At 40.8% G+C, this 72,089-nt stretch overlaps 1 protein-coding gene across 1 annotated transcript; it reads left to right on the plus strand.

Moving 5' to 3' along the window:
• Window positions 1-6,389: 6,389 nt before the first annotated feature.
• Window positions 6,390-53,986, plus strand: LOC128655617 (oocyte zinc finger protein XlCOF6.1-like). Its single transcript, XM_053709209.1, has 6 exons — window positions 6,390-6,536; window positions 22,224-22,328; window positions 24,148-24,261; window positions 26,310-26,417; window positions 51,782-51,889; window positions 52,862-53,986. Exons 1-6 carry the CDS (start codon window positions 6,491-6,493, stop codon window positions 53,653-53,655), a joined length of 1,275 nt encoding a protein of 424 aa, XP_053565184.1. The 5' UTR covers window positions 6,390-6,490; the 3' UTR covers window positions 53,656-53,986.
• Window positions 53,987-72,089: the final 18,103 nt, after the last annotated feature.

A 72,089-nucleotide genomic window follows, 5' to 3' on the forward strand; every position in this document is an offset into this window, starting at 1 on the left:
TCCTTTTTACGACCAGCTAATAATAGACTTTTGGACGCGGCAAAAGGCCCAATTATAATAGGGGGCAATTTTAATTTGCCCATTGGCCCATCACTTGATACCTCAACTGGTCGCTCATATATGAGCAGTACTCAAAAGCAAACTGGTCCGCGCTACCCTTATTTGACACTTGGCGTATAACACACCCAGGAATCAAGGACTATACCTTTTTTTTCGAATCCACAACATACTTGCACGCGTCTTGACTATTTACTTTGCGATCAAACCACACTGTCTATGCTAGTTTACTTTAAAATAATACACACAGTCTGGTCAGATCATAGTATGGTTCTGAATACATTTCAATGGCCCTCCATACCACTTACACACAATGCTTGGAAACTAAATGACTATGTCCTTGCCGACGCTGTGCTGGTTACCGGCATCTCCGAGAAGACAGAGGAATTCTTTATACATAATAACCCTGATGTGACTTCTCCTTCAAATAAATGGGAAGCTTATAAGTGTTTCATACGAGGGGAACTCATTCAATACACCCGGAGGGAACGCAAAATAAACACTGATTATTACAATTCACTCACTCAAAAACTCATGCTATTAGAGGATGCCCACAAAAAATGTCCAAATTCACAACAACTCTCAGCTGAACTAACGGAAGTTAGAGAGGAGCTACATAAACCCACCTTGTTAAAAACGCACATTTAAGAGCCCTTAAACAATGAGAGCGAAATACTTTGCAGAGAGCAATAAGGCAGGCCGACTTATGGCAAGATCCCTAAAAAAAACAACACTATAAATCATTCATCCACCTCATCACAGACAAGAATAACAAGAAAACATATACTAACAGTAATAATATAGCCTCTTAGTTTGCAGACTATTATACCTCTCTTTACAACCTACAGCAGGCAGACATCAGTGACAGAAATACACTTATAAGCTCTTACCTATCTAAGGTGCAATTACCTTCCCTCACATCCGAACAAAGTGCAGAATTAGAAACACCAATTTCCGTCCAGGAAGTGAATGCAGCCATAAAATTGCTTCCACCTGGAAAAGCTCCCGGCCCAGATGGTTTCATACCAAAATTCTATCATATTTTTAAACAACTTCTCAGCCCACAATTGTTAAAAATGTATCAGGCCATAGATCATACATGCACATTGCCACCATCAATGCTGGAAGCCACAGTTTCAGTCATACCAAAATCAGGTAAGTCCCAAGACTTAGTTACAAATTATCGCCCAATATCACTTTTGAATATTGACACTAAACTATATGCAAAAATCTTGACACAGTGACTGAACAAACTACTACCTGGCCTAATACACACAGATCAAGTCGGTTTCATACCGGGCAGAGAAGCCAAGGATAATACAATTAGAGTGTTGCAAACAATATCCTTGGCCGACAAAAAGCATATACCACTGGCAGTCCTTTCCACAGATGCAGAGAAGGCCTTCAACCGGGTGGACTGGGAGTACATGTGGTCCACCTTGTCGAAATATGGCATCCCAGATATCTTCCTTACTCGTATTCAGGCATTATACACACAACCAACAGCTAGGGTAAGGGCAAACAGTGTTTTATCCTGCGCGTTTCACATTAAAAATGGGACTCGTCAAGGATACCCACTGTCACCACTCTTATTTGCCCTCATGGTAGAAACATTCGCGGCACGCACTAGGCAGAACCCAGAGATTTATGGGCTGTCCATTGGATCAGTTCATCAAAAATGTTTATTATACATTGCATTTACATTGACATCCCCCACCTTGACAGTACCCACCCTTCTCAGAGAACTTGCGTCCTTTAAGATAGTTTCAAACTTCTCCATTAATCTGGACAAATCGATATTACTGCCTATTCACCTCTCAGCTCAAGACATAGAATACCTCGCAACTTACAATGACTTCCTCTTTGAATCCAAAATGCTTTATCTGGGGGTGCACATCACTTCATGCGTAACAGAGTTGTTCGACCTTAAAGTGAATGTAAAGTTTGATGCTAAAGTGCCCGGTTTTTAAAACTTTGACTAAAAACAGGGGCACTTTAATTCATCAAAATTTATATTTCACTCCTGTTGTGAAAAAAAACTTACCTTTTAAACTTCACAGCAGCTCCAGCTTCCTCCACCCATTTCAAAGCCTCTTCCTGGGTCTAAAATGAGGCATGCAGCTTCCTCCAATCACAGCGTTGAATCAGACACTGATTCCCCCGGGGGGGAAGCTGTGATTGGAGGATGACCTATCAATCATTTCTGACATCAGAAATGGCTTGTGAGACCAGAGGAAGTTGGAGCTGCTGTGAAGATTAAAAGGTAAGATTTTTTTCACAACAGGAGTGAAATGTAAATTTTTATGAATTAAAGTGCCCCTGTTTTCAATCAAAGTTTTAAAAACCGGGAACTTTAGCATCAAAATTTACATTCACTTTAATTATGTTCCCTTACAAAAATAAACACAAACACTCCTGAACACATGGAATAAAAATGGTAATCTTTCCTGGATGGGCAGAGTCCATGCATTGAAGATGACGATTCTTCCAAAATTTCTTTACCTGTTTCAAACACTCCCAATAAAGTTACCCCTGCCGTACCTCCGTCTGATACAAAGAATGTTTGAATCATTCATATGGTCCCAGCGGAAGGCGCGCGTCCCCAAAAATAATATATATCTAGCTAAAGAAAACAGAGGTATGGGAGCACCTAACATATTTGATTATTATAGGGCTTCCCACCTTGCCCGGATAGTAGCCGGAAACCACTCTTCCCTGGAAAAACCATGAACTCAGATGGAGTCCTTTTAACAAGTATAAGCCTCAGGGAAATCTGTTGGATCCCTTTTAAACACAGACCCAAAACTAAACTACCTAACTATTATGTAGACAGTACCCTCAAAGAATGGGATAAGCTTCTACGTGTGAACCCGACCCTCTCGAGCCCCATCTCACCCATGATACCCTTACTTGATAATCCTGACTTTGGTTCTCTCAAATTCCCACAAATGGCCATAGTTTACGGTAAACCCTCAAATATCCCAGGACACATGATCATTAAAGATTGCCATATCAATACGCAAGAAGCTATTGCCCAAGAAATAGGCCCCCTTTTACACAATGGTACCCTTACTTTCAGTTACGACATGCAGTTACCACATCTCTACACAGAAGCGATATAGTCAGGCCACGCACACCATTTGAAGCACTTTGCTCAAACACCAGATATACTAGATCTCATATTTCCTTGATACATAAAATATTACAGCGCGTTGTAGCGAGCAATAGACCATCCTATGCACAGAGATGGGAAAATGAGCTCCATGCAGAACTATCGGATGCACAATGGAGTAGAATTTTTGACACAATTAAAAAATCTTCACTCTCCCAAACTATAGTAGAGATTAATTACAAATTGCTATCTCGATGGTATCTGACGCCCAAAAGGCTACATAGTATATACCCAGGTGCTTCCCCGCTTTGCTGGAGAAGATGGGGGGAGGTGGGCGACCTTTTGCACATTTGGTGGGGCTGCCCACTTCTCCGCACATATTGGAAAAACATCTCCGACAGTATTAATAACATCTTAAACATAGATGTCGACTTAACCCAGTCAGTAGTACTACTCAATGCTATCCCGAAAATCACATGTCAAATCAGACGGAAACTTTTTCAGTATATGCTGAACAGTGCTAAACGCTTAATTCCTAGACTCTGGAAGACTGCACAGCCCCCGACTCGTCATGGGTTAGAGAGGTTGCACACGTACTAGAACTGGAGAAGACACATTATACATATGTGGGTAGACAAGACTAAGGGCTCCATGTACTAAGCAGTCAGCGAGCTACCCGCAACAAATCTCGCTTCAAAACTCGCAAACTGATATGTACAAAGTCGTCAACTATGTTCAAACTCGCATCTTTAAAATTGCGAGCGTACTTATCCGCCAAACCTCGCTACCTCTCCATTTTTCACTGTAATTAGACACATTTGACCACCAACTCGCCAAAAACGAATGTACTAAAAAATCTATTTGTCCGCTCGCTACAATTTCCGCTCCCACCTCGTTATTTTTGCCTCGCCACCTTTTAGGTGGCGGGCAAGGTACAAAACAATAGGAAAGTCAATCTAGACGCCAGTCTAGACATATATAAAAGGCAGTAATATCAGCATTGTACAGCATAACTGGCGTCTAATTTGTCTCTCATTTCCATGTACATAAATTGCGCCAAATTTGTCGACTGTAATTAAAGAGTAATCTATATTTTAAATTTGTATTGTATAGTTGTCAATCTTTATAATTATTTTTATATTAATATTTACATATTATCAGATCCAGATGAAGCCATATCCAAATTGTAAATAAATATTACAAAAATAACGCTCTGTTATCACTCTTCCAAAATTTTTGAACAATAATAAAGTTGTTTAGATAAGTTGAACTTTTATAGGAGCAAAATTCTATTCCCGCGACTACTATGATGTTCGTGACACCCTGCATGTCACATGTTAATAATTGGCCAGGCAATTCAACTGAAAGTTAAGTACATCAGCTTAGTCGCGGCGAGCGAGGCGTCAAATTTATCAATAATCCGCCACTGCTCGCGGCGGGCTAGACTTGTCTATTTATTGGGGGATTATTAGCACATAGTGACAGCGGACACCATTTCGCCCGCGGCGAGTAACGACGAGTTTATCCGCGTCTAAAATGACGGATGAATTGACGGCTTAGTACATGGAGCCCACTATCTTAGATGTTCTCTTTCTATGGGAACAAAGACCTAGAGTTCAGTAGAGACGTGGAAGAATACATGGTCACCTATACCTGTGCAGGTTTTGGACCGCTTAGACAATAAAGTGGGCTCTACCTGCCCTTTCCCTTCCCCCTCCCTCCTCCATCCCTCACCTAATCTTTCCCTCCCCCTCTCCTTTTCCCCCTTCTTTCTTAATTTTTTTTATTCTTAACATTGTTCGTCTTAGGCATCATATATAGCAATGCCAGAATGTAGCGATGTGAATCTATAAGAAATGCTTAGTCAATTGTCCGCCTAAGGATCTCACTGCATGGATGTAAATGTGTAGTGATGTGATGATGTAATGCTATCATTTTTTCTGTTACTGTTTTTACGATATTAGCTTAGACGGCTCTCTTCATTTTAGAGACATCATCTGAATGCCTTTTATGTTTTCTTGTATGTTTGTTATTATTAAAAAGTAATAAAAAATATTTAATAAAAAAAACAAAAAAAAAACTTTATTTTCTTTTAATGCTTTATTTAATTAACCCATATTTTTTGAGTGTATAATGTCCTTTTAAGTGATAGTAGCTCAGGCAGACAAAGTGATAAAAGCAGATTCATCCTTGTGACACAGTCGAGACTTTAATCCTGGGAAGTCTGTTTAATTGATGGAACTAAATAGCACTTATCAAACTCCAGGTGCCTTTAAACAATTTTGATGATGTGGAAAAATAATAAATGCAGTATAGTGTAAAACTGTGCATGGGTACACAAGGGAATTCCAGAGAACTATCACCAATTTGGGCTTATATTTTCATTAATTATCTAATTAATGCAAACTAAAGTTGATTTCTAAAAGTGCTGGGTCTATTGAAAAGACAGCATTCAGTTTGTGTGGGTAACTCACAGAAGAAATAAACATAATGGAATTAATATTCAAAAACCATAAATGTAAATGGTTGGAAACGGCTTCAGCACAAGGTTGTCAAATGGCTCAAATTAAGCGGTTAAAGGTTTGTAAATAGTAACATAAAATGAAAAAGCTATGTATTGTTAGAGAAGTTAAAGGGATGGTGTACTCCAGAATGTTTATTGTTTTAAAAAGATAGATAATCCCTTTATTACCCATTCTCCCTAAGGGTGATGTGGGAAGCCAGACGTGGACCCGTTGCTCAGTGTGCCTAGAGCTTTATTACCCATTCCCTAGTTTTGCTTAAACAGCATGGTTGTATTAATGCACTTTTTACCTCTTCGATTACCTTGTATCTAAGCCTCTGCAGAATACCCCCTTTATTCCAGTTCTTTTGACAGACATGCATTTTAGCCAATCAGTGCTTACTCCTAGGTAACTCCACGTGCATGTGCACAATGTTATCTATATGGCACAAATGAACTAACGCCCTCTAGCTGTCAAAAAACTGTCCCTGAGATAAGAGGCAGCCTTCAAGGGCTTAGAAATTAGCTTATGAGCCTACATATGATTTAGCTTTCAACAAAGAATAACAAGAGAACAAAGCAAATTGATGATAAAAGTAAATTGGATGTCCTATCTGAATCATGAAAGTTTAATTTTCCCTAGACTGCCCCTTTAATGTATACCCCTTATGACAACGAACTGTACATGAGACTCTCTCTCTCTGTGTTTAGGCTCCTGTTACTGTGAAGATCACATACAATAGACGTCACTACGTTTGTCAGTAAAGGGGACAACATTATAAGAATATCTAATAAATTCATTTGTGCTGAACAAGACAATGTCTGACAAGAACCAAACCTCAGACCTTCCTGATGCACACAGAGGTAAGCAGGATGTCACATGTATGTCACCTGGTTTTGTCATCACAATGGGATAATATTTACATTAACTAACCAGAAACCTCAGTGATCTGTTTGTCTTAAAGGTACATAGGGGTTGATAGTATATTGCCCCAAGGCAGAACATGCTGTGATCTGAGATGTCATTGCAGAGAATGCAGCATGTCTGCAGAAAGAATGGGACACATTCAGGAACTGTTGGCTCTTTTGCTTTGCAGCGCTGCTCTGCTTCAGGCTGTTGTCTTCAAACTGCACTGTGCTCTGGCTGCACTGCATAAGTTTTCCTTAACAAAGTGCACCCTGAACAAAGTGCTGTTTGAATATGGAGCATCGCTGCAAAGCAGCAGTGCATTTATTATTGTTGACTGACTCAAGACATTATAAAAACAACACTTTTTTTTCTCTGCAGCTGTGCAATGCACTATATTATAAAACTTTAAAAAATGCTTTATTCTCCAGTTACTTCACTTAAAAAATCTCATTGCAGAAAGTGAAAAAAAAGTTCTGCCTCTGGTGTATATTAGTAATGTACAGAAGTCTCTACTACGCAGTTTATAAAATCCTGCTTTACTTTTGTTGTTAATGACCAGATCGGCACTATGTGCTTATGCCCAGTCTCTGCGTAAAGAGCGCTTATTGGTAGGTAAGCTCCATGCATAGTGTACCAACCAATCAGCTATTGCACATGTTGCCAATTTCTTATATACAAAATGTCTAAACGTGTTTATTTTGTTTGTTTTTTTAGGCACTTTGCATTGCACAATGTCTTACTCTGGTGTGCTTGAATTGCACAGCACCAGCTGATGAAATCTGAGTGCAATCTATACATTACAGCAGTGCTTGTCATCAGAGTATACTGACATAGGCTCACAAGCGTGCTCTATAAATGGCAGCAGTGTTTGTCATTGGAGCATTCAAAGGTAGATTCAGGAGCATACTCTATATGTGCAGCAGTGCTTGTCATGAGAGCATACTGAGGTAGGTTTAGGAGTGCACTCTATACATGGCTTCAGTGTTTGTCATGAGAGCATACTGAGGTAGAACAGGAGAGTGCTCTATATATGGCAGCAGTGCTTGTCGTGAGACCATATAGAGGTAGAACAGGAGCACTGTCTATATATGGGAGAAGTGTTTGTCATGAGATCATACTGAGGAAGGCTTAGGAGTGCTCTCTATATATGACAGCAGTATTTGTCATGAGATCATACTGAAGTAGGCACCGCAGCGTGCTCTATATATTTCAGCAGTGCTTGTCATGAGAGCATACTGAGGAAGGCTTAGGAGTGCTCTCTATATATTGCAGCAGTGCTTGTCATGAGACAAGGCTCAGGAGTGCTCTCTATATATGACAGCAGTGTTTGTCATGAGATCATACTGAAGTAGGCACAGCAGCTTGCTCTATATATTGCAGCAGTGCTTGTCATGAGAGCATACTGAGGTAGGCACAGGAGCACTGTCTATATGGCATAAAGGTGTAGAGTCCACAGCACTATAAGTATCTGTTTATTAAAGCATAAGACAGGTAAATGTGCACACGTTATGCGTTAATAAACAGATGCTTATTCATAGTGCTGTGGACTCTACACCTTTTTGCTATACCGGTTAGGAGCCTTGGCCGTGGCTCCAGTCCTACGTGCACAACCCCAGATGGGAGTTCCAGGTGCTGAGCTTTACATTATCTGGTGTCTATATATGGGAGTAGGGTTTGTCATGAGAGCATACTGAGGTAGGCTCAGGAGCGCTCTCTGTATATGACAGCAGTGTTTGTCCTGAGATCATACTGAGGAAGGCTCAGGAGTGCTCTCTGTATATGACAGCAGTGTTTGTCATGAGAGCATACTGAGTTAGGCTCAGCAGCGCTCTCTATATATGACAGCAGTGTTTGTCCTGAGATCATACTGAGGAAGGCTCAGGAGCGCTCTCTATATATGACAGCAGTGTTTGTCATGAGAGCATACTGAGTTAGGCTCAGCAGCGCTCTCTATATATGACAGCAGTGTTTGTACTGAGATCATACTGAGGAAGGCTCAGGAGCGCTCTCTATATATGACAGCAGTGTTTGTCCTGAGATCATACTGAGGAAGGCTCAGGAGCGCTCTCTATATATGACAGCAGTGTTTGTCCTGAGATCATACTGAGTTAGGCTCAGGAGCGCTCTCTATATATGACAGCAGTGTTTGTTCTGAGATCATACTGAGGTAGGCTCAGGAGCGCTCTCTATATATGACAGCAGTGTTTGTCATGAGAGCATACTGAGGTAGGCTCAGGAGCGCTCTCTATATATGACAGCAGTGTTTGTACTGAGATCATACTGAGGAAGGCTCAGGAGTGCTCTCTGTATATGACAGCAGTGTTTGTCATGAGAGCATACTGAGTTAGGCTCAGGAGCGCTCTCTATATATGACAGAAGTGTTTGTACTGAGATCATACTGGGGAAGGCTCAGGAGCGCTCTCTGTATATGACAGCAGTGTTTGTCCTGAGATCATACTGAGGTAGGCTCAGGAGCGCTCTCTATATATGACAGCAGTGTTTGTACTGAGGTCATACTGAGGAAGGCTCAGGAGCGCTCTCTATATATGACAGCAGTGTTTGTCATGAGAGCATACTGGGGAAGGCTCAGGAGCGCTCTCTGTATATGACAGCAGTGTTTGTCCTGAGATCATACTGGGGAAGGCTCAGGAGCGCTCTCTGTATATGACAGCAGTGTTTGTCCTGAGATCATACTGGGGAAGGCTCAGGAGCGCTCTCTGTATATGACAGAAGTGTTTGTACTGAGATCATACTGAGGAAGGCTCAGGAGCGCTTTCTGTATATGACAGCAGTGTTTGTACTGAGATCATACTGAGGAAGGCTCAGGAGTAGGGCTGCAACTCACGATTATTTTCATAATCGATTAATAGACCGATTATTTTTACAATTAATCGACTAATCGGATAAAAATAAATGAGTGTTATAAATATAAACTTTACATTAAAACAACTGTTGGTCCAATTTTGTAAGCAGCAGAACACATTTTTATTATTCAGCAAAAGAAAACCACAAACAGTTTGAAAAGAGGTAGAAGTAGAAAGAGGTAGATTACCACTGTTTATTATTGAAATGCAAAATTGTCCACCTGTCCACATGCTCCTGGCTCTCTTTTTGCAAGCTATTTTGCCTGCAGCAGAGAAGAGGCGCTCAGATGGTGTTGAGGTGCCTGAGATGCAAAATAAGGGTTTTGCCAGTTTCACCAAGGTGTGCTATTTATCTTTGTTAGTTCTCCACAAATGCAAGGGCCTCTCAACAAAGTAAGCCTGGACCTCATTATAACATAAAAATATCTTGAATATCCATATGCAGTGGTAAATAACCATCTATAAGGTTAGGGGGGAAATATCTAGTCTACATTTAAAATAACAGATATATAAACTTACAGAGGATGAATCTGGTACATATTCCAATTAATTAAAAATAGAACTCGTATAACAAGTGCCATCAATCTAGGGCTAGGTGTAAATAACAAGCTGTGCTCTATATCATGCAAAGCATAGCCCCAAATCACCTGATTTTATATAAATAATACAAATTATGCCTCCTGTTTTATTTCTGGGTTGCACATAAGACAGGAGAAGTTGTAAACTTAATAAGAAACTTTTATAGTGTCCTAAAAAAGTGAAAAGTAAACGTCTGTAGAGGTCCTTTAGGCTGAGGGCAAAACCATAAAACACAATACCCTGTGCAGGAGCTCATTGGAGTGAAGCAGCTGGTGCTGTGCACAGACCAACTAATTGCAAACCAATTAATCAATTATGCCGATTAGTTGTTGCAGCTCTACTCAGGAGCGCTCTCTATATGGCAGCAGTGTTTGTCATGAGAGCATACTGAGGTAGGTACAGGTGCATACTCTATATGAGGCAGCAGTGATTGTAATGAGAGCATACTGAGGTAGGTACAGGATCAGGCTCTATATGAGGCAGCAGTGTTTCTAATGAGAGCATACTGAGGTAGGTACAGGATCATGCTTTATATGAGGCAGCAGTGTTTGTAATGAGAGCATACTGAGGTAGGTACAGGATCATGCTTTATATGAGGCAGCAGTGTTTGTAATGATAGCATACTGAGGTAGGTACAGGATCATGCTCTATATGAGGCAGCAGTGTTTGTAATGAGAGCATACTGAGATATGTACAGGATCATGCTCTATATGAGGCAGCAGTGTTTGTAATGAGAACATACTGAGGTAGGTACAGACGCATGCTCTATATGTGTCAGCAGTGTTTGTAATGAGAGCATACTGAGGTAGGTACAGGCGCATGCTCTATATGAGGCAGCAGTGTTTGTAATGAGAGCATACTGAGGTAGGTACAGGATCATGCTGTATATGAGGAAGCAGTGTTTGTAATGAGCGCATACTGAGGTAGGTACAGGCGCATGCTCTATATGAGGCAGCAGTGTTTGTAATGAGCGCATACTGAGGTAGGTACAGGCGCATGCTCTATATGAGGCAGCAGTGTTTGTAATGAGAGCATACTGAGGTAGGTACAGGCGCATGCTCTATATGAGGCAGCAGTGTTTGTAATTAGAGTATACTGAGGTAGGTACAGGATCATGCTCTAAATGAGGCAGCAGTGTTTGTAATGAGAGCATACTGAGGTAGGTACAGGATCATGCTCTATATGAGGCATCAGTGTTTGTAATGAGAGCATACTGAGGTAGGTACAGGATCATGCTCTATGTGAGGCAGCAGTGTTTGTAATGAGAGCATACTGAGGTAGGTACAGGCACATGCTCTATATGAGGCAGCAGTGTTTGTAATGAGAGCATACTGAGGTAGGTACAGGTGCATGCTCTATATGAGGCAGCAGTGTTTGTAATGAGAGCATACTGAGGTAGGTACAAGATCATGCTCTATATGAGGCAGCAGTGTTTGTAATGAGATCATACTGAGGTAGGTACAGGATCAGGCTCTATATGAGACAGCAGTGTTTGTAATGAGAGCATACTGAGGTAGGTACAGGCGCATGCTCTATATGAGGCAGCAGTGTTTGTAATGAGATCATACTTAGGTAGGTACAGGAGCATGCTCTATATGAGGCAGCAGTGTTTGTAATGAGATCATACTGAGGTAGGTACAGGATCAGGCTCTATATGAGACAGCAGTGTTTGTAATGAGAGTATACTGAGGTAGGTACAGGCGCATGCTCTATATGAGGCAGCAGTGTTTGTCATGAGAGCATACTGAGGTAGGTACAGGATCGGGCTCTATATGAGACAGCAGTGTTTGTAATGAGAGCATACTGAGGTAGGTACAGGCGCATGCTCTATATGAGGCAGCAGTGTTTGTAATGAGAACATACTGAGGTAGGTACAGGATCAGGCTCTATATGAGACAGCAGTGTTTGTAATGAGAGCATACTGAGGTAGGTACAGGCGCATGCTCTATGTGCGGCAGCAGTGTTTGTAATGAGAGCATACTGAGGTAGGTACAGGATCATGCTCTATGTGCGGCAGCAGTGTTTGTAATGAGAGCATACTGAGGTAGGTACAGGATCATGCTCTATGTGCGGCAGCAGTGTTTGTAATGAGAGCATACTGAGGTAGGTACAGGATCATGCTCTATATGAGGCTGCAGTGTTTGTAATGAGAGCATACTGAGGTAGGTACAGGCGCATGCTCTATTTGAGGCAGCAGTGTTTGTAATGAGAGCATACTGAGGTAGGTACAGGAGCATGCTCTATATGAGGCAGCAGTGTTTGTAATAAGAGCATACTGAGGTAGGTACAGGATCATGTTCTATATGAGGCAACAGTGTTTGTAATAAGAGCATACTGAGGTAGGTACAGGATCATGTTCTATATGAGGCAGCACTGTTTGTAATAAGAGCATACTGAGGTAGGTACAGGATCATGCTCTATATGAGGCAACAGTGATTGTAATGAGAGCATACTGAGGTAGGTACAGGATCATACTCTATATGAGGCAGCAGTGTTTGTAATGAGAGCATACTGAGGTAGGTACAGGCGCATGCTCTATATGAGGCAGCAGTGTTTGTAATGAGAACATACTGAGGTAGGTACAGGATCATGCTCTATATGAGGCAACAGTGTTTGTAATGAGAGCATACTGAGGTAGGTACAAGCGCATGCTCTATATGAAGCAGCAGTGTTTGTAATGAGAGCATACTGAGGTAGGTACAGGCACATGCTCTATATGAGGCATCAGTGTTTGTAATGAGAGCATACTGATGTAGGTACAGGATCATGCTCTATATGAGGCAGCAGTGTTTGTAATGAGAGCATACTGAGGTAGGTACAGGATCATGCTCTATATGATGCAGCAGTGTTTGTAATGAGAGCATACTGAGGTAGGTACAGGATCATGTTCTATATGAGGCAGCAGTGTTTGTAATGAGAGCATACTGAGGTAGGTACAGGATCATGCTCTATATGAGGCAGCAGTGTTTGTCATGAGAGCATACTGAGGTAGGTACAGGATCATGCTCTATATGAGGCAGCAGTGTTTGTAATGAGAGCATACTGAGGAAGGTAAAGGATCATGCTCTATATGAGGCAGCAGTGTTTGTTATGAGAGCATACTGAGGTAGGTACAGGCGCATGCTCTATATGAGGCAGCAGTGTTTGTTATGAGAGCATACTGAGGTAGGTACAGGCGCATGCTCTATATGAGGCAGCAGTGTTTGTTATGAGAGCATACTGAGGTAGGTACAGGTGCATGCTCTATATGAGGCAGCAGTGTTTGTAATGAGAGCATACTGAGGTAGGTACAGGATCAGGCTCTATATGAGACAGCAGTGTTTGTAATGTGAGCATACTGAGGTAAGTACAGGATCAGGCTCTATATGAGACAGCAGTGTTTGTAATGAGAGCATACTGAGGTAGGTACAGGCGCATGCTCTATATGAGGCAGCAGTGTTTGTAATGAGAGCATACTGAGGTAGGTACAGGATCAGGCTCTATATGAGACAGCAGTGTTTGTAATGAGAGCATACTGAGGTAGGTACAGGATCATGCTCTATGTGCGGCAGCAGTGTTTGTAATGAGAGCATACTGAGGTAGGTAGAGGTGCATGCTCTGTATGAGGCAGCAGTGTTTGTAATGAGAGCATACTGAGGTAGGTACAGGCGCATGCTCTATATGAGGCAGCAGTGTTTGTAATAAGAGCATACTGAGGTAGGTACAAGCGCATGCTCTATATGAAGCAGCAGTGTTTGTAATGAGAGCATACTGAGGTAGGTACAGGCACATGCTCTATATGAGGCATCAGTGTTTGTAATGAGAGCATACTGATGTAGGTACAGGATCATGCTCTATATGAGGCAGCAGTGTTTGTAATGAGAGCATACTGAGGTAGGTACAGGATCATGCTCTATATGAGGCAGCAGTGTTTGTAATGAGAGCATACTGAGGTAGGTACAGGATCATGTTCTATATGAGGCAGCAGTGTTTGTAATGAGAGCATACTGAGGTAGGTACAGGATCATGCTCTATATGAGGCAGCAGTGTTTGTCATGAGAGCATACTGAGGTAGGTACAGGATCATGCTCTATATGAGGCAGCAGTGTTTGTAATGAGAGCATACTGAGGTAGGTACAGGCGCATGCTCTATATGAGGCAGCAGTGTTTGTTATGAGAGCATACTGAGGTAGGTACAGGCGCATGCTCTATATGACGCAGCAGTGTTTGTTATGAGAGCATACTGAGGTAGGTACAGGTGCATGCTCTATATAAGGCAGCAGTGTTTGTAATGAGAGCATACTGAGGTAGGTACAGGATCAGGCTCTATATGAGACAGCAGTGTTTGTAATGTGAGCATACTGAGGTAAGTACAGGATCAGGCTCTATATGAGACAGCAGTGTTTGTAATGAGAGCATACTGAGGTAGGTACAGGCGCATGCTCTATATGAGGCAGCAGTGTTTGTAATGAGAGCATACTGAGGTAGGTACAGGATCAGGCTCTATATGAGACAGCAGTGTTTGTAATAAGAGCATACTGAGGTAGGTACAGGATCATGCTCTATGTGCGGCAGCAGTGTTTGTAATGAGAGCATACTGAGGTAGGTACAGGTGCATGCTCTATATGAGGCAGCAGTGTTTGTAATGAGAGCATACTGAGGTAGGTACAGGCGCATGCTCTATATGAGGCAGCAGTGTTTCTAATAAGAGCATACTGAGGTAGGTACATTATCATGCTCTGTATGAGGCAGCAGTGTTTGTAATGAGAGCATACTGAGGTAGGTACAGGTTCATGCTCTATATGAGGCAGCAGTGTTTGTAATGAGAGCATACGGAGGTAGGTACAGGCGCATGCTCTGTATGAAGCAGCAGTGTTTGTAATGAGAGCATACTGAGGTAGGTACAGGATCATGCTCTATATGAGGCATCAGTGTTTGTAATGAGAGCATACTGAGGTTGATACATGCGCATGCTATATATGAGGCAGCAGTGTTTGTAATGAGAGCATAGTGAGGTAGGTACAGGAGCATTCTCTATATGAGGCAGCAGTGTTTGTAATGAGAGCATACTGAGGTAGGTACAGGCGCATGCTCTATATGAGGCAGCCGTGTTTGTAATGAGAGCATACTGTGGTAGGTATAGGATCATGCTCTATATGAAGCAGCAGTGTTTGTAATGAGAACATACTGAGGTAGGTACAGGTTCATGCTCTATATGAGGCAGCAGTGTTTGTAATGAGAGCATACTGAGGTAGGTACAGGTTCATGCTCTATATGAGGCAGCAGTGTTTGTAATGAGAGCATACTGAGGTAGGTACAGGTTCATGCTCTATATGAGGCAGCAGTGTTTGTAATGAGAGCATACTGAGGTAGGTACAAGTTCATGCTCTATATGAGGCAGCAGTGTTTGTAATGAGAGCATACTGAGGTAGGTACAGGATCATGCTCTATATGACAGCAGTGTTTGTAATGAGAGCATACTGAGGTAGGTACAGGGGCATGCTCTATATGAGGCAGCAGTGTTTGTAATGAGAGCATACTGAGGTAGGTACAGGGGCATGCTCTATATCAGGCAGCAGTGTTTGTAATGAGAGCATACTGAGGTAGGTACAGGCGCATGCTCTATATGAGGCAGCAGTGTTTGTAATGAGAGCATACTGAGGTAGGTACAGGATCATGCTCTGTATGAGTCAGCAGTGTTTGTAATGAGAGCATACTGAGGTAGGTACAGGATCAGGCTCTATATGAGGCAGCAGTGTTTGTGATGAGAGCATACTGAGGTAGGTACAGGCACATGCTCTATATGAGGCAGCAGTGTTTGTAATGAGAGCATACTGAGGTAGGTACAGGGGCATGCTCTATATGAGACAGCAGTGTTTGTAATGAGAGCATACTGAGGTAGGTACAGGCGCATGCTCTATATGAGGCAGCAGTGTTTGTAATGAGAGCATACCGAGGTAGGTACAGGCGCATGCTCTATATTAGGCAGCAGTGTTTGTAATGAGAGCATACTGAGGTAGGTACAGGATCATGCTCTATATGAGGCAGTAGTGTTTGTTATGAGAGCATACTGAGGTAGGTACAGGCGCATGCTCTATATGAGGCAGCAGTGTTTGTAATGAGAGCATACTGAGGTAGGTAGAAGTGTTTGTAATGAGAGCATACTGAGGTAGGTACAGGATCATGCTCTATATGAGGCAGTAGTGTTTGTTATGAGAGCATACTGAGGTAGGTACAGGCGCATGCTATATATGAGGCAGCAGTGTTTGTAATGAGATCATAGTGAGGTAGGTACAGGAGCATTCTCTATATGAGGCAGTAGTGTTTGTAATGAGAGCATACTGAGGTAGGTTCAGGTTCATGCTCTATATGAGGCAACAGTGTTTGTAATGAGAGCATACTGAGGTAGGTACAGGATCATGCTCTATATGAGGCAGCAGTGTTTATAATGAGAGCATACTGACGTAGGTACAGGATTATGCTCTATATGAGGCAGCAGTATTTCTAATGAGAGCATACTGAGGTAGGTACAGGATCATGCTCTATATGAGGCAGCAGTATTTGTAATGAGAGCATACTGAGGTATGTACAGGATCAGGCTCTATATGAGGCAGCAGTGTTTGTGATGAGAGCATACTGAGGTAGGTACAGGCACATGCTCTATATGAGGCAACAGTGTTTGTAATGAGAGCATACTGAGGTAGGTACAGGCGCATGCTCTATATGAGGCAGCCGTGTTTGTAATGAGAGCATACTGAGGTAGGTAGAGGCGCATGCTCTATATGAGGCAACAGTGTTTGTAATGAGAACATATTGAGGTAGGTACAGGGGCATGCTCTATATGAGGCAGCAGTGTTTGTAATGAGAGCATACCGAGGTAGGTACAGGCGCATGCTCTATATTAGGCAGCAGTGTTTGTAATGAGAGCATACTGAGGTAGGTACAGGATCATGCTCTATATGAGGCAGTAGTGTTTCTTATGAGAGCATACTGAGGTAGGTACAGGCGCATGCTCTATATGAGGCAGCAGTGTTTGTAATGAGAGCATACTGAGGTAGGTACAGGATCAGGCTCTATATGAGACAGCAGTGTTTGTAATGTGAGCATACTGAGGTAAGTACAGGATCAGGCTCTATATGAGACAGCAGTGTTTGTAATGAGAGCATACTGAGGTAGGTACAGGCGCATGCTCTATATGAGGCAGCAGTGTTTGTAATGAGAGCATACTGAGGTAGGTACAGGAGCATGCTCTATATCAGGCAGCAGTGTTTGTAATGAGAGCATACTGAGGTAGGTACAGGCGCATGCTCTATATGAGGCAGCAGTGTTTGTAATGAGAGCATACTGAGGTAGGTACAGGAGCATGCTCTATATGAGGCAGCAGTGTTAGTAATGAGAGCATACTGAGGTAGGTTCAGGTTCATGCTCTATATGAGGCAGCAGTGTTTGTAATGAGAGCATACTGAGGTAGGTATAGGATCATGCTCTATATGAGGCAGCAGTGTTTGTAATGAGAGCATACTGAGGTAGGTACAGGATCATTCTCTATATGAGGCAGCAGTGTTTGTAATGAGAGCATACTGAGGTAGGTACAGGATCAGGCTCTATATGAGGCAGCAGTGATTGTAATGAGAGCATACTGAGGTAGGTACAGTATCATGCTCTATATGAGGCAGCAGTGATTGTAATGAGAGCATACTGAGGTAGGTACAGGATCATGCTCTATATGAGGCAGCAGTGTTTGTAATTAGAGCATACTGAGGTAGGTACAGGCACATGCTCTATATGAGGCAGCAGTGTTTGTAATGAGAGCATACTGAGGTAGGTACAGGCGCATGCTCTATATAAAGCAGCAGTGTTTGTAATGAGAGCATACTGAGGTAGGTACAGGATCATGCTCTGTATGAGTCAGCAGTGTTTGTAATGAGAGCATACTGAGGTAGGTACAGGATCATGCTCTATATGAGGCAGCAGTGTTTGTTATAAGAGCATACTGAGGTAGGTACAGGCGCATGCTCTATATGAGGCAGCAGTATTTGTAATGAGAGCATACTGAGGTAGGTACAGGGGCATTCTCTATATGAGGCAGCAGTGTTTGTAATGAGAGCATACTGAGGTAGGTACAGGCGCATGCTCTATATGAGGCAGCAGTGTTTGTAATGAGAGCATACCGAGGTAGGTACAGGATCATGCTTTATATCAGGCAGCACTGTTTGTAATGAGAGCATACTGAGGTAGGTACAGGCGCATGCTCTATATGAGGCATCCGTGTTTGTAATGAGAGCATACTGAGGTAGGTACAGGAGTATGCTCTATATGAGGCAGCAGTGTTTTGTAATGAGAGCATACTGAGGTAGGTACAGGATCAGGCTCTATATGAGACAGCAGTGTTTGTAATGAGAGCATACTGAGGTAGGTACAGGTGCATGCTCTATATGAGGCAGCAGTGTTTGTAATGAGAGCATACTGAGGTAGGTACAGGAGCATGCTCTATATCAGGCAGCAGTGTTTGTAATGAGAGCATACTGAGGTAGGTACAGGCGCATGCTCTATATGAGGCAGCAGTGTTTGTAATGAGAGCATACTGAGGTAGGTACAGGAGCATGCTCTATATGAGGCAGCAGTGTTAGTAATGAGAGCATACTGAGGTAGGTTCAGGTTCATGCTCTATATGAGGCAGCAGTGTTTGTAATGAGAGCATACTGAGGTAGGTATAGGATCATGCTCTATATGAGGCAGCAGTGTTTGTAATGAGAGCATACTGAGGTAGGTACAGGATCATTCTCTATATGAGGCAGCAGTGTTTGTAATGAGAGCATACTGAGGTAGGTACAGGATCAGGCTCTATATGAGGCAGCAGTGATTGTAATGAGAGCATACTGAGGTAGGTACAGTATCATGCTCTATATGAGGCAGCAGTGATTGTAATGAGAGCATACTGAGGTAGGTACAGGATCATGCTCTATATGAGGCAGCAGTGTTTGTAATTAGAGCATACTGAGGTAGGTACAGGCACATGCTCTATATGAGGCAGCAGTGTTTGTAATGAGAGCATACTGAGGTAGGTACAGGCGCATGCTCTATATAAAGCAGCAGTGTTTGTAATGAGAGCATACTGAGGTAGGTACAGGATCATGCTCTGTATGAGTCAGCAGTGTTTGTAATGAGAGCATACTGAGGTAGGTACAGGATCATGCTCTATATGAGGCAACAGTGTTTGTTATAAGAGCATACTGAGGTAGGTACAGGCGCATGCTCTATATGAGGCAGCAGTATTTGTAATGAGAGCATACTGAGGTAGGTACAGGGGCATTCTCTATATGAGGCAGCAGTGTTTGTAATGAGAGCATACTGAGGTAGGTACAGGCGCATGCTCTATATGAGGCAGCAGTGTTTGTAATGAGAGCATACCGAGGTAGGTACAGGATCATGCTTTATATCAGGTAGCAGTGTTTGTAATGAGAGCATACTGAGGTAGGTACAGGCGCATGCTCTATATGAGGCATCCGTGTTTGTAATGAGAGCATACTGAGGTAGGTACAGGAGTATGCTCTATATGAGGCAGCAGTGTTTTGTAATGAGAGCATACTGAGGTAGGTACAGGATCAGGCTCTATATGAGACAGCAGTGTTTGTAATGAGAGCATACTGAGGTAGGTACAGGTGCATGCTCTATATGAGGCAGCAGTGATTGTAATTAGAGCATACTGAGGTAGGTACAGGATCATGCTCTATATGAGGCAGCAGTGTTTGTACTGAGAGCATACTGAGGTAGGTACAGGATCATGCTCTATATGAGGCAGCAGTGTTTGTACTGAGAGCATACTGAGGTAGGTACAGGCACATGCTCAATATGAGGCAGCAGTGTTTGTAATGAGAGCATACTGATGTTGGGACAGGCGCATGCTCTATATGAGGCAGTAGTGTTTGTAATGAGAGCATACTGAGGTAGGTACAGGTGCATGCTCTATATGAGGCAGCAGTGTTTGTAATGAGAGCATACTGAGGTAGGTTCAGGTTCATGCTCTATATGAGGCAGCAGTGTTTGTATTGAGAGCATACTGAGGTAAGTACAGGATCATGCTCTATATGAGACAGCAGTGTTTGTAATGAGAGCATACTGAGGTAGGTACAGGATCATGCTCTATATGAGGCACCAGTGATTGTAATGAGAGCATACTGAAGTAGGTACAGGCGCATGCTCTATATGAGGCAGCAGTGTTTGTAATGAGAGCATACTGAGATAGGTACAGGATCATGTTCTAAATGAGGCAGTAGTGTTTATAATGAGAGCATACTGAGGTAGGTACAGGCGCATGCTCTATATGAGGCAGCAGTGTTTGTAATGAGAGCATACTGAGGTAGGTACAGGATCATGCTCTATATGAGGCAGCAGTGTTTGTAATGAGAGCATACTGAGGTAGGTACAAGATCATGCTTTATATGAGGCAGCAGTGTTTGTAATGAGAGCATACTGAGGTAGGTACAGGATGATGCTCTATATGAGGCAGCAGTGTTTGTAATGAGAGCATACTCAGGTAGGTACAGGATCATGCTCTATATGAAGCACCAGTGATTGTAATGAGAGCATACTGAGGTAGGTACAGGCACATGCTCTATATGAGGCAGCAGTGTTTGTAATGAGAGCATACTGAGGTAGGTTCAGGCGCATGCTCTATATGAGGTAGCAGTGTTTGTAATGAGAGCATACTGAGATAGGTACAGGCGCATGCTCTATATGAGGCAGCAGTGTTTGTAATGAGAGCATACTGAGGTAGGTACAGGCGCATGCTCTATATGAGGCAGCAGTGTTTGTAAAGAGAGCATACTGAGGTAGGTACAGGATCATGCTCTATATTAGGAAGCAGTGTTTGTAATGAGAACATACTGAGGTAGGTACAGGATCATGCTCTATATGAGGCAGCAGTGTTTGTAATGAGAGCATACTGAGGTAGGTACAGGATCATGCTCTATATGAGGCAGCAGTGTTTGTAATGAGAGCATACTGAGGTAGGTAAAGGCGCATGCTCTATATGAGGTCAGCAGTGTTTGTAATGAGAACATACTGAGGTAGGTACAGGATCGTGCTCTATATGAGGCAGTAGTCATGGAAGCACTCTGAAGTAGGCTCAGGAGCGTGCTTTATGTATGACAGCAGTGCTTGTCGTGAGAGCATACTGAGATAGGCACAGGGTTAAGTTGGATCAAGGGGTTAGATACATACGATGTGACTGCGCTATTCCAAGATGCTGGTTTATTTCGGCCCATAGTTGGTACCTGTTAACCTTTTAAATTGGGATTTTTTTTCTTTTTCTTTTTTTTTCTTCTTAGCTGTGCTACTGTACTTATTTTTTTATTCATTAAATTTTATTATATAAAATCTGTGCCAATTTCTTCCCAAAAGTGATTAAATTTTACTCATTGCTGTAAATGGCTGCATTTAATACCAAGCGTGATTTAATTAGGCTTCAGGATATTATTGTAAAAGAAGATAAAACATACAAACTGCTGTTATATAAGTTTATGTTACACCCTGTACTGTGCTCTATCAGGTAACTTCCTGCTGTAATTACAGGGCGTCTAGAGGAAAACCCGGGCACTGGGCTATTAAATGTGAAGGAAGAGGATGAGACAGATGCCGGTGAGTAGTAATACGTGAGAGTCTGCCGGGGCTGTGCACACAGTTACTTACTGCTCTCCCTCCCTGCCGGTGAGTAGTAATACGTGAGAGTCTGCCGGGGCTGTGCACACAGTTACTTACTGCTCTCCCTCCCTGCCGGTGAGTAGTAATACGTGAGAGTCTGCCGGGGCTGTGCACACAGTTACTTACTGCTCTCCCTCCCTGCCGGTGAGTAGTAATACGTGAGAGTCTGCCGGGGCTGTGCACACAGTTACTTACTGCTCTCCCTCCATGCCGGTGAGTAGTAATACGTGAGAGTCTGTCGGGGCTGTGTACATAGTTACTTACTGCTCTCCCTTGTAGTTTACTGTCTGGTTTATAAGTGCAGATAACACAATGAGTTTAACCCTTTTTTAGTTCATGGTGTAGTTTATACTGGAATATAGAGGATCACAGTAAAAAAAGGATGAGAGGGAAAAGGAGACTGTGTGCGAATTTGGTGCTATTGTCTGTTAGGGAAATAAAAAAACGATATATGGTAAAGTTATAAACAAAACTAGATCATGTGATATAAAAACTGAATCTGCTTTATTTGTACAGATGAAGATAACGCTGATATAGTGAAAGTTGAGATAACAGAAGATCTGTGTGTGAGGCATCAGCTGGAAGCACCAGATGAGGAAACCAGTGACAGCATCAGCTCAGGTAAGTGTGCACTTGTGGTGTGCCTGAGGGACACAGGATACAGGTGAGTGTGCACGTGTGTTAAGTCTGATGGATGCAGGTCACAGGTAAGTGTGCACGTATGTTGTGTCTGTGGGACATGGGCTACAGGTGAATGTGTTACAGATGAGTGTGCATGTGTGTTGTGTCTCAGGGATACAGGTTACATGTGAGTGGGCATGTGTATTGTGTCTCCGGGACACAGGTTTACAGGTGAGTGTGCATGTGTCTGAGGGATGAAGATGGCATGGATTGTGTGTGTGTTACAGGTGAGTGTACACAAGGTGGTTGTGCATGTATGTTGTGGGTTACAGGTGAGTGAGCACATATATTGTGTGTGAGGTATGTGAGTTACAGGTGAGTGAGCACATATATTGTGTGTGAGGTATGTGAGTTGCAGGTGAGTGAGCACATATATTGTGTGTGAGATATGTGAGTTACAGGTGAGTGAGCACATATATTGTGTGTGAGGTTTGTGAGTTACAGGTGAGTGAGCACATATATTGTGTGTGAGGTATGTGGGTTACAGGTGAGCGAGCACATATATATTGTGTGTGAGGTATGTGAGTTACAGGTGAGTGAACACATATATTGTGTGTGAGGTATGTGAGTTACAGGTGAGTGAGCACATATATTGTGTGTGAGATATGTGAGTTACAGGTGAGTGAGCACATATATTGTGTGTGTGAGGTACGTGAGTTACAGGTGAGTGTGCACATATATTGTGTGAGGTATTTGAGTTACAGGTGAGTGTGCACATATATTGTGTGAGGTATGTGAGTTACAGGTGAGTGTGCACATATATTGTGTGAGGTATGTGAGTTACAGGTGAGTGAGCACATATATTGTGTCTGAGGTGTGTGAGTTACAGGTTAGTGAGCACATATATTGTGTGTGAGGTATGTGAGTTACAGGTGAGTGAGCACATATATTGTGTGTGAGGTATGAGTTACAGGTGAGTGAGCACATATATTGTGTGTGAGGTATGTGAGTTACAGGTTAGTGAGCATATATATTGTGTGTGAGGTATGTGAGTTACAGGTGAGTGAGCACATATATTGTGTGTGAGGTATGTGAGTTACAGGTGAGTGAGCACATATATTGTGTGTGAGGTATGTGAGTTACAGGTGAGTGGGCACATATATTGTGTGTGAGGTATGTGAGTTACAGGTTAGTGAGCATATATATTGTGTGTGAGGTATGTGAGTTACCGGTGAGTGAGCACATATATTGTGTGTGAGGTATGTGTGTTACAGGTGAGTGTGCACATATATTGTGTGTGAGGTATGTGAGTTACAGGTGAGTGTGCACATATATTGTGTGTGAGGTATGTGAGTTACAGGTGAGTGTGCACATATATTGTGTGTGAGGTATGTGAGTTACAGGTGAATGTGCCCATATATTGTGTGTGAGGTATGTGAGTTACAGGTGAGTGTGCACATATATTGTGTGTGAGGTATGTGAGTTACAGGTGAGTGAGCACATATATTGTGTGTGAGGTATGTGAGTTACAGGTGAGTGTGCACATATATTGTGTGTGAGGTATGTGAGTTACAGGTGAGTGTGCACATATATTGTGTGTTAGGTATGTGAGTTTCAGGTGAGTGTGCACGTATATTGTATGTGAGTTATAGGTGAGTGTGCATAGTGTGATAGTCTACTAAATAATTCTCTTGTGTGCACATAGTTATTTTTTGCGTTCTCACATGATTTTTCGTTATATATAATGAGAAAGAAATAGATACATCCCATGAGCACTACAAATAACTTACACATTTGCATGTATATTCTTATTGTACAGGCCGTATGGATGTGACGCCTTCAGATGGCTCAGTAGTTGAGTACAGAGGAGAACCGTATGTGTGTGATCACGTGAAGACTGAGGAGGATGAAGTTCCTATCAATACGGCTACAGGTGATTAGCAGTAATTAACACACTACCCTCAAACATCTGCTAGATATAGCGCAGGTCTTTCCTCCACATGCAGTCCTAGCACAGCTTTGCCAGCGAAGTTGCGCCAGTTAAACCCAAAACGACCACAGATGTACAGGGTACGTCTGTCATTAAGGGGTTAAGTAAAGGGAATATTCTGTGATGGTGACATTTTGTCTCATGTAAATAAGTTATATTTATCAGATGGTTACGCAGCAGACACAAGTCAGTGAGCAGCTCATGTATGATTAACTAAGGGCTAGATTACAAATGAAGCACAAAAATATAAGTTCTACTGAGTGCTAACTCAGCTCAAGATAAATCTGGTGCTCCTATTCTTTTACTCATATTACAAGTTGAACGTAAAATATTATCGGAAGAGCCAACGTCTCAGGTGCACTAACATCTGGAGGTCGTTTATTGTGACCTCGCTGAGTCCTGCATAGACTTCTGTATATTTGTACACATATAAATAAAACACATACATATTCACCTTTGTGCACCAGATCATATCCCTTTAAATCACTATTAGAACATTTATTTCTATGATAAACCTTGTTTTTGTATTAAATATGTGTAACTATGAGTGAAATACTTTACTCTAATATACTATACGTGTGTTTTATTGCGCATATATTCAGGCATTAATGGGACAGTAAAGTCAAAATTAAACTTTTGTGCTTCAGATAGAGGATACAGTTTTAAACAACTTTCCAATTTACTTCTAATATCTAATTTTCTGTATTTTCTTGGTATCCTTTGTTCAATTTATAACCTAGAGGTAGCGCTCAAAGCTAATTGGAGGGGTTAAACTGAGGTTAGCAGGATTTGCTTTCTCCTAAGCGCTTGGCCTGTTTTTCTTTTTTTGCACATTTATCCTTTGTTCAATAGCATACCTAGATAGGCTCAGGGGGCAGCAATGCCCTACTAGCTAGCTGATGTCTGCACACAAATGCCTCTTGTCATTGGCTCAGCAGATGTGTACAGCTAACACCCAGTAGTGCTTTGCTTCTCCTTCAACAAAAGATAACATTTGCTTCATTATCTTGGTAACAGAAGTACATTGTAAGCTTGTATAAAATTACTCTATCTTAATCATGAAAGGTTTTTTTTGTTTTTTACATTTTACTTCAGGTCTCTAAAAGCACTAAGTTTCCAGTGCTATTTTGTAATGTGCTCGAGTGTAACACTTATGTCGCCAATGTAATATGAGCGTTGGTAGCAAATCCTGCGCTATCCATTTAAAGTATAGGGTGCGCTAAATAAATGTCAGCCTCGTTAAAGGGACATGAAACCCTTAATTTTTCTTTCATGATGCAGAGATAGAATGAGGAGCAGAACCGTTAACGCTACCCTTAGTGTGACCTTGCGCACAATAATCATCAGAGACATGAAGCTCTCAGATACAGAGAGAATACAATTTTAAAAAAACTACAATTTACTTATAATATTTAATTTTCTTCATTCTCTTGGTATTAAAGGATACCAAGAGAACAAAACAAATTAGATAATAAAAGTAAATGGGAAAGTTGTTTAAAATTGTATTCTCTCTGTATCTATTTAAATTTCATGTCTCTGATAATTGTGCGCAAGGTCACACTAAGGGTAACGTTAACGGTTTTGCTCCACTTGCGTCTCATTGATACAGTGCACAGGTGAGTGTACGTGTGTGATGTGCCTAAGGGACGCAGGGCACAGGTGAGTGTACGTGTGTGATGTGTCTAAGGGACGCAGGGCACAGGTGAGTGTACGTATGTGATGTGCCTAAGGGACGCAGAGTGCAGGTGAGTGTACGTGTGTGATGTGCCTAAGGGACGCAGAGTGCAGGTGAGTGTACGTGTGTGATGTTCCTAAGGGACGCAGGGCTCAGGTGAGTGTATATGTGGGGCATTGTAATATTACAACTTTGTTATGCAGTGCTAAACTGTGACCATATTTATATGATCTATCAGTACAGGTTAGTGTATGTGTGTGACGTGTGCGCAGTGCTAAAAAGCTAAAATGTGACTATATTTATATGATCTATGCAGGTGATGTTAAGACTAAAGTCACACTTAATGCTGAACAAACAAATGATCTGTATGTAAAAAGTCAGCAGGAAGCTGTGAAGCAGGAAATCAGTGACAATATCAGTACAGGTGAGTGCACGTGAGTGATGTGTCTGAGGGGTACAGATCATCTGCCCAACTAAGCACGGAGGTTTTCATTACAGAAAAGGAAGACATTTTTAGAGCCATCATCTCTTTTCAGTAAAACACACAGCTGAAAATGCCCCTGTAGGTGATTGTGATATAATTTATGTAGGACTGAAATCCAAGTCTAAATTATTAAAGAAAAAGAATTAATTATTTCTTTCTAATGACTCGGTGAGTCCACGGATCATCTAATACTATTGGGAATTTCTTTTTTAAGACAGGATGAGTCCACGGATCATCTTAATTACTAATGGGATATTCACCTCCTGATCAGCAGGAGGAGGCAAAGAGCACCACAGCAGAGCTGTTAAATAGCTCCTCCCTTCCCTCCCACTCCCATCATTCTCTTTGCCTACGTTAGTGATAGGAAGAGGTAAAGTGAGGTGTTAGTATAGATTCTTCAATCAAGAGTTTATTATTTTTAAAGTAGTGCAAGATTGTGCTGCTTTGTCCTAGGGTGTAGCCGTAGTCCATATCAGTCTCTTCAGTAGAGCCTTGGTGGCTTTAAAGCAATGGGAACTGGTGGGACATAATTCTCACTGTGCCTCCAATATTTGTTTGCTGCCCTAACCCTGAAAACCTGAGGCATATTTAATCAGGAATTTCATTTTTTTCAGAGGTCCGTGTGGGGGATAGGACTCCTGAAGCCTGCTGAACTGCCTTTGCTGTCAGGCAGACATATGAGGTAAGTGCTTGTTTATTTTTCCTGGGACACTTAGAGGAAAAGGAGCGCACTTTTATTACACTTCATTACATTTCACATAAGGCTTATGGTTGCACAATATAACGCATAAGCGCTTGGGACATATAAACTCTCAGGGTCTGAGGGGACCAGACAGCATATTACAGGCACTGGGACTGGGAGAAAGCATAATTATGGTGGTTTTTATTAATGCGTTATTTACCATAGCTATAACGGCCAGGAGTGTGTTGTTGCGCTTAGCCATGCCCACGATGGGTGGATCCTCTAGATTGCGTGCCTTTCATACTGCGCCTCTATCTAGAGACGGTTCAGACAGAGTTACACGCATGATATTGCTCTGCCTAAAAGCGCATGTTGGCTTAGATTTTATAAGCATTTTTTGACTGGAAGTGCTGCTGAATGGTTTCCCCATCGAATCAGGATCGCTGCCCTACAGGGAGTGAAGGATCCGGTTCTTGTCAGGTAGACACCTCAGCAGAGCTCCTGAGGTGTGGGGGTGTCTTTATTTTTAGTCTATTGCTGTTTGAGAACGTTGTTTTGTACTTTTTCTTGCACGCAGTAAAAAAAAGTTACACTTTAAAATTTAAAGAAACAGTAACTTTTTTTGATAAAAAAATTTTTGCGTAAAAATTAAAATTTTCATTGCATATTTACATTTTTGTGACTAAATATGGACACAGGAGCCTTGCAAAATTTTACTTGCTCTATGTGTTTGGATGCTAATGTGGAACCACCAATCCCTTTCTGTCCCTCATGCATTTAGAGCGCTATAGATTGTAGAGAAATTTATTTTTCCTGAACAAATCTTTTCAAAGGCAGATGCTTCCCAAAAGTCTACCGACGAGGTGGAAGGTGTGCCGCAGCTTTCTCCCCAAGCGTCCCAAACTCTAACGCCCCACTCAAGCAGTGTCCTGTACTCCTACTTTGGCCCCTGCAGTTACCTTGAAAGACATAGCTTCTCTTATGTCCTCTACAATTTCTGAAGCATTGTCTGCTTTTCCTATGCTGCAAGGCAAACGTAAGAGAAAAGCCAGACAATCAGTAAGTGAGGTTGCGGATGCCATGGAAGAGGAGGGTAATGCAATTCAATCTGAATGTGAAATTTCAGATTCAGCAAGTTCATTGCCTCTGACGGACTCGGAGGTTGTAACCTTTAGGTTTAAGCTAGAACACCTCCGCCTGTTGCTCAGGGAAGTTTTAGTTACATTAGATGACTGTGATTTCACAGTAGTGGTGGCCCCTTTAAAGTCTAGTAAACTGGACAAATATTTCGAAACTCCTTACTCAGACGTATTTCCTGTTGTGACAGACCCTTCGGTCAGGACTGAAAGTGTTAACTTTATTTTCTAACCACAAGTGGCTGGCTCCAGCTACAATCTAATTAATGCTTAGCATTCTATTGTTTGATCACCTCCAGAGAGAAAAACGCCTAAGTGATAAGGAGAGTCAAGAGTGTCCTGTGGTTGAAGTGTTTAAGTAATCTAATCCTATTGTATCATGTCAAGGGCGCTTCTCCCTTTTATCTAATGTACAACATTCTTTCAACCCCCATCTGTGGGGGGGTCAAAAACCTGTATAAATCTGTATGCTGCCTTCAAATAAAGTTATTATCCTGTTTTAAACCTGAAATGTGGAGCTTGGTCTCATGTTTGCAGGGAAACTGATCAAGGTTGTGAAGTGCTGATTCTGTATGCAGGACATTGTTCATCTGGTATTAACCCGTGGTATACAGTTGGTACCGTAACATTGGTGGCAAGCGACGGAATGAACCTTATCGCCCAGAAGAGCAACTACACAAGCCAGTAACCTCAGGAAGAAGGGGATTATTACAATACTGACTAAGATGGAAAGACTACCAGGAACGGAAGGAACAAATGGGCCCAGCATAGCAGACAGAACCCCTGAAGAAGCAAGCTTTGATCGGGCGGTTAAAATAAGACTGGCATATTATGGCCCCAACCCATCTGCGGAAATTATCGACCGGGTCATAGCAGCTGTGGAGGCCAACCTACTTCGCCAAAGCGGCGCTGCAGCAAACCCAGTGGAAAAGAGAAAAGTAAATTTTGCAGCTTTTAAAAACTTCCTGGAAACAGAAGGAGAGATTGATGGGTACCTTGCGGATTTTGAGAGGCAATGTGCACTACACAAGGTACCCGCAGAGGACTGGGTCACGATATTATCCGGAAAATTATCCGGCCGGGCCAGTGAGGCTTTTCGGGCCATTCCAGATGAGGAAGTCGGGGATTATAATACTGTAAAAGAGGCTCTGCTCTCCAGGTATGCGGTTACACCGGAGGCATACCGGAGGCGGTTCAGAGACACTGTTAAATTAGCTGGAGATTCCTACCTTGAGTGGGCATGTAAGGTGCACAGCACAGCAGCTCACTGGATAGCGGGGTGCCAAGCCGTATCTGGGGAAGAGGTGCTGCAGCTATTCCTGTTGGAACATTGCTTCGACAAGTTACCCGCAGGAGTTCGAGAGTGGGTTCGGGACCGTAAACCCTCCACCCTGCATGAAGCGGCTCGCTTGGCAGATGAGTATACGGATGCCCGCAAACTGGACACTGCTACCACTAAGCCCCCTGCTAGAGTGGAGTACAGACCCCCAGTCACCCCAGCAGCTGCCAGTTACCAACCCCCGGCGCACCGCTATACCACACGGCATCTGGCCACGAACTACCCTCAGAGAGCCCGGTTCAATTCGCGGGGCTACTCACAACCGATTCGATGCTTTGGATGTAAGCAACTAGGGCACAAAAGACCAGAGTGTCCCCTAAATGCAGCGAACCAAGCACAGTCCTGGAGAAGACCTGCCGGCGGAATCACACGTAACCCTCAGCCTGCGGCCCGCTACGTAGAGGTGCAAGAATGCTGGAGCATCCTACATGAGGCAGACCTTGTGCAAGCTGCCCACTGGAATAACCGGCAACTGGTTAAAGTGAATGGGAAGAAGGTCAGTGGTCTACGGGATACTGGTGCTACCATGACCTTGCTTCAGAAGAACTTGGTGTCTGAGAAACAGTACACTGGAGACACTGTGGCTGTGAGGGTAGCAGGGGGCGATGTGTTCAGCCTACCTGTTGCCAGGGTACATTTGGATTGGGGAGTGGGCGCTAGACCTGTGAATGTGGGGGTCAAGAAGGACTTACCTGCTGATGTTCTTCTTGGAAATGACTTGGCTCCCCTTGTTTCTGCCTATGCTCCCATGGGTCCCGCTGATGTTAACCCTGTGACTACCCGTGCTCAGATCCGTGCAGCAGAGACTGACCCCCCTGCTGCTAAGCCCCAGGACGCTGAGCTCAGTAAATCTCTATCCGCTATTGATACGTGGAAGTCCCGTTACAATGCGCTGATGAAGGAGAAGAGGAGCGCAGAGGAAAAAGCACGTTTAGAACGTGAATCTCTGCTAGACAAGCTGCACCGACAGACTGCAGAAAACACCAGCTTGAGAGTGGGACATGAAACATTAAAGACAAACTTAGCGACACTTGAGGAGAAGCTGACGCTGGCTCATAGTGAGGTGCAGCAACTCAAGGGCACCCTATGTCAGTATGAAGGGATTGTGGATACCTATAAAGAGCAGGTACAGAAAACTCGTAAAGAAGCTGATGGGATTTTGAAGGACTGTTTAGCCCTGGTCTGGGCACTGAGGAAGTTGAACCCTTCTTTGTATGGACAGGAATTCTCTCTCATAACGGGAATACAGATGGATTGTCCTGGCAAACTGACATGCCTACCACCTCCTAGTCCGGTCATCCCCAGGTTGACCCGCCAAAGGGTCAAGCCGGGTCTGCCGGAGTGTTCCACAAGGGGGGAGCTATGTGACAGACCCTTCGGTCAGGACTGAAAGTGTTAACTTTATTTTCTAACCACAAGTGGCTGGCTCCAGCTACAATCTAATTAATGCTTAGCATTCTATTGTTTGATCACCTCCAGAGAGAAAAACGCCTAAGTGATAAGGAGAGTCAAGAGTGTCCTGTGGTTGAAGTGTTTAAGTAATCTAATCCTATTGTATCATGTCAAGGGCGCTTCTCCCTTTTATCTAATGTACAACATTCTTTCAACCCCCATCTGTGGGGGGGTCAAAAACCTGTATAAATCTGTATGCTGCCTTCAAATAAAGTTATTATCCTGTTTTAAACCTGAAATGTGGAGCTTGGTCTCATGTTTGCAGGGAAACTGATCAAGGTTGTGAAGTGCTGATTCTGTATGCAGGACATTGTTCATCTGGTATTAACCCGTGGTATACAGTTGGTACCGTAACACCTGTTATAAATCGAGCTTCGGAGATCGTTACTAAAGAATGGCAGAGACCAGGTATTCCCTTTTCTCTCTCGCCTATCTTTAAGAAGATGTTTCCCATAGCTGATGCCTTCAAGGAGGCTTGGCAGACCGTTCCTAAAGTGGAAGGGCCTGTTTCCACCTTGGCCAAGAGAAGTATTATTCCCATAGAGGACAGTTTTTCTTTTAAAAATTCTATTGATAAGAAGTTAGAGGGTCTACTTAAAAAGATTTATGTTCACCAGGGTCTGCTATTGCAACCTGTTGCGTGCATTGCTACTGTCACGGGTGCAGCAGCATACTGTTTGATGCTCTATCTGAGTCCCTCAGGACCGAAACTTGCTTGGAGGAGATCCAAGACAGGATAAAAGCTCTGAAGACTAGCTAATTCCTTCATTACAGTCGCTTCTCTTCAAATCATCAAACTGGCAGCTAAAAGTTCAGGTTTCTCTGTCCTAGCCTGCAGAGTCCTATGGTTAAAACCTTGGTCTGCAGACGTGTCATCTAAGTCTAAGCTTCTATCGATTCCTTACAAGGGAAAGACCTTGTTTGGCCCTGACTTGACGGAAATTATTTCTGATATATCGGGAGGCAAGGGTCATCTACTCCCTCAGGATAAGAGAAACAAGCTAAAGGGATGACAGAATAATTTTCGTTCCTTTCAAAATTTCAAAGGAAATGCTTCCTCTTCCTCCTATAAGCAGGAACAATCCAAGTCTGCATGCAGACCCAACTAGTCTTGGAACAAGGACAAACAGTCCAAGAAGCCTGCTGCTGATTCCCAGACTGCATGAAGGGCATGCCCCCGATCCGGGTCCAGATCTGGTAGGGGGCAGACTATCCTTCTTTGTTCAAACCTGGGTTCGGGACGTTCAGGATCCCTGGGCAATAGAGATAGTGTCCCATGGATACAAATTGGAGTTCAAGAGTTTTCCTCCCAGAGGCAGGTTTCGACTTTCAAGATTATCTGCAGACCAGATAAAGAAAGAGGCGTTCTTACATTGTTTAGAAGACCTTTCTATCATGGGAGTGATTGTTCCCGTCCCAGTACAGAAGCAAGGTCAGGGTTTTTATTCCAACCTGTTTGTGGTCCCCAAAAAGGAGGGAACCTTCAGACCAATTTTAGATCTCAAGAGTCTAGACAAATTTCTCAGAGTTCCATCCTTCAAGATGGAAACTATACTTTCCATCATCCCATTGATCCAAGGGTCAATTTATGACAACAGTGGATTTAAAGGACGCGTATCTACATGTTCCCATTCACAGTGATCATCACAAGTTCCAAAGGTTTGCCTCCCAGGACAAGCACTTCCAGTTCGTGGCTCTGCCTTTCGGTCTGGCCACGGCTCCAAGAATATTTACAAGGGTTCTGGGGTCTCTCCTGGCGGTTCTCCGACCACAAGGCATTGGGGTGGCACCTTATCTGGACGATATTCTAGTTCAGGCGCCATCTTTTCAACAAGCAAGATCCCATACCGACCTGGTGTTACCTTCCTAAGAACTCACGGGTGGAAGATAAATTTGGGAAAAAGTTCCTTGACTCCAAGTACAAGGATAATTTTCTTGGGAACCATAATAGATTCTCTATCCATGAAGATCTTTCTGACAGAAGTCAGGAAATCAAAGATTATCGATACTTGTCTAGCCCTTCAGTCCTCTCTTCGGCTGTCAGAGGCTTAGTGCATGGAGGTTATCGGGCTGATGGTGGCGGCAATGGATATCATCCCGTTTGCTCGGTTCCATCTCATCCCATCTCTGTAGCTAAGCATGCTCAGGCGATGGAACAGGGATTATGCAGACTTGTCTCCTCAAATAATCCTGGATCAGGAAACAAGAGATTCTCTTCAATGGTGGTTGTCTCTGGATCATCTTTCCCAGGGAACCTGCTTTCGCAGACCGTCTTGAGTGATTGTGACAACAGATGCCTGCCTTTTAGGGTGGGGAGCTGTCTGGGGCTCTCTAATGGCTCAGGGACTTGGACTCAGTCAGAGTCTGTTCTTTCTATAAACATCCTGGAACTGAGAGTGATCTTCAATGCTGTTCTGGCCTGGCCTCAGTTTGCCTCGGCCAAGTTTATCAGGTTCCATTCGGACTGGCGTGTTTTGTGTGTCCTGTAGCCACTTTGATCATATATCTTTACTTTGTTTGCCAATAGAAATTTTGGAGGCTATGTCCTCTATTGGATTGTCCATTGACTAATTTTATTCACAGTGTCTCAGAACAGCACTGACCCAGGTTCCAGTATTGCATAGAGCAGTGTAATTTGTGACAGGGTCAATCCCCTTTTCTTAGATAGCTTATCCTGCAATCCGTGAACCCCTTTGTAGTGGTCTGAGCTGGGCTGTGTATGTTCACTTAATTTAGGAATGGTATTACTGAGTGGTGGCTACAGACACATTCTCTTTATTTCAGTTCTTAATCTAAGTTTTAATACACCATTACACACATTTGCTAATATATTTTTTATTGAGTTTAGTAAAAGTTAAGTTTTATCTCTGTACCTTGTCCACCTTGTGGCATTCTCCCCACTTTGTGACATGTAACATATGTTACCTAGATTAACTACTTTGAGTGCTGAGTTACTGATAATTCTCCTTTTCCTTCCAGTATCTTTCATCAGTCAGCACCCCCCTGTCCATACATTTGTGTTATAGATATGTATGTCTATGATGATATAATTACAGATATCTAGTTATTCATTACTAATGATTTAACATTTATTGAAAGGGGTATTTAGTAGTTCCTCATTTGATCTTTCACCCCACCAATCTTTGATCCATTCTGTCAAGGTATATGTAAGGTTAATAAATATATATATTTTAATCATATATTTTAAATGAAATAATTTTTTATTATTATCACTGCTCACGCTCCTCCAAATCTTACATCAGGTAAAATACATACATCTGGAAATGAAATAAACATCAAATCTCAAAGTACCAACTTTGTAATATATATTAAATTGTCCCATTAGCATATTTTCAGTATCAAAAAAGTCCTCAGAGTATTGAAGTATCCAAGAATATCCCTGTTTGGGATATTGTCGAGAAGATTATGTCCGTTCCATTTACCTGAGGGTAGAACTTATATAGTATTCAAAGTCTATTTTTGAAGGAGTGTTTGTTTTGAGTATATAATTCCCCCCTCTTTTTTTAACATTAATATATCTTCAGTAGGGAGCAGCTGAATATAGGGGGCATAGTTTTCAAACCTTTCCATCATAATTAACAACTTTATAATAACCATAAATGAAAAAAGCTTAGATAAGCTAATAAAACAAAACATAAAACAATATGAAAAGTAACAAAACACAACTAAAAAAAAAAAAAAAAAGATAAAAGGAATAAAACTTGCACGAGTCAGTTATGTAGATCATTATATCAGCATTAAACAGTATATCCTTGTCTCATCTACAGATTGCTCACTTACTCATCCTGCTCTATGTTTGTAATTTGTATCCGAGGTTGCCTATCCTTTCCCTCCCTTCAATCCTCATCACTTTCCCCAATTGCCCCATGGTTCCCCTCCAGTATCCAATAATACCAGACCTTCTGAAATTGAGATTCTGTATCTAGTACCCATGCAGCCGACTCATACATCAGATATACCAGCTTAATTCTAGCTATTACTTCTGACCACGATGGTATTTCCGTTTTCCAATACTTAGCTATCACTATTCTTGTTGTGGTACACAATATTCTAATAAACGTGTTGATATATTTGTTCAGTGTAGGGATAGTTTCGTGTAGCAGAGCTTGAGCAGGAGTAAGCTGGATCTGCTCGCCCAAAACTGTTCTCAACAGTAAAGACAGTTTTTGCCATATTCTGCTAACCTTAGGGCATTCCCACCACATGTGGAGGTACGTTCCTCTTGCCTTACATCCCCTATAACAGAATTTTGAGCTCTCTTTTCCCATATGAGCTGTCTTTGTCGGGATCAGATACCATCTAAATGATGTTTTCAAGATATTCTCTCTTAGATCAGCACTAAGCAGACCTTTACTAGCATGATTCATCATCTCATTCCATATATCTAGCTCAAACTCTTTGCCAGTATCAGTTTCCCAATTTAACATTAGTGTAGTTTTAGACTCATTTCTAGCCTCCTGGATGGATATGTATAGTCGTGAGATTGCTCTTTTAGGTCTAGAATGTGCTATGCATAGTTGCTCAAGAGCGGACTGCTTGTTATGCGTCGTGTGTTTAGTCATGTACGTATGTATGGCTGTTGTTACCTGGAGATAGAGAAACCAATGCAGTGTAAGAGGGTCAAGTGTCTGTTGAAGCTAGGTGAATGTCATCAACTTGCCTTGGGAGTGTATATCTGCTACCATATACAACCCTTTGTTTTCCCATTTTTTAACATGGTGTTTAAACTCCTCATTGAGGATGTATTTCAAGGGGATTATCTTTGAACATAGGGGAAAGATTTTCTCTGATTTTTGTGATGGCCACTGCTGCCTAGAGAGTTGTGTAATTTTGTTTCTATAAGTGTTTTGTGTCCTAAATAGCTCGCTGCACCAGAGAATGCCATCCGGTGTCTCCTGTCCCACCAGTTCTGCCTCCAAAACAGGCCACAGAATATCTTTTTGTCTCCTACTTAATATGGAGTCTTGAGCCAGTCTCGCTGCCCTATAATAATCAAGCAGATTGGGGGCACCCACCACCCCTAGTTGTCTATGTTTATTTAAGATATGGTGTGGGATTCTCGGATGTTTATTGTTGCGTAAAAAGTTATGGATATCTCTCTGGAGTTTGATTATGTCAGGAACGTTAATCTTAGTTGGCAGAGCCCTGAACAGATATAGTATTCTGGGTAGTATTGTCATCTTAATTGCCGATAGCCTCCCGTACCAAGAAAAACCCATTGTCTTCCATTTCCTTAAGTCAGACCTAATCGTCTTAAGCATAGGGGTGTAATTGGCTTCATATAGTTTTGAGGAGTGCAACATTAATTTTATTCCTAAATATTTTAACCCTTCTGCGACCCATCTGAAGTCAAAGTTTGCTTCAATCAATTTGATAGTGTGTTTTGGGATGGACAAAGGGAGCGCCTCGCATTTGTCTGCATTAATTTTATAGCCAGATATCTGGGAGAATAGATTTATTGCTTGATATACATAAGGCAGCGAGTGCAGAGGTCTCGAGATAGTAACACGTCGTCTGCAAATAGGGTGATTTTATGGTGTATTTTCCCCACCTCTAGGCCAATTATATCAGGACAGTTGCGTATATAGGCTGCCAATGGCTCGATACATATAGCAAAGATCAAAGGTGATAGCGGGCACCCCTGTCTAGTTCCGTTAAGTATGGGTATATTTTCTGACTGATGCCCTACTGCTCTGACAAATGCCCTAGGCGTCGAATATAGTCCCTTAATAGCTGTTAAGAAATCACCCTCAAACCCCAGTGAGGTCAACAAAGCCAGCATGTATTTCCAATTGACTCGATCGAATGCCTTCTCTGCATCCAATGATAGGATCAGAGAAGGCACTCGTCGATCTCGTAGTATATCTATCACCGATATCATTCTACGGATATTGTCTGGGGCTTCCCTCTCTTTAATGAATCCTACCTGATCAGGGTGTATTATTTTGGGTAGAATATGTTTCAATCTATTGGCTAGGATTTTTGTAACTATCTTACATCCTGATTAATGAGGGAGATAGGTCGGTAGCTACTACAAAGATGAGGGTTTTTTCCCTGTTTTGGTATCGCCACTATTTTGGCCCAAAGCAGATCCTCAGGTATCTTTCCTCCCCCCATGATATGGTTAGCAAACACTACTAAATGTGGCACTAAAACTTCCCGAAACGCTTTGTAGTATTCCCCCGGGAACCCATCTGGTCCCGGGGCTTTACCGGGCTTAAGTTCTTTAATAGCCTCTATCACCTCTGCTCTCGTAATCCTAGCGTTCAATATGGCTCTATCTTCCTCTTCTATTGATATCAGAGCTGCTTTTTGTATAAAAGAAGCAAAAGCCTCTTCTGTTTTAGGGTGGTGTTGCACCTTCGTGCCTTCATATAGTTCACTGTAGAATTGAGCAAATGTGTTCACAATGTCCTGAGGGTGTGTGGTAGTTTGACCAGTAGGTGTCTGGATACATGGGATAGAAAGGGATTGATAACTATCTCTTAGTTTTTTTGCCAAATACTTGTCCGGTTTATTGGAAAAGATAAAGTAGTTTGTTTTTAATCTATTTGCAGCTTTTATAGACTGATCATTTAGTATAGATTGTAGTGTTTGTCTCTTATCCATAAGTCTATTTAATGTGGTTTTAGAATTATTAGGACATTGTGAACACATTTGCTCAATTCTACAGTGAACTATATGAAGGCACAAAGCTATTTCAGTGTTTAATTGGTTAATCATATCTTCATTTTTTTTCCTATATAGCGCTTTTTCCTTTATTAAGATACCCCTAATGACTGCTTTGTGTGCTGCCCAAGGAGTAATGGGATTTTCAGTGGAATCTACATTGATTCGCCAGTATTCTTTCAAATTGTTTAAGATCTTATCTTTAACTAGAGGGTTTTTAGTGCAAAGTGCATCATAAGACCATGTCTTTGTTCTTTTTGGATCCGAGATATCACCTAATGTGAGTACTGTTAGAGAATGATCGGACCAGACACATGGGTAAATGTCTAGGGCATGTATTGCCGGTTGCAAGATCTGACTAGTAAACACATAATCTATCTTGGAGTAGCTGTCATGAGAAGAAGAATAATAAGTAGTACCCCCACTCCCCCCATTTATCACCTGCCAGGTATCATGTAGTGTGTGTTGCTCTAACATTCATGTAATATTTTTAGCCATTGTCTTTTGTCTCTGTTTTTTTTTAGATTGCTGTGTGTCTATCCTCTTGGTCAGTGACTGGAGATCAATATTAAAGTCTCCTGCTAGAATTATCCGTACTCTAGACCAATTGGTTAGCAAGTTTGAGACCGTAGTAAAAATTGTATCTTGTTGTTCATTGGGAGCATATATATTGCACAAAAGTACTTCTACTGTCCCAATTTGACCAAGTACCAGCAGATATCTACCCTCTTTGTCAGATATAGTCTCTTTATGTGTCAATGGGATTGAGGAGTGTATTAGAATAGAGACTCCTCTCTTTTTTGCATCTAATGCTGAATGAAATTGCATAGAATAGTCACGTGCCCAATATTTGGGAATTGTGTTCTTCAGAAAGTGAGTGTCTTGGAGATAGATGATATTGGCCCTCAACCGTCTATAGTTTGACATGGCTGTCCTTCTTTTTATATCGTTGTTTAATCCTCTCTCTCGCGTTATGCAAGATCAAAACTATCTTAGGCAAAATCATCACACAAATTAGTCCTAGGTTGCATTCTATATCTACCTTTGGCAGTAGGGGCCTCGGATAACAAAATCACTCCCCAGCCCAGTGGCCATCTATTGTCTCCTGCAGAAATACCCAAACCAATCTCTCTTTCTAATTCTATCACCCTTGATTTCCTTTTCAGACTCCTACAGCTTCGTGAGATAATAGTATTTGATGAGTATGTACTGACTTTACAACATTTCGTGCATTTATGTAATAAGAACATGAACAAAAACAATAATAACTGACAATAACCAAACTGTTGCATATACAAGTGTTAGAACTAGTACAGAGGATATGTATTATGCAATCCCAACATGGATCGCCATCTTAAGAACTTACTTTATCTTGTGATCACCTTTAATGCTATCAGATGAAAAAGAAGAAATGTCACAAACAGTCCCAAGAGGGCAAAGAAAACTCCTATGAATGTTAGTTACCTAGTGGCCAAGTAACTCAGGTCTTGGCCTTCTTCTTGGTTACCGTTTTCCATTTCAATCTTTGAGGCTTTGCCCTTGACGGGGGTAACTCTGAAGAATGAGATGAGGGCTCTGTTGTAAAGTGGTTGGGTGGCTCCAGATCCAGAGATTTGCAAATATCTGGAATCTCCTCAATGGTCTTGATCGAGATCATTCTACCATTTCTCATCACATGAAGCGCAAAAGGGAAGCCCCATCTGTATGGTATATTATTTTTCCTTAGAAGAAGAGTGCGAGGCCTCAGCATATATCTTTTTTGGAGTGTTTTGATACAAAGATCTTGAAAAAATTGGATGATATTCCCTTGAAACTTGAATGTGGGGTTTTGTCTTGCCGCCAGTAGTATTTTTTCTCTATCGGGGAACCTTAAGAGCTTAATAATAACATCCCTTGGGGGTTGGTCATTTTTTGGTTTTGCTTTGAGGGCTCTGTGTGCTCTCTCAATTGGATACTCAGAATCCGTTGCCTCTCCCAGTATAGCATGGAATAGTTGCTGAAGATAATTATGAAGATCCTCTGCTCCGATTGTCTCAGGGATTCCTTTAAGACGGATATTTGACCGCCTACTCCTGTTTTCTAGGTCTTTGATCTTTTCTTCTAGTTCCAATATAGTTTGGTTGTGGGAGGTGAGAGTTTGTGAGATTGATGTAACCTCCTCTCCTATTTCCTCTGTAGCTGTTTCTAAGGAATCTACTCGGTTTCCCAGCTCTAGTATCTCTGTTTTAATGTCCTTGAGACTGTTAGTGACCGTGGCTTGAAAGCTATCCATCTTTTCCCACAGTTTTTCAAAGTTAGAAGCTATATCCTGCTTAGACACAAGGGCTTGCAGATCAGCTTTAGTTGCAGGGACTAAATCTTCAGATCCCTCCTCATTCTCAGATTCTATGTCCTCCTCCATTTCTACCAAAGCCTGATCTTGAGATTTAGGGATTTGGAGGCTTTAAAGAAGGTGTCTACCGGCAAGGATTTTAACCCCTTTTCTACTTTGGATCCTTTTCTTGCAGCCATGATGTTGGCAGTGATAGAATAGTGGCTAAAAGGCGAGCTTAGGTAAGCGATTTTACTCCTGAACAAATGTTTGCTCACGCTCACACTTGCAGAGGAAGCCTCAAGTATTAAAACATCCGTTCAGTGCTCAAAATCACAACTGCTAAATCATACGCTTCTCTCACTCACTTGGAATTCTCATTTATTTCCCCATCTCCACTGTGTCTTTCTCATCTTATGTTGTTTATTTGCGTTTTTAATCCATAGCTTTTAGGTGAGATTAAAGCTGTTTGTGATGTGCTTAATACAGTAAAAGTGCACAATCTACCTCTTGGCATCCATGTCAGGCTACATCAGCACATTTTGTTTTTAGGCAGTTATCCCATTTTAACCGTCTGCCTTTTGCTTTCCGCTGGGCACACAGAGGGTTATTTGTATAATTTGTTATCAACAGCGTAGGATTACAGGGGCACTCTCCTCTCCCCAGGGGAAATGTCCTCACTGGACGAAGTTGGGCAGGGGAGATGGGATATGACCTACTGGCAGTGAGTCCAGCAGGAAATGAAGGGGAGAGAGAGCAGCCCTACAACAATAAAATGTCCCAAAAAGAAGCAGTTCCCACTTCAACAGCACCCTCACAATGTCTCTTATATAATCACTATCAAGGTCACAGATTCAATTTTTGAGTAGATCACTGCTCCTCTGAAATCTTGCTTTGATCTAGGGAATCATATAATAAACAGTTCTCTAGCGCTTGTTGCGCACTTACATGAGCCACGTGGAGCACCGTTGTGAAGATCTCCTGGGACTGCTGCGTTTTTTTCACTCTCTGTCGCCGCAACCCCCTTCAATTTCTCCTCCCAAGGTATCCGGTCACAGCTGTTGCTGTCTCTTCTGTTTCCCCTCGGCCCTTCACAGACCGAGGGTACTCCGCGGGAGTTAGGCCGCAGTCGCCATCTGTAGTAAAGCGGGTATGTAGCTGTCAGTAGCACAACGGCTCTGTCTTGCTGTTATCGGCTCAGAGGTCCAGCCGTGCGTAGTTATCTACTCCGGAGCGGAGCCCCGACCCTCCGGAGTGCACCCTCAGGGTGCTCGCTTCAGTTAGGCAGCGGTTTAGGCCTCACACCGAATCACTCCAACCGCAGTTACCTTATAAGTTTTGATTGTTCTGCCAGTTTATCAGGTACAGGTTAGCTTGCCACTGTTAAGCGGACCCTTCGTTTTGTTTATAAATGAGTTTGTTGATAATTTTAATTCAATTATGGTGATATCAGGCTCAGGAGCTAAATCTACACACGTCTTCTCACGGCTGCTAGCTCCGCCCCCTTAATCATATATTTTAAGGTTAATAAACATATATATTCAAATCTGACTGGTCAGTAGAAAATGATTCATTTCTTTCAGACAAACTGACTTTAATCATGTTTAAACTCTCCCCCACTGAGCATGTAAAGTTATTCGAAAGGCAACATTTGCTCTTAATTGGAAGTGCAAACTCATGTTCAGCTCTTCCCCATTTAGTATGCAACATTGCATAACACTCTCTGCCCCACGCAGTGTATGAAGACAAAGTGTCTGGGGAAAAGAGCTGAAAATACAGGCATATTAAGGAAATCATGGCTGCCTGTTAAATGGCCCCTGCTGTGCAATGCTAACACTGAAATATACAAAATGTATATATTGCGTCTGGGGAGGATAACACACAGTGAAAACACATGCTTTAAATTATACTCTTGGGAACCATTGCTAAAAGACAGCATAAATAAAGATAAATACATTTTGAAAAATAAATAATAACTACATTGATAATATTGCAGATAAACATATCAAATAATGCCCCAGACTATATTGAATATATATCTGGGAGATAGATTGAAATCTGTATAGATTGAATAGCAATTGTGATAATCCCATGTTTTGATGATATATAACATGCTTTCCTATTTTCCAGATGGAGCTAAAAAAAAAAAAAAAGATAAATACAAGATACTGCATAGAAGTGAATGTGTGTGTATATGTATGTGTGTATGTATATATATATATATATATATATATATATATATATATATATATATATATATATATATATATATATATATATATATTTTGAAAGCATAAAATATCTCAACCACTGTGTTTTAAGAATATGAATAGATATTTGTGGACCTGGAAATAAATAATTAATGACACTTATTTTTGTTTCAGATCTACTCAGACAGGATTCATGTATCCAGGAAGAAATGCACAGAAATGTGAAACCTGCTATATTTGTGTGAACACAAATATAACAGATGTATAAATGCCATTAATTTAAAAAAAATAATAATGCTTTAATATAGTATAATGCTAAAGGCATACTGTGTTTCATGTCAAATTGATCAGAATAAATAATGTGATATAATACAGTACATATAAACATAAAACTTATTGATGTAAGGAAATTATGACAGTTATTACATAGTTTGAAGAAATATTTTTTTTTCACTGCTAGAAATGTTTAAATGTATTGCTGTGTTGTGTGTCTGCTGCCACCCGGTGTTATGATGCGAGAATTGCAGCCAAGAGATGATTGGTTGTTGCAAGGTTGCATCTCCTTGACAACATACATTCACAAAGTGAACCAATCAGCAGGGACAAGCACGAGGGCCAATCCGAGACAAGGTTTCCGCTTGGGCGTTTCCAAACTCACCATTGATTGAAAAACTTATATAAGCTTAATGCAAGATAGAGAAAACACAGATTTCTGCTGGGCTAAACTTGTAACTGGTTCCTGTTGGGCGTTGAATACCATTTACTCAAGCAAAGCTGATCTATTCTTCTCATTGACTTCAAATTATACTTATTGGTATTTTCTGAGGTGAAAATATTCCAATCAAGGAATATTGGATATCGATTTGGTACTCTTTTTGGTAATGTATTAAGAAATTGTAGTTAAGCAGATTTAAAGAAGCAGTTTGTATTTCAAGTTAGTATTTCATAAGCCTGTCTAGTGTTAAAAGTTTATTTTTGTATGCTAAGGAATTCATTTAAAGCATTTGTCCACTGTAAGAATACATGTACTTTAGTACCCTAATCAGAATTGTATTGCTGAAGAATAGTAGCTGTGATATTTTAGTCTCATTGTGTTAATTTTGAATGAAAGGATATTGTAAATCAGGCTAGCTTTAAAGATAAACTTTTATGAGCTTGGTAAAAAAGTATAGACTGTCCTATTGTTTAAATTAGCGCTGTTAGAATTGTATTGCTTGGGTATTTAGCTGTTAAAGATCTTAAAATCTCATTGTACTAACAGGGTGAACTTTTACTGTGAATAAGATAGATTTTTATGAATGTTGCATAGCCTATTTGAACGGTTTTAAACACATATAGTGTCGACTCATATTCTAATTCTCACAAATATTTATGTATCAACATGTTCATAGTTATTTACTAATAATAAAGAATTCAGATATTTTATATTAATTTCGTTGTCTTAGTAGAAGTATATTGGTTGTGGGTTCAGTCTAAAGAAAGATTGTTAAATATATTCCCTGCCATATACTCACACATTGTTTGGAGAATACTGCTAAGATTTTTATAAATATACTGACAATTCGGACAACATAACTTCAGTAGCCTACATCATTCATCAGGGAGGAACGAGGAGTTCTTTAGCGATGGCAGAAGTAACCAAGATAATTCAGTGGGCGGAGGCCCATTCTTGCTACCTGTCAGCGATCCACATCCCAGGGGTGGACAACTGGGAAGTGGACTTTCTGAGCAGACAGACCTTTCTACCGGGGGAGTGGGAACTCCATCCGGAAGTGTTCTCCAGCCTGATTCTCAAATGGGGTCAGCCGGAGTTGGATCTCATGGCATCTCGACAGAATGCCAAGCTCCCGAGATAAGGGTTGAGGTCCAGGGACCCCCAGGCGGAACTGATAGATGCCCTGGCGGTTCCTTGGAACTTCATTCTAGCATACCTGTTTCCTCCGTTTGCTCTTCTTCCTTAGGTAATTGCTCGAATCAAACAGGAGAGGGCTTCAGTGATCCTCATAGCACTGGCCTCGCAGAATTTGGTATGCAGATCTGGTGGAGATGGCTTCTCTGCCACCTTGGAGACTTCCGTTGAGGAAGGACCTTCTGATGACACTAATATTATTCTCCTCCCTCCCATGTGGGAATCTTAAGTGATATGATTGGATGGAGGTGTGTCTCAATTAACCAGTAAGAGTGAGTCTGTTTCTATAAGAAATGGGGATTTACACTCCAGTTTTATTCAGCTTTGACAACGGCAGGAGGCCAAAACACGTCAGCTGTTTTCTGATAAACTCTTTTTGCTACATATGTGTTATTAGCTTTTATTTTTACTAATAAATTGCAGTTTCTTTCATGTAATTGGCAAGAGTCCATGAGCTAGTGACATATGGGATATACAATCCTACCAGGAGGGGCAAAGTTTCCCAAACCTCAAAATGCCTATAAATACACCCCTCACCACACCCACAATTCAGTTTTACAAACTTTGCCTCCTATGGAGGTGGTGAAGTAAGTTTGTGCTAAGATTTCTACGTTGATATGCGCTTCTCAGCATTGTTGAAGCCCGATTCCTCTCAGAGTACAGCGAATGACAGAGGGATGTGAAGGGAGTATCACTTATTGAATACGATGATTTCCCTAACGGGGGTCTATTTCATGGGTTCTCTGTTATCGGTCATAGAGATTCATCTCCTACCTCCCTTTTCAGATCGACGATATACTCTCAATTTACCATTGCCTCTACTAATAACTGTTTTAGTACTGGTTTAGCTATCTGCTATATGTGGATGGGTGTCTTTTGGTAAGTATGTTTTTTATTACTTAAGACACCTCCGCTATGGTTTGGCACTTTATGCATTTATATAAAGTTCTAAATATATGTATTGTACTTATATTTGCCATGAGTCAGGTTCATGTATTTCCTTCTGCAGACTGTCAGTTTCATATTTGGGGAATATAAACATCTTTTAAAAATGAAATTTATTTCTTACCTGGGGTTTAGTCTTTTTTTCAATTGACTACTTCTTACAAATTGCGGGCAGTATTAGACCCGCGGGTGCGACAAATGCTAAACTTTATTGCGTCATTTTTGGCGCAAAGATTTTTTTGCCGCGAAAGAGTACGTCTATGATGCAAGTTCGTCATTTCCGGCGTCATACTTGACGCCGAGACCTTTCACACGGTTGCGTCATTAGTGACGCGAGTATGTCATTTCCGGTTATTTTTTGGCGCCAAAAGAGTTTAGTTACGCTGTGCGTCATACTTGGCGCCAAACTTTTTCATTATTTCAATACCCCATTGATGTTTGCCTCTTGATTTTTTCAATATCAGAGGGCTATGCTATTTGCATTTTTTCCCATTCCTGAAACTGTCATATAAGGAAATAGATAATTTTGCTTTATATGTTGTTTTTTCTCTTACATTTTGCAAGATGTCTCACTTTGATCCTGCCTCAGAAGCTTCTGCTTGAACATTACTGCCTGACATCGGTTCTACCAAAGCTAAGTCATTAGTTATAAAATTGTAGAAATTATATCGCCGAATGTCATTTGTAATAATTGTTTTGATAAACTTTTACTTGCAGATAATGTGTCCATCAGTAATAGTACATTGCCAGTTGCAGTTCCTTCAACTTCTAATGTGCATAATATACCTGTAAATTTTAAAGAATTTATTTCTGATTCTATTCTGAAGGCTTTGTCTGCATTTCCACCTTCAAATAAATGTAATAGGTCTTTTTAAAACTTCTCATTTAGTTGCTGAAATTTCAAATGACCAACAATATGATAATTTATCCTCTTCTGATAAGGATCTATCTAATTCAGAAGATCCTCCTCAGACATTGACACTGACAAATCTACTTATTTATTTAAAATTGAGTACATGCATTCTTTATTAAATGAAGTGTTAATTACTTTTGGATATTGAGGTAACCAGTCCTCTTGACGTTAAGTCTAATAAACGTTTTAATGCTGTTTTTAAACCTCCTGTGGTTTCTCCAGGGGTTTTCCTATTCCTGAGGCTATTTCTGATATGATTTCTAAGGAATGGAATAAGACAGGTACTTCTTTTTATTCCTTCTTCAAGGTTTAAAAATTGTATCCTTTGCCAGCAAAATCTATAGAGTTTTGGGAAAAGATCCCCAAAGTTGATGGGGCTATTTCTACTCTTGCTAAACGTACCACTATTCCTATGGAAGATAGTACTTCCTTTAAGGATCCTTTAGATAGGAAGCTTGAATCTTATCTAAGGAAGGCCTATTTATATTCAGGTCATCTTCTCAGACCTGCAATTTCTTTGGCTGATGTTGCGGTGGCATCAACTTTCTGGTTGGAGAATTTAGCGCAACAAGAATTGGATTCTGACATATCTAGCATTATTCGCTTACTGCAGCATGCTAATCATTTTATTTGTGATGTTAGATCCATGTCTTTAGCTATATTAGCTAGAAGAGCTTTGTGGCTTAAATCTGGGAATGCTGATATGACATCTAAATCTCGATTACTATCTCTTTCATTCCAAGGTAATAATTTATTTGGTTCTCAGTTGGATTCTATTATTTCAACTGTTACTGGGGGAAAGGGAGTTTTTTTCTGCCTCAGGATAAAAAACCCTAAGGGTAAATCTAAGGCTTCTAACCGTTTTCGTTCCTTTTGTCAGAATAAGGAACAAAAACTTAATCCTCCCCACAAGGAATCTGCCTCCAATTGGAAGCCTTCTTCAAATTGGAATAAATCCAAGCCTTTTAGGAAACCAAAGTCAGCCCCTAAGTCCGCATGAAGGTGCGGTCCTCATTCCATCTCAGCTGGTAGGGGGCAGATTAAGGTTTTTCAGGGATATTTGGATAAATTCTGTTCAAAATCAATGGATTCAGAGCATTGTCTCTCTAGGGTATTGAATAGGATTCAGAGTAAGACCTCCTTTGAGAAGATTTTTTTTTCTCTCACGTATCCCAGTAAATCCAGTAAAAGCTCAGGCTTTCCTGAAGTGTGTTTCAGACCTGGAGTCTTCAGGGGTAATCATGCCAGTTCCTCTTCTGGAACAAGGTTTGGGGTTTTATTCAAATCTATTCATTGTCCCAAAGAAGGAAAATTTATTCAGACCAGTTTTGGATCTGAAAAATTTGAATCGTTATGTTAGAGTACCAACTTTCAAGATGGTGACTATAAGGACTATTCTGCCTTTTGTTCAGCGAGGACATTATATGTCCACAATAGACTTGCAGGATGCATACCTTCATATTCCGATTCATCCAGAACATTATCAGTTTCTGAGATTCTCTTTTCTAGACAAGCATTACCAATTTGTTGCTCTTCCATTTGGCCTAGCAACCGCTCCAAGAATCTTTTCAAAGGTTCTAGGTGTCCTACTCTCTGTAATCAGAGAACAGGGTATTGCGGTGTTTCCTTATTTGGATGTTATCTTGGTACTAGCTCAGTCTTTACGTACTGCAGAATCTCACACAAATCAACTTGTGTTGTTTCTTCGGAAACATGGTTGGAGGATCTATTTACCAAATAGTTTCTTGATTCCTCAGACAAGGGTCACCTTTTTAGGCTTCCAGATAGATTCAGTGTCCATGACTCTGTCTCTAACAGACAAGAGACGTTTAAAATTGGCTGCAGCCTGCCGGCACCTTCTGTCTCAGTCATGCCCTTCAGTGGCTATGTGCATGGTAGTTTTAGGTCTCATGACTGCAGCATCGGACGCGATCCCCTTTGCTTGTTTTCACATGAGACCTCTTCAGCTTTGTATGCTGAATCAATGGTGCAGGGATTATACAAAGATATCACAAATAATATCCTTAAATCCCAATGTACGACACTCTCTGACATGGTGGATAGATCACCATCATTTAGTTCAAGGGGCTTCTTTTTTTCGGCCAACCTGGACTGTGATCACAACAGATGCGAGTCTTTCAGGTTGGGGAGCTGTTTGAGGATCTCTGACAGCACAAGGGGTTTGGAAATTTCAAGAGGCGAGATTTCCAATAAATATTTTAGAACTCTGTGCAATTCTCAGAGCTCTTCAGTTTTGGCCTCTGTTAAAGAGAGAACCGTTCATTTGTTTTGACAGACATTTTCACAACAGTGGCAATCATCGGGGTGGGACTCAGTCTCCAAGCTATGAAGAAGTATCTCGAATATTTGTTTGGGCGGAATCCAGCTCCTGTCTAATCTCTGCGGTGCATATCCCAGGTGTAGACAATTGGGAAGCGGATTATCTCAGCCGCCAGACTTTACATCCAGGGGAGTGGTCTCTCCATCCAGATGTTTTTTCTCAGATTGTTCAGATATGGGGTCTTCCAGAGATAGATCTCATGGCCTCTCATCTAAGCAAGAAACTTCCCACATACCTATCCAGGTCCAGGGATGTTCAGGCGAAAGCAGTGGATGCGCTGATACTTTCTTGGTGTTTTCATCTTGCTTATATCTTACCGCCTCTAGTTCTCCTTCCAAGAGTGATTTCCAAAATCATCAAGGAACAATCATTTGTGTTGCTGGTAGCGCCAGCATGGCCACACAGGTTTTGGTATGCGGAACTGGTTCAGATGTCCAGTTGCCCGCCTTGGCCACTTCCGTTACGGCCAGACCTACTATCTCAAGGTCCGTTTTTCCATCAGGATCTCAAATCATTAAATTTGAAGGTATGGAAATTGAACGCTTAGTACTAAGTCATAGAGGTTTCTCTGGCTCAGTGATTGATACTATGTTTCAAGCTCGTAAATCAGTCTCTAGGAAAATTTATTATAGAGTTTGGAAGACTTACATTTCATGGTGTTCTTCTCATAAATTCTCCTCGCATTCTTTTAGAATTCCTAGAATTTTTCAGTTTCTTCAGGATGGTTTGGATAAGGTTTTGTCTGCAAGTTACTTGAAAGGACAAATCTCCGCTCTTTCTGTTTTATTTCACAGAAAGATTGCTATACTTCCTGATATACACTGTTTTGTACAGGCTTTAGTTCTTATTAAGCCTGTCATTAAATAAATTTCTCCTCCTTGGAGTCTTAATTTGGTTCTGAAGGCTTTACAGGCCTATGCATTCTTTGGACATTTAACCACTTTCTTGGAAAGTGTTGTTCTTTTTGGCTATCTCTTCTGCTAGAAGAGTTTCTGAGCTATCTGCTCTTTCTTGTGAATCTTTCTGATTTTTCATCAGGATAAGGCGGTTTTGCGGACTTCATTTGAATTTTTACCTAAGGTTGTGAATTCTAACAACATTAGTAGAGAAATTGTTGTCCCTTCCTTGTGTCCTAATCCTAAGAATCCTTTGGTAAGATCCTTACATTCTTTGGATGTGGTGAGAGCTTTGAAATATTATGTTGAAGCTACTAAAGATTTCAAGAAGACTTCTAGTCTATTTATTATATTTTCTGGTCCTAGGAAAGGTCAGAAGGCCTCTGCTATTTCCTTGGCCTCTTGGTTAAAGCTTTTTGATTCATCAAGCTTATTTGGAGTCGGGTCGAGCCCCGCCTCAGAGAATTTTAGCTCATTCTACTAGATCAGTCTTCACTTCGTGGGCTTTTAAGAATGAAGCTTCAGTTGATCAGATTTGCAAAGCAGCGACTTGGTCCTCTTTGTATACATTTACTAAATTGTACCGTTTTTATATATTTGCTTCTTCGGAAGCAGTTTTTGGTAGAAAAGTTCTTCAGGCAGCTGTTTCAGTTTGATTCTTCTGCTTTTGATTTGAGTTTTTTTCTTTCAAAATTGAAAATAAACTATTTTTTTGGGTTGTGGATTAATTTTTTCAGCAGTATATGGCTGTTTTTATTTTATTCCCTCCCTCTCTAGTGACTCTTGAGTGGAAGACTCCACATCTTGGGTATTGATGTCCCATATGTCACTAGCTCGTGGACTCTTGCCAATTACATGAAAGAAAACATAATTTATGTAAGAACTTACCTGATAAATTAATTTCTTTCATATTGGCAAGAGTCCATGAGGCCCACCCGTTTTATGGTGGTTATGATTTTTTGTATAAAGCACAATTATTTCCAAATTTCCTTTGTTGATGCTTTCTACTCCTTTCTTTATCACCCCACTGCTTGGCTATTCGTTAAACTGAATTGTGGGTGTGGTGAGGGGTGTATTTATAGGCATTTTGAGGTTTGGGAAACTTTGCCCCTCCTGGTAGGATTGTATATCCCATATGTCACTAGCTCATGGACTCTTGCCAATATGAAAGAAATGAATTTATCAGTTAAGTTCTTACATAAATTATGTTTTTCTATATTTGTGCTCCGCTTCAAAATCCTTTAACATTATTAGACAGCGGGACACAAGCCTCCTCAGAGGATTATGGCTCATTCTACGAGAGCAGTGATGTCCTCTTGGGTCTTCGAAAATGAGGCCTCTATGGATCAGATTTGTAGGGCGGCTACCTGGTCCTCCTTACATTCTTTTTCCTAAATTTTTTATGCATTTTTGCTTTTGTTAAAGCAGCTTTCAGGAGAAAGGGTTTTGCAGGTTGTGGTGCCCTCAGATTGGGGCTGCCTCTCCTTTTTGGCTTCCCCTTAGCATTCAGAGTCCTCTGAAGTGCGGGTATAATTTCCCACAAGTAAGGAATGCAGCTGTGGACTCTCCCTGTACAGAAGGAAAGGACATTTTCTGGTAAGCATAATTTGTTATTCCTATCTAACTCGCTTTATTGCTTGACACCTGTATTTACTGTTGTGCTAATGTCATTTATATGGAATGTTTCTTACTGATGTGAAGAAGGCTGAGGCATATTTAACTTGTATTACACAATTTTTCACATTTTGTTTCTCTTGCAAAATGTATCGAGTCCATGGATTCATCCATACTTGTGGGATATTCTCCTTCCTAAAAGGAAGTGGCAAAGAGAGCACCCTCAGCAGAGCTGTCTATATAGCTCCTCCCTTAGCTACACCCCCCAGTCATTCTCTTTGCCTACTCTAAGTACTAGGAAGGGTAAAGTGAGTGTCGTGACAAAAATGCTTCTTCGGAGGCTATTTTTGGGAGAAAGGTTCTACAAGCAGTGGTGCCTTCCGTTTAAGGTACCTGTCTTGTCCCTCCCTTCATCCGTGTCCTAAAGCTTTGGTATTGGTATCCCACAAGTATGGATGAATCCGTGGACTCGATACATCTTGCAAGAGAAAACAGAATTTATGCTTACCTGATAAATTCCTTTCTCTTGCGATGTATCGAGTCCACGGCCCGCCCTGTCTATTTAAGACAGGTAGTATATTTTTATTTAAAAAACTTCAGTCACCTCTGCACCCTATAGTTTCTTCTTTTTCTTCCTAGCCTTCGGTCGAATGACTGGGGGGTGGAGCTAAGGGAGGAGCTATATAGACATATCTGCTGTGGGTGCTCTCTTTGCCACTTCCTGTTAGGAAGGAGAATATCCCACAAGTATGGATGAATCCGTGGACTCGATACATCGCAAGAGAAAGAAATTTATCAGGTAAGCATAAATTCTGTTTTTAAACATTTTTTTAAAAAACAGAAATGTATTTATTCTTTTTTTCCAGGTGAAAATTATGCTAAGATTTCATGTAACATGGAACAAACAGAAGATCAGTGGCTAAGAAATATGCCAGAACCATCAGAGCAGGAAATATGTGACAATATAGGTATAGGTGAGTGTATGTGTGACATGTCTGAGGGATGCAGGGTGCAGGTGAGTGTACATGGAGATTTGTCACAGATTGATATCCTTTTCGTTTAGCTGTATTGGGATCTTTAAGCCTTTTCAGCTAAATAATCCTCATCATCTATATGATATAACAGAATTGCCTGAGTAATACAGTTGGCTGGGAAGCTGCTAATTATCCCAGAAGGTGTAGTTGACACGTGAGTGAGATTCTTCTCTCAGATGAAGATTTTATATATTGCTTAAATATACTACACCACCTCACCTAGAAGCTATTTTCTTTGTTTTTGATGTTCTAGAGTCATTTTTGTTTTAAACACAAGCAGTAGTTATAAAGATTAGTTTATGGACTGAAATAATTGTATTGCTAAAAGACTCTGTGAACACAATTTTAAAAGGACATGATACATTAGGTAGCAAAAGAACATTCATTTTAAAAACATCATTCATTTTAATTTAGTTCGGTCTTTGTCTAAGTGTGAATTCTTAGAAACAGTCCGTAATGTCCAGTAAACTGTCCTTAAAGTGATGATAAATCCTAGCGTTTGTGAAACACTAGGATTTACCATTGGAACAAATAAAGGGGACTTTCATTCATGAAGTATAAAAAACTTTCCCTCTCAGCCAAATAGGGGAAATAGCGTTCTGATGGTGGGCTGCCTTTAGCAGCTGAGAATGGCAAACACTTGGAACAAATAAAGGAGCTTTCATCATGAAGTATTTTATACTTCATGAATGAAAGTCCCCTGTATTTATTCCAATGGCAAATACTAGTGTTTCACAAATGCTAGCATTTGCCATCACTTTAAGCCTTATCATGAAAGCTGTGAAAGGTCTAGTTGTCACAGTGTCTTCTACAAGTGTAGGGGACTGACTTAATCAGAACAGTTTATATGTTCTCATGATAAAATAATTATGTAATTAATAACATTTCTCCCATTGTGTTTCTTATTGACAGGTAAATTCACAAACTGCAGTAATCCTAGTCATGATCAGAGTGCAGATTGTGGGAAATATTTTCTTAAGAAATCACATCTTTTCAAACATCTACAAATGTATACAGGAGGAAAAGGATTTTCATGTTCTGGCTGTGGGAAATGTTTTAATAAGAAATCAAATCTTATTACCCATCAGAAAATTCATACAGGGGAGAAAGCATTTTCATGTGCTGACTGCGGAAAATGTTTTACTGTGAAATCAACGCTTCTTGCGCATCAGAAAACTCATACAGGAGAGAAAAGTTTTTCATGTTCTGACTGTGGGAAATGTTTTACTCAGATAGCAAATCTTATTAGGCATCAGACAATTCATACAGGAGAGAAAGCATTTTCATGTTCTGACTGTGGAAAATGTTTTACTCTGAAACAAACTCTTAGTAGGCATCAGAAAATTCATACAGGGGAGAAAGGATTTTCATGCTCTGACTGTGGGAAATGCTTTACTCAGAAATCAAATCTTATTATGCATCAGAAAATTCATACAGAAGAGAAAGCATTTTCATGTTCTGACTGTGGAAAATGTTTTACTCTGAAATCAACTCTTCTTAAGCATCAGAAAACTCATACAGGAGAGAAAAGATTTTCATGCTCTGACTGTGGGAAATGTTTTACTCAGAAATCAAATCTTATTATGCATCAGAAAACTCATACAGGGGAGAAAGAATTTTCATGTTCTAATTGTGGGAAATGTTTTAATCGGAAATCAACTCTTATTGCACATCAGACAATTCATACAGGGGGCAAAGGATTTTAATGTTCTGACTGTGGAAAATATTTTACTTGGAAAGTAACTCTCTTTTTAGGTATCAGAAAACTCATATTAAAAGAAATCGGAGCTTAACCTCCTAAGTGCAGAGGGTGGCATGTAGTTGTCAATAACACAATACCAAGTGCTGATGATGACTGCATGTGACCCCCTGGGGCGTGCGGTTTTGGAGCTGTTTGAGGCCCCTTCTGCACCTCAAGCGTGTATGAGGTGACCCCAGGGTGGATTTGATTTAAATCAAATTGATTTAACTAATAATTTAAATCACTAGTCAGTAAGACTGATTTAAATAATGGTTTTAATTTTTAGACTAGTACGTTTTCAGATTATTTTTTCCAGTTATACTGAAATTACTTATTTGGTTATATATCATTAGCTATGCATAGATAGATAAATCATTGAAATTTAATGAAATTATTTGGAGGTGAACTATCTTCGGTTTAATTGGTTAATCGTTAATCTTTGATCAACTTTTCACCTGTTTTTTTTTTTGTTTTTTTTTTAAAGGAGAAATTTTTTTATATTAATAATAACAATAGAAATAGCTTTATTTAACTAAAACAATAACATTATTTTTCCTTTTTAATGCTTGACCCTCCCTCCTCACACTTTGGTCCTTGTGCAGATCTATTCCGCTCCAAACAAGCTTCTATTCAGTGAGCTTCTTAAAACTTTATATGGGTTGATTCTGTGTACATAGATTTGCAGGGCACCAATGGCATTAAAGGAAAGAAAGTCAAAATTAAACGTTCATGATTCAGAAAGAACATGCAATTTTTAACAATTTTCTAATTGACTTCACTTCTGTAATTTGCTTTGTTCTCTTGGTATCCATTGTTAAAAAGCATGCATAGGTAGGCTCACTCAGATGCAATGCACTACTGTGAGCTAGCTGCTTGTCACTGTCTCGCCCATTATATTCAGATAGCTCTCCTTCAACAAAGGATTACAAGAGAAGGAAGTAAATCTGAAAATTGTATGTTCTCTCTGAAACACAAGTTATCTTTCCTGATTATGTCCCTTTAAGGTCTATTTATCAACTCTGTATGTTAATGTTATAACATTTTGCTGGGAAGAAAGAGCATGTTATTTCTGCAGACACAAATTCATGTGCACTGCTATTTCTTCAACAAAGAATGAAGCACATTAGACACTAGACATAAATTGGAATGTTGTTTAAAATTGTATTCTCTACCTGAAGAAATTTTATGGGTTTAGTGTCCCTTTAAGAAAAAAATTCTCACTGTATTGTTTACAACCTTGTTTATTTAAAATGTAATAAAATATGAATTTTTTTCACCTTTTGTTGCAGATTTCTCTACCATGATATAGATAAAATAATGGTATAGTTTGAAACTGCTGGGTCTGCTAAAACAAAACAAAAAGCAATCAAATCATAAATTATGCTTACCAGATCATTCCCTTTCCTTCTGTACAGGGAGAGTCCACATCTGCATTCTTTACTTGTGGGAATACTGAACCTGGCCACCAAGAGGAGGCAAAGACACCCCAGCCAAAGGCTTAAATACCTCCCCCTCTTCCCTCATCCCCCAGTCATTCTGCCAAGGGAGCAATGAACAGTAGGAGAAATATCAGGGTGAAAAAGGTGCCAAAAGAATAAATTAAAATTTAGGGCCGCCCATCAGAGAACATGTGCGGGAGCTGTGGACTCTCCCTGTACAGAAGGAAAGGAAATGATCTGGTAAGCATAATTTATGTTTTCCTTCTTAATACAGGGATAGTCCACAGCTGCATTCCTTGCTTGTGGGAAATTATACCTAAGCTCCAGAGGACACTGAATGCTAACGGGAGGAAAAAAAAGAGTGGGGGCCCCTAATCTCAGAGCACTACAGCCTGCAAAACCTTTCTCCCGAAGGCTGCTTCAACAGAAGCAAAAACATCAAACTTGTAAAATGTAGAAAAAGTATGTACGGAGGACCAGGTAGCCGCCTTACAAATCTGATTTTTAAAGGCCTCATTTTTGAAGACCCAAGAGGAAGCCACAGCTCACATAGAATGAGCTGTAATCCTCTGAGGAGGCTTAAGACCCGCTGACTCATATGCTAAGCGGATGATACTCTTCGTCGAAGTCGAAGAGGCCCTCTGACCCCTACGCTTCCCAGAATAGATAACAAACAGAGAAGAAGTTTGTCTAAATTCCTTCGTAGCCTGAAGATAGAACTTAAAGGCATGAACCACATCCAGATTATGCAGTAAACAATCATTTGATGAATAAGGATTTAGGACATAAGAAAGGAATCACAATTTCTTGATTGATGTTGTGATTTGATACAACCTTAGGAAGAAATCCTAACCTGGTCAATAGAAGAGCCTTATCAGCATGGAACACCAGATAAGGTCGCATTGCAAGGCAGCATTCTCAGAGACTCTGCACGCAGAAGCAATAGCTAGTAGAAAAAGAACCTTCCAAGACAAACAACTTAATGTTAACAGAGACCATTGCAAAACTTTAAGAACAAGATTTAAACTCCAAGGAGGAGCATTAGATCTAAACACCGGTCTGATCATAGTCAGAACCTTAACAAAGACTGTACATCCAGAAGCTCAGCGAGCCTCTTGTGCAGTAAAAACAGACAGTGCTGAAATCTGTCCCTTCAAGGAACAAGCTGAGAGGCCATTCTCCAGTCATCCTAGAAAAAATAAATAATCCTGGCAACCTTTACTTTGTCAAGAAAATAGAGAGACGCACTCACTGAGACAATAGCTAGAAAAACTTCCGTGCTTGTCCACAAGGCCAGTGCCACTCAGGGTGCAGTCTCTTTTTGCACACTATGCCTTTTCACAGAGAAAAAATATACTGTAGCATATCAGTCTGATCCTGCCCAATGACAGTCCAGCACCGAAATACCAGGCAATTCTTTGAACAAGACTAACGACAAACCCCAGACGTACGTTTCGGCCTCTCTTGGGCCTCATCAGTAAGGTGCAGTTTGTCCTGGCAGTTTACTTTGTGCCAGGACAAACAACGCTCTTCACACCAGAATAAGTAGGTCCTCCACACCTTATGATAGATGCGACAAGTAACCGGCTTACAAGCTTGAATGGAGTATCAATACCACTCTCAGAAAACCCTCTCTTGGCTAAGACTACTCCACCTCGATCATTTTCACAAAGGAGACGCACCAAAAGGTAGCCGCTCCAGCAACTGCAGAGACAAGCAACACCAGTAAAAGCAAATATCCCATAGGTTGAAACATCCTCTTTAACAGAGTTTCCATCCTTATATCTGTCAGCTCTATGAACGACAAACTATCCTCACATGGGTTAGTATTACGTGTGGCAAGCGTAAAATAACGCCAACCAAGTAGGGATGGGAAAAAGAAAACCTATCCTCAAAGAGAGGCCGGAACCAGGATACTTAAAAGGCAGACGACAAGAAGGGGTTCTAATCCTGTCCCACTCATCCTTAATAATGATTACCATTAAATTTAGGACCCTGAGGTTTGTCTGGTAGCTCGGCCTTTGGAGCCTCTAATGTAGTCAAAAACTCCTTTAGTAGAAAGCGTAAACGTTTTGTCCCAAATTAAATAAAACTGGATCATCCACAGGCGGAGGATTATAGGCAGCAGACTCCAACCCTGAAAGTTCATACTCTGAAGTTTCAAAGAGAACCTCATCCTCGGATAACTGATCAGATATATCTGACAAATTACATAATGCCACCTGGGTGCAAGATTTAACCTTTCGCTTGCACTTAGCACCTGTATGTTCTATCTCAGCCTATGAGCTCATAAACATCTTACATATAAAGCAGCATAAAATCAAATAAGGCATATATGATTAAACCCAACTGTTCATAACCCCCTCAGGAGATATTAACCCTTGATTCCATATAGATAAAAGAAGCCTCACTGTGACCCTGTCTTCTAGCGTTTGCAATATGTGTAAAAAAATGAAACAATCTTACCGGAATCTATGTCATGGAACAGTAACACGGTCCTTCAAGTTTGACAGATTTTAGCAGTGCTTCTGACATGGACTTGAATGAAGAAAGCAGGCAAGCGAAACTCGTCAACACTGATTGCTTAAGGAGCTGTTAATATGAGTCTGGATGGTTTTGCAGAAAGACTCTCCCTGCATCTCCAGACTCTAACTTTCGGCAATGCTCTCACTGAGAGGCTGACAAGACTACTTAAAACTCCAGTCCCATCTCGAAGGGCAGATAACCTTCCTAAGGAACTACTCCAAAATCTTCTGACACTTCTCTGCCAACCTCCTGTGACAAAGGGTAAAGAATGACTGGGGGATGAGGGAAGTGGGGAGGTATTTAAGCCTTTGGCTGGGGTGTCTTTGCCTCCTCCTAGTGGCCAGGTTCAGTATTCCTACAAGTACGGAATGCAGCTGTGAACTCTTCCTGTATTAAGAAGGAAATCTAGTTTTTGTGGACTAAACACTTTGAGATTGTAATATAAAATGTTTACTTATGAGTATTAAAATTACTTTGCAATATTCTCTCATTATGTATTTGTCTTCTTTTCCTGTAATGTAATTCTGAAAGTTTTTGGCTTTCCAATTCCCATAAGTTTCTATAAAGTAATAGGAGCAGCTATGTTGTATCCTATGTCTCTCTTATCTGATTAGGATAAATATGGACAAATAAAGTGGGCAAACAATGTCTGTGTAGAATATAGAGAATTTAAACCCTGTTACATAATTACTTTCACACCACACAGCCTTAATTTGCACCATACTTTATCTGTTCATAATTGTCCTCAGCAGAATCTCATCACATCTGATCACAAAACACTGATTTCACATTTCTTGTAGAATCTGCATTTTTCTGCTGGTTACAAACATAAACCTGATCTAGGAGCCAAATATTACAAATACATTTTATCTTGCAGGTCCACATGGAAAATTGTGCATCATATAATATCTAGTAAACTGGCAGCTTTGATTCTTTAAGACAAACTAGTTTTGTGATACAGACAATGCAGCCAGAGGGCAAACAATATACAAGATAATGCTTCACAACAGACCAGGGCACCATCCAGAGATACAAACAATAAACACAAGGGGCCAGATTACAAGCGGAGTGGTATTTACCGCTTCCGCTAAAGCGTTAATTGCAATAGAAGTAAATTTTAACCCCTTAACGTCCACCGTCGTACGACGTTGGTCTTTATGCCCTTAAGGACCAGCGATGTACCCTGTACGTCGATGTAGACCTGGGCTTCTCTCTGCCGCGATTTCGCTCAAAACAGCGAGATTGTGGGGCACTGCAGAAATAGAATTGCCGAGTTGTTGATGCAGAAAGGGCCACTCTGTGGCCCTCTCTGCATCGGCAAGCGATGGTGCGATCATTGGTAAGTGGGAGCCACTGCAGGGAGGCGGGTGGGCGGCCCATCCTGGGTGCGTGCTCCAGGTCCTGTGATGAAAGTATCCGTGAGCATGCGGGGGGCGGGACTCAGGAGTGCGCACGGCTATAAGTATATACATAATCCATATATAACCAAAGGAGGAAGAGGGTGGGGGGAAAATTGTTTGGAAAGGGATCCAGGAGGGGTAGACTATTGAGGGATGAAGCTACACTACAGAAAAATAGGGACAACTGGGTACTGGAAGACAGCTGCCAGTACCCAAGATGGCGGATAATAAGGTAGAGGGGGGAGGGTTAGAGAGCTGTTTGGGGGGGATCCTAAAAGGCAGAATAAATCTATTTAAAAAAAAAAAAAAAAAGACTTATTTTAGTATTGGCAGACTTTCTGCCAGTACTCAAGATGGCGGGGACAATTGTGGGGTAGGGAAGGGAAGAGAGCTGTTTGGGAGGGATCATGGGGTGGGATGTGTCAGGTGGGAGGCTGATCTCTACTCTAAAGCTAACATTAACTCTACAAGCTACCTAATTAACCACTTCACTACTGGGCATAATACATGAGTGGTGCGCAGCGGCATTTAGGGGCCTTCTAATTACCAAAAAGCAAAGCCATATATGTCTGCTATTTCTGAACAAAGGGGATCCCAGAGAAGCATTTACAACCATTTGTGCCATGATTGCACTAACTAATACATGTCAAGGGATATTCAGGGATTCCTGACAGATATCAGTGTTCCAATGGTTTGGAAATAGCATAGTGCTACTTGTACGTATTGCCCTATAAAAAAGCAAAGAACATGTAAACATTGGGTATTTCTAAACTCAGGACAAAATTTAGAAACTATTTAGCATGGGTGTTTTTTGGTGGTTGTAGATATGTAACAGAAAAAGTGTGTTTTTCAATTTTTTCATCATATTTTATAAAAAAAATTATAGTAAATTATAAGATATGATGAAAATAATGCTATCTTTAGAAAAAAGTATATAATATGTGTGGGTACAGTAAATGAGTAAGAAGAAAATTACCGCTAAACACAAACACCGCAGAAATATAAAAATAGCCCTGGTCCTTAAAGGGACAGTCAAATCCAAAAAAACTTTCATGATTCAAATAGGGCATGTAATTTTAAACAACTTTCCAATTCACTTTTATCACCAATGTGATTGTTTTTTTTCTCTTCATATTCTTAGTTGAAAGCTAAACCTAGGAGGTTCATATGCTAATTTCTAAGACCTTGAAAGCCGCCTCTAATCTAAATGCAGTTTTTCACCACTAGAGGACATTAGTTCACGTGTTTCATATAGATAACATTGAGCTCATGCACGTGAATTTACCATGGAGACAGCTCTGATTGGCTAAAATGCAAGTCTGTCAAAGGAAATGAAATAAGGGGGAAATCTGCTGAGGCTTAGATACAAGGTATTACAGAGGTAAAACGTGTATTAATATAACTGTGTTGGTTATGCAAAACTGGGGAATTGGTAATTAAGGGATTATCTATCTTTTAAAACAACAACAATTATGGTGTTGACTGTCCTTTTAAGGGAAAGAAATTGAAAAATGGCCTTGTCCTTAAGGGGTTAACTCCCACCGAGTTGAAAGTAAAAAAGTGCTAATCTGATGAGCGCAAACAGGTTAGATCTAGCGCAATTAGACTGTAGCACAAAAGATAACCTATTCACCCATAGAAGTCAATGAAGAAAAAAAACACCCGACTCGCACGCTAACCCGAACTCATATTCTCATATGCATTAACTCAACACGAAAATATGAATATTTCACATTCCAATGTCCTGCACATAGCAGAATATGTTCTATTTATTCAAAAATAAATATTTCTATATATTTATGATTTTTTTTTTGATACAATGTATCAATGTATATTTATACAATATATATATATATATATATATATATATATATATATATATATATATATATGATTATATATGATTATATATGTATATATATATATATATAGTAATATAGCTTTTTAAATACTTAGAAATATTTAAACTAATTACACCTAATCTAATAGCCCTATCAAAATAAAAAAGCCCCCTTCCCCCAAAATAATAAAACCCTTAGCCTAAACTAAACTGCCATTAAAAGGGCCTTTTGCGGGGCATTGCCCCAAAGAAATCAGCTCTTTTACCTGGCAAATAAAAATACAAACAACCCCCCAACAGTAAAACCCACCACCCACACAACTAACCCCACCCCCAAATAAAAACCTACCTAAAAAACCTAAGCTTCCCATTTCCCTGAAAAGGGCATTTGGATGGGAATTCAGCTCTTTTACATTGCCTAAACCCTAAGCTAAAAATAAAACCCACCCAATAAACCCTTAATAAAATCTAACACTAACTCCCGAAGATCCACTTACAGTTTTGGAAGACCGGACATCCATCCTCATCCAGCCGGGAGAAGTCTTCATCCAAGCGGCAAGAAGTCCTCAACGATGCCGGGAGAAGTCTTCATCCAAGCAGCAAGAAGTCGTCCTCCAGGCGGGCAGGAGTCTTCATCCAGACGGCATCTTCTATCTTCATCCTTCCGACGCGGAGCGGCTCCATCTTCAAGACATCCGGCACGGAGCATCCTCTTCATACGGTCCCAGACGTACACTGAAGGTTCCCTTTAAGGGACGTCATCCAAGATGGCATCCGTTGAATTCCGATTGGCTGATAGAATGCTATCAGCCAATCGGAATTAAAGGGTAAAAAATCCTATTGGCTGATGCAATCAGCCAATAGGATTGAGATTCAAAATCAGCCAATAGGATTGAGCTTGAATTCTATTGGCTGATTGGAACATTTTTTCACCTTTAATTCCGATTGACTGATGGAATTCGACAGCCAATCGGAATTCAAGGGACGCCATCTTGGATGACATCACTTAAAGGAACCTTCATTCGAGAAGAGCCGTCAGAAGAAGCGCATGCTTCACGCCAGATGTCTTGAAGATGGAGCCGCTCCGCGCCGGATGGATGAAGACGTCTGCCGGCTTGGATGAAGACTTCGGCCCGTTTGGATGAAGACTTCTGCCGGCTTCGCTGAGGACGTCTGCCGCTTCGTTGAGGATGGATGCCGGGTCTTCAAAAACTGTAAGTGGATCTTCCGGGGTTAGTGTTTTTTTAAGGGTTTATTGGGTGGGTTTTATTTTTAGCTTAGGGTTTGGGCAATGTAAAAGAGCTGAATGCCCTTTTAAGAACAATGCCCATCCAAATGCCCTTTTCAGGGCAATGGGGAGCTTAGGTTTATTTAGATAGGATTTTATTTGGGGGGTTGATTGTGTGGGTGGTGGGTTTTACTGTTGGGGGGTTTGTATTTTTTTTTTTACAGGTAAAAGAGCTGATTTCTTAGGGGCAATGCCCCGCAAAAGGCCCTTTTAAGGGCTATTGGCAGTTTAGTGTAGGCTAGGGTTTATTTTATTTTGGGGGGCTTATTTATTTTGATAGGGCTATTAGATTAGGAGTAATTCATTTTTATTTTTGATCATTTCTTTTTTATTTTATGTAATTTAGTGTTTATTATTTTTTGTAATTTAGATAAATGTATTTTTTTTTATTTAACCCCTTAACGACACGAGTCGTACAGGGTACGTCGCACACAACCTGGTCTTTAAAGACCAGCGACGTACCCTGTACGACTTTGGGGATTAAAGCGGCTGGAAGCGATCCTGATCGCTTCCAGCCGCTTTACGGTTATTGCAGTGATGCCTCGATATCGAGGCATCCTGCAATAACCTTTTTCCCCCATCCGATGCAGAGAGAGCCACTCTGTGGCCCTCTCTGCACCGGCATCGATGGCCGCAATCGTTGGTGGGTGGGAGCTGACCGTGGGAGGCGGGTGGGCGGCCATCGGTGACAAATTGAAGAGAGAGGGGGGCGGGATCGGGGGCGGGGTTGTTGGGCGCGCGCACGGGAGCGCGCGCGTGCACGGGGGCCGGTGGGTGGGCGCGTGCACGGGGAGGGAGCGGGTGGGAACCGCTACACTACAGCAAATGAATTATATAAAATTGGCATTAAGGGGGGATACAATCCCCAACAAAAATAAATATAAGGGATCTGGGAGCGGGTGGGGGATTTGTCTGTGGGGGGGGAAGCTACACTACAGAAAAAATGGAATTTTTTTTAAAAAAAAACAAAAAAAAAAACATTTGTATTTGCAAACAGGGTACTGGCAGACAGCTGCCAGTACCCAAGATGGCTCCCAGTAAGGTAGAGGTGGAGGGTTAGAGAGCTGTTTGGGGGGGGATCAGGGAGGTTGGGGGCTAAGGGGGGATCCTACACAGCTGCATATGTAAATATGCTTTACAATTTTTTTTTAAATTTTAAATATACCTTTTATTTTAGTACTGGCAGACTTTCTGCCAGTACTTAAGATGGCGGGGACAATTGTGGGATGGGGGAGGGAAGAGAGCTATTTGGGAGGGATCCTGGGGTGTGATGTGTCAGGTGGGAGGCTGATCTCTACGCTAAAGCTAAAATTAACCCTGCAAGCTCCCTACAAATGACCTAATTAACCCCTGCACTGCTGGGCATAATACACGTGTGGTGCGCAGCGGCATTTAGCGGCCTTATAATTACCAAAAAGCAACGCCAAAGCCATATATGTCTGCTATTTCTGAACAAAGGGGATCCCAGAGAAGCATTTACAATCATTTATGCCATACTTGCAAAAGTTGTTTGTAAATAATTTCAGTGAGAAACCTAAAATTGTGAAAAATTTTACGTTTTTTTTAATTTGATCGCATTTAGCGGTGAAATGGTAGCATGAAATATACCAAGATGGGCCTAGATCAATACTTGGGGTTGTCTACTACACTACACTAAAGCTAAAATTAACCCTAGATGCTCCCTACATGCTCCCTAATTAACCCCTTCACTGCTGGGCATAATACACGTGTGATGCGCAGTGGCATTTAGCGGCCTTCTAATTACCAAAAAGCAACGCCAAAGTCCTATATTTCTGCTATTTTTGAACAAAGGGGATCCCAGAGAAGCATTTACAACCATTTATGCCATAATTGCACAAGTTGTTTGTAAATAATTTCAGTGAGAAACCTAAAGTTTGTGAAAATATTTGGGAAAAAGTGAACAATTTTTTTTATTTGATTGCATTTGGTGGTGAAATGGTGGCATGAAATATACCAAAATGGACCTAGATCAATACTTTGGGATGTCTTCTAAAAAAAAATATATACTTGTCAAGAGTTAATCAGGGATTCCTGACAGATATCAGTGTCCCAATGTAACTAGCGCTAATTTTGAAAAAAAATGGTTTGGAAATAGCAAAGTGCTACTTGTATTTATGGCCCTATAGTTTACAAAAAAAGCAAAGAACATGTAAACATTGGGTATTTCTAAACTCAGGACAAAATTTAGAAACTATTTAGCATGGGTGTTTTTTGGTGGTTGTAGATGTGTAACAGATTGTGGGGGTCAAAGTTAGAAAAAGTGTGTTTTTTTCCATTTTTTCCTAATATTTTATAATTTTTTTTATAGTAAATTATAAGATATGATGAAAATAATGGTATCTTTAGAAAGTCCATTTAATGGCGAGAAAAACGGTATATAATATGTGTGGGTACAGTAAATGAGTAAGAGGAAAATTACAGCTAAACACAAACACCGCAGAAATTTAAAAATAGCCCTGGTCCTTCAGGGAAAGAAATTGAAAAATGGCCGTGTCCTTAAGGGGTTAATTTTATTGTAATGTTAGATGTTAGTGTAACTCAGGTTAGGTTTTATTTTACAGGTAAATTTGTATTTATTTTAACTAGGTAGCTAGTAAATAGTTAATAACTATTTACTAACTAGTCTACCTAGTTAAAATAAATACAAATTTAGCTGTGAAATAAAAATAAAACCTAAGATAACTTAGGGTTTATTTTACAGGTAAGTATTTAGTTTTAAATAGTAATTATATAGTTATTAATAGTAGGTTTTATTTAGATTTATTTTAATTATTTTAAAGTTAGGGTTAGACTTAGGGTTAGGTCTAGGGGTTAATATATTTATTTAGTGTTAGTGATGTGGGAGGCCAAAGGATTAGGGGTTAATAACTTTAGTATAGTGGCGGCGGCGACGTTCGGGGAGGCAGATTAGGGGTTAATAAATTTATGTAGTTGGCGGCAACATTGGGGGTGGCAGATTAGGGGTTAATAAATTTATGTAGGTGGCAGCGACACTGGGGGCGGCAGATTGGGGGTTAATAAGTTTAATGTAGGTGTCGGCGATGCCTGGGGCGGCAGATTAGGGGTGTTTAGACTCAGGGTTTATGTTAGGGTGTTAGGTGTAAACATACATTTTCTTTCCCCATAGACATCAATAGGGCTGCGTTACGGAGCTTTACGCTCCGTCATTGCAGGTGTTAGGCTTTTTTTTAGCCGGCTCTCCCTATTGATGTATACTGGGAAATCCTGCACAAGCACATCAAAGCAGCACTGGTATTTGTGTGCGGTATGGAGCTCAACGCAGCCATATCGCCCGCAAACGCTGGGTTTTTGCAAACCTGTAATAACAGCGCTATTAAAGGTGAGCAGTGGAAATAACTTGCAAGTTATTAGCGAGCCACTCACAACGAAAAACTCGTAATCTGGCTGAAAGAGTTAAATAACAATAAAGTTGGTTGCAGTGTAGGACAGTGGTCACACTTGCACTAGTGTATACAACACTGACAATAAACCATGGTGTGGGGGGGGGGTAAATCTGAGCTATAAGACTTTGGGTGGTTCAGGTATCATAAGGTCCATTGTGGTGAGTTGCTGATTAAGAGTCACTACATTGGAACCACCAGGTGGGTAGTTGGATCACATCCCTTTCAGACTGGCACAGACAGTGAAATAACAGGTCTTTACTTATATATTATTAATGTGAGTCATAATAGGGTAACAAATAAATGTGTGGTACATGAGTCTGTGAGACAGACAGAGCATTGTATAAAGAGTGAGAGGAGTGCAGGGAAGTGATAGCGGAATGAGTAATGTACAAAGCAGAGGGAGGAGATATAGTGAGGTAGAGCAGGAGAGAAAAGGTGAGGTTGGAGGTACTTAAAGGGAAGCACAACACCTGCTTGAAATGTTTGAACCAACTTTTTCTCATTATGTAAAATAAACTGACTTCAATTCTGTATGCAGTCTTTATTGTACCACTTTCTGTTGTAGATAAAAGCTTTATGAAACGTTGATCTGCAGCATAGTAACTGCTATGTATGCTGCCATATTGTAACGTACGTTCCACAACAGTGGGTCACGTGACGCTCACGGCACCTTCTATTTGTAAAGGAAGCAGTGTGAGCACTTCAGTGTCTAAGAAGAACGGCTTCAGGCACTGTTATGTTTAGAAGTAGCACAAGCAGGGAAGGAAGTGGGAGGGGGAGGAGAGGTTTTTAAAAGCTAAAACAACATTATAGGTTTCACTTTCATTTTTACTTCTTGCCCCTCCTACCTCACACTTAGGTCCTTGTGCAGATCTATTCCACTACAAACAATCTTCTATTAATTGAGCTTCTTAAAACTTAGTACATAGAAAGTTGTATCATGAGAGTTTCTTGTTCCTTTAAACTTTCATGATTCAGATAGAACAATCACTTTTAAACAACTTTCCTTTGTGCTTCTATTATCTAATTTGCTATGTTCTCTTGATATCCTTTGTTGAAAACATTCCTATGTAGGCTCAGGAGCAGCAATGCACTACTAGGAGCTAGCTGTTGATTGGTGGCTGCATGACCATTGGGTTCAGCTAGCTCCCAGTAGTGCATTGCTGCTCCTTCCACAAAGGATACCAAGAGAATTCATTTGATAACAGAAGTAAATCTGAATGTGTTCTATCTGAATCATAACAGAAACATTTTGGGTTCATGTCCCTTAAAGGTCTATTTCTCAACTTTCTATGTTTATTCTATAACATTTTTGCTGTGAAGAAGAGATTTGTTATTTCTGAAGACAAATTCACAGTTTTAATAATTAAAAATAATCCTTATTTCAGGATGAATAACCTGTGGATTATTTTGTATCTTAACTAGAAAGCTATCTTTAGATATATTTCTCTTGCAAGATGTATCGAGTCCACGGATTCATCCATACTTGTGGGATATTCTCCTTCCCAACAGGAAGTGGCAAAGAGACAGCAGAGCTGTCTATATAGCTCCTCCCTTAGCTCCACCCCCCAGTCATTCTCTTTGCCTACTCTAAGTACTAGGAAGGGTAAAGTGAGTGTGGTGACAAAAATGTTAGTTTTTATTTTTTCAAGCAAAAGTTTGTTATTTTAGTTGAAATAGTTTTTATTAGTTTTACATTATAAACAACAGGTATAGATCACATTGTTCATTGTGTACTATTCACTCTCTGGCAGAAAAGGGATGAAGATTTCTGCAAGGAGGACGATGATCTTAGCACTTTGTAACTAAGATCCACTGCTGTTCCCACAGAGGCTGAGGAGTACAGGAAAACTTCAGTTGGGGGAACGGTTTGCATGCTAAGCTGCATTGAGGTATGTTCAGTCAATTTTTTTCTAGACAGACTGTGATAATTCTAGAAAAGACTGGCAGTATCCCCATGAGGGAAGGGTAAGCTGTATTCAGACACTTAGTATGGAATCCCAGCTTGCATAAAGGGCTCAGTTGTTACTGGTGACACTTATAGGAAAAACGCTTTTTATTAAAAGATTAACGTTTTTTGAGGGACTTTGAGGGGTCATTATGGCTTATTAAGGGTTATTAACCCACATGGCTAGTTTAGAAACACTTTGGTGTGTTTCTTTTAGGCCCCACTAACATCTAGTGAGGTGGGAGGGGCCTATTTTCACGCCTCAGTTGCGCAGTTTCTTTTACACAGAAGACATCCAGCTGCTTCTCCAGAGGGTCCTGCTGTGCTTGAGGGCCTAAAGAAAGCGTTTTCCCCACAATTCTACCCCTAAGGGCAGGTAGGCACCACAGCAGAGCTGTTGCAGGGTGCTGAACGTTTTTATACCGTTTTTTGACGTTTTGTCAATCTGGTTTTTACATTAAGGGGTGAATCGTTTATTTGTCTGGTGGGGCAATCTTACTAAGGCTTTATGATTCCACTGTAAAAATTTCGAAGTGTTTACTGCTTTTTTAAACTGTTTTGCAGAGTTTGTGCATCTTTTTTTCTCTTAAAGGCACAGTACCGCTTTTTTCTAAGTATTATTTACTTTGAATAAAGTGTTTTCCAAGCTTGCTTGTTTCATTACTAGCCTGTTAACATGTCTGACATCAAGGAAACTCCTTGTTCAATGTGTTTAGAAGCCATTGTGGAACCCCCTCTTAGAATGTGTCCCATTTGCACTGATATGTCTATACATTTTAAAGATCATATTATAGCACTTAAAGATATATCGCTAGATAATTCTCAGACAGAAAGAAATGAGGTTATGCCATCTAGCTCTCCCCAAGTGTCACAACCAGTAACGCCCGCACAAGTGACGCCAAGTACCTCTAGTGCGTTGACTTCGTTTACTTTACAAGACATGGCCACAGTTATGAATACAACCCTCACAGAGGTTTCTTTCATGTAATTGGCAAGAGTCCATGAGCTAGTGACATATGGGATATACAATCCTACCAGGAGGGGCAAAGTTTCCCAAACCTCAAAATGCCTATAAATACACCCCTCACCACACCCACAATTCAGTTTTACAAACTTTGCCTCCTATGGAGGTGGTGAAGTAAGTTTGTGCTAGATTTGTACGTTGATATGCGCTTCTCAGCATGCTGAAGCCCGATTCCTCTCAGAGTACAGCGAATGTCAGAGGGACGTGAAGGGAGTATCACTGATTGAATACAATGATTTCCCTAACGGGGGTCTATTTCATGGGTTCTCTGTTATCGGTCGTAGAGATTCATCTCCTACCTCCCTTTTCAGATCGATGATATACTCTCAATTTACCATTACCTCTACTGATAACTGTTTCTGTACTGGTTTGGCTATCTGCTATATGTGGATGGGTGTCTTTTGGTAAGTATGTTTTTTATTACTTAAGACACCTCAGCTATGGTTTGGCACTTTATGCATTTATATAAAGTTCTAAATATATGTATTGTACTTATATTTGCCATGAGTCAGGTTCATGTATTTCCTTCTGCAGACTGTCAGTTTCATATTTGGGTAATATAAACATCTTTGTCTTGTAAGATGTATAGAGTCCACGGATTCATCCTTACTTGTGGGATATTCTCCTTCCCTACAGGAAGTGGCAGAGAGAGCACCCACAGCAGAGCTGTCTATATAGCTCCCCCTTAACTCCACCCCCCCAGTCATTCTCTCTGCCTGCTTAACTGCTAGGAAGGGCAAAGAGCTATGTGGTGACTAAAATGTAGTTTTCTTTCATGTAATTAGCAAGAGTCCATGAGCTAGTGACGTATGGGATATACATTCCTATCAGGAGGGGCAAAGTTTCCCAAACCTCAAAATGCCTATAAATACACCCCTCACCACACCCACAATTCAGTTTTAAAAACTTTGCCTCCCATGGAGGTGGTGAAGTAAGTTTGTGCTAGATTCTACGTTGATATGCGCTTCGCAGCAGGCTGAAGCCCGGTTTTCCTCTCAGAGTGCAGTGAATGTCAGAGGGATGTGAAGAGAGTATTGCCTATTTGAATACAATGGTCTTCCTCTAGGGGATCTATTTCATAGGTTCTCTGTTATCGGTCGTAGAGATTTCTTCTCCTACCTCCCTTTTCAGATCGACAATATACTCTTATATACCATTACCTCTACTGATTCTCGTTTCAGTACTGGTTTGGCTATCTACTATATGTAGATGAGTGTCCTGGGGTAAGTAAGTCTTATTTTTTCTGACACTCTAAGCTATGGTTGGGCACTTTATATGTAAAGTTCTAAATATATGTGTTTAAACTTATATTTGCCATGATTCAGGATAATCAGTATTCCTTCATTCAGACTGTCAGTTTCATTATTTGGGATAATGCATATGAATAAATATTTTTTCTTACCTTGAAAATTTTCAATTGACTATTTTTCCCTGCGGGCTGTTAGGCTCGCGGGGGCAGAAAATGCTTCATTTTATTGCGTCATTTTTTGCGCGAACCTTTTTGGCGCAAAATTTGGTCATTTCCAGCGCCGTAGTTGTCGCTGGAAGTTGTTCGTAGTTACGTCATTTTTTTGACGCATGTGTATTCAGACGTTTATTTGCGCCAAAAAATGTGGGCGTCTGTTTCGGCGTCAGAGGATGTGGCGTCATTCATGGCGCCAAAAGATATGGGCGTTGTTCTTGGCGCCAATAATGTGGGCGTCATACTTGGCGCCAAAAATGTGGGCGTCTTTTTTGTTCCACTTTTTCTCACATTATTTAAGTCTCATATTTTTGCTGCTTCTGGTTGCTAGAGGCTTGTTTGTTTTGCATTTTTCTCCCATTCCTGAAACTGTAATTTAAGGAATTTGATAATTTTGCTTTATATGTTTTTTTTTTCTATTACATATTGCAAGATATTTCACATACTGTTCCTGAATCAGAAAATGCTAACGGATTCCTGTTGACTGATATCAGTCCTACCAAAGCTATGTTCATTTATTTTAATGTTATGAATGTTTATCTTTAGCTATGGTTTGTAATAAGTTATCATGATAAACTTTTACATGCAGAATCTATTAGTATTTATGCTTCATATATTGCTATTCTTTTTACATCTTATGTACAAGATATACTTAGAAATTTATAATAATATTTTTCTGATTCTATGTTAAAGGCATTGGGGGGTAGTTATCAAGCCGTCAACCTCAAATACGCTGGAATTCCGCAGCGTATTTGTGGCGAGGCTGATACGCCTTAGTTATCAAAGGCTCGAGACCAGCAAAAGTAGAATTTTGTGACGTAAGCATCGATCCGCCGGACTCAGTCCAACACAGATCGATTCTTACGTCACTCCAGATGTTCCGCACACAAGTGCGGCACATTCTCACTACTTTTGCTAGTTATCAAAAAACTAGCAGGTTCGCTCAGCACTTTTACGGCCCAGCGTACCTGGTTTTCAATCCGCCACCCCTGGAGGCGGCAGATCCCATAGGAATCAATGGGAGTCTGACCATAGCGAAAGTACAAGTTCGCTGCTGACAGACATCCCATTGATTTCTATGGGAGCTGTCTGCACCTAACACCCTAACACGTACCCCGAGTCTAAACACCACTAATCTGTCCCCCCTACACCGCCGCAACTAAATAAAGTTATTACCCCCTAAACCGCCGCTCCCGGAGCCCACCGCAAGCTACTCTATACATATTAACCCCTAAACCGCCGCTCCCGGAGCCCACCGCAACTATAATAAATGTATTAACCCCTAAACCGCCGCTCCCTGAACCCGCCGCAACCTATATTAAATGTATTAACCCCTAATCTGCCCCCCCACACCGTCGCCACCTATAATAAATTTATTAACCCCTATCCTGCCCCCCACTACGCCGCCGCCACTGTAATAAAATTATTAACCCCTAAACGTAAGTCTAACCCTAACCCTAACGCCCCCCTAACTTAAATATTAATTAAATAAATCTAAATAAATTAACTCTTATTAACTAAATGAATCCTATTTAAAACTAAATACTTACCTTTAAAATAAACCCTAATATAGCTACAATATAAATAATAATTATATTCTAGCTATCTTAGGATTTATATTTATTTTACAGGTAACTTTCAATTTATTTTAACCATGTACAATAGCTATTAAATAGTTATTAACTATTTAATAGCTTACCTAGCTAAAATAAAGAGAAATGTACCTGTGAAATAAATCCTAACCTAAGTTACAATTATACCTAACACTACACTATACTTTAATAAATTATTCCTATTTAAAACTAAATACTTACCTGTAAAATAAACCCTAAGATAGCTACAATGTAATTAATAATTATATTCTAGCTATTTTAGGATTTATATTTATTTTACAGGTAACTTTGTATTTCTTTTAGCTAGTTAGAATAGTTATTAAATAGTTATTAACTATTTAATAACTACCTAGCTAAAAGAAATACAAAATTACCTGTAAAATAAATCCTAACTTAAGTTACAATTAAACCTAATACTACACTATCATTAAATT

Source organism: Bombina bombina, chromosome 4, assembly GCF_027579735.1.
Source record: "Bombina bombina isolate aBomBom1 chromosome 4, aBomBom1.pri, whole genome shotgun sequence".
Classification (NCBI taxonomy): Eukaryota; Metazoa; Chordata; class Amphibia; order Anura; family Bombinatoridae; genus Bombina; species Bombina bombina.

Excerpts from the sequence above, each read along its gene's own strand:
- LOC128655617 (XM_053709209.1), top strand. The coding sequence starts at position 6,491 with ATGTCTGACAAGAACCAAACCTCAGACCTTCCTGATGCACACAGAG. Across the intron at positions 6,537-22,223 it reads CCTTCCTGATGCACACAGAG|ATGAAGATAACGCTGATATA; the intron begins GTAAGCAGGATG and ends TTATTTGTACAG. Across the intron at positions 51,890-52,861 it reads ATGTGACAATATAGGTATAG|GTAAATTCACAAACTGCAGT; the intron begins GTGAGTGTATGT and ends TCTTATTGACAG.